This window comes from Pomacea canaliculata, linkage group LG6 (assembly GCF_003073045.1).
Source record: "Pomacea canaliculata isolate SZHN2017 linkage group LG6, ASM307304v1, whole genome shotgun sequence".
Lineage (NCBI taxonomy): Eukaryota > Metazoa > Mollusca > Gastropoda > Architaenioglossa > Ampullariidae > Pomacea > Pomacea canaliculata.
The window spans coordinates 19,835,475-19,907,563 of NC_037595.1; the positions used below are offsets into that span (position 1 = coordinate 19,835,475).

Sequence of the window (72,089 nt, forward strand, 5' to 3'; positions counted from 1 at the left end):
GTGGTGAGTAAAGTGCTATAAAAATTACATTGTTATTATTATTGTGGCCCGACTGATCCGCTTTTCTTACTTCAGGGCTGACTACAGACACTGCAGTCGGATCATCCGTTAGTCGCAGCTGCTAAAAGCCCTTCGTGAACCCTATTTGAAGAGCTACTTCCGTAGAAACATGCAAACGCTAATTTGAAGAGTTGACCGTCTTTCATATATCTTTTCAAAAAGAAAAATCCACATCCAAAGATAGCTAAGGATCTTCAATAATTTTAAGCATGTTCTCTAAAACCAAAGTTTTTATTTATCATTATAAGTTATGTTTATTCATTTCCACAGGGTGTGTAACCAATAAAATCCGATGAATATTTGACTCAAAATCACAGTAATCATACCTCATGTATTTAGCCAGTAGCTCAGACTCAGAGAAGTTGTCCTGTTTACTTATAGAGATAGCTATGATCACAGCATAAAACAATCTTTTAAACTATGTGCCTTTGTCTTCAACATAACTTTTCAAATTGAAAAAACACAAGCGGAATCTTAAAGATGTGCAAGTAGTTGAAGTAATTGTGGGTAAAGTCTTTTTTCCACAAAGTCTAAAAGTTTGTTGGAAGTGAAGTTTGAACTTGGAAGAATTGTGATAGTAGATGAAAAAGAGTACACAGCTATTGGTTTGTGGGAGCCACACCATTATCTCAACAAAGATCAGCAAAGCCTCATCATTGATGTTGACCTCAAGATTGGTCCAAACAAAGACACAAGTTTCCCAAGTGACGATTGGTAACATGGTTCCCATGTAAACACAAGAAACTATTACCAACATGACTGTCAGCGCCCTCTGACGACTGCAACTGTCTGAGACGACAGAACTCGTCCCTTCTCGCCATTTTAATGCCGTCGTCAGCTTGATTATTGTCACTAAAGTCGCCGTCGACACGATGATGTAAACAGCAACGGGATATGCAAATCCTAACAGATTGTTATTAAATATTGTCAGTATTCTTCTGTTGGCGCGGTAGAACTCGGTTTCCAAAATCATCCGAATACTTTTTCCTTGTACGATAACCGCATCTATGTAAAAACAAAGAGGATAGACAGAAAAACAAATCTGAAAAATGACGAAAGCCGTTACAATAACTGTCGCCATGGTGCGCGTGCTAATCAGTGTAGAAGCTCGGAGAGGAAACACCACACACACGCAACGTTCTACTGCGATCACCATGGTGATGAACGAGGATGTTGATCGCAACGTGTACACCACGCTAGCCACAGCAAAAGAAACATGTTTGTTATATTTCTTGAAAGTCGCTTCGTCAGACCACTCGATGAAGTAGCCCACGGAGTGCACTATGAACATGGACAACAAGAAGGCGCAGTCCGTGAGAGCCAAGGAGAAGAGACAGAGGTTCATCCTATCGCGGAGACCCTGACTGTAGAACACAACACAGTTGATGACATTACCAGGGATACCGATAAGACACACCAGTGGGGTAAGACCTACACAGACAATTATATCAACTAATTTGTAGATGGCGAAGCTTGGCTCACTGGGAGATAAGACTGCTGATGTCACCCCGGGTATCGTCACGTTGAAAGACTCATTCATGATTCCTAAACAATCACAATGTTATTTTCTATCAACCAGCCGTTCCACCTCTGGTTTAAAACATTATGTTCGAGTCTTATGAAACACTCTGCTTTTATAGATCTTTAATAATTATGAAAAGAGGAAAGCTGCAGAAAGCTTTTTATTAAGTGAAATAAATTTTAATCCATAGCTGTTCATTTTTAAACTATTACTAATATATTTATTTTATAACCATCTCATTTTTAAATACTGGAAATTACAAAACCGCATTTAAGTTGAAAATATATTTCAATGTTTGTGGAAACATTGTTAATTTGCAAGTAAAATTTCTTATGTGTGCGTATGTGTGAATGTGCACGCGCGAGCGCACATGTGTGTGTGATTTCTTACTTTTGCAAATGCACAACCAATTGTTTCGTTCTGTTAATTTATTTAAAACTCTTAGCTCACATTATTATTTTTACTTCTACTGTAGATTGAGCAATGAGAAAACGATTGAACATTGTTAAAGAAAATCAAGTAATGTCTTACTTCAACCTCTGACATTTGGAATTTAACGCGCAGTGTTGATGGGTGTGTTTGGTTTTTAAGAATTCTGTTGATTTTCGGAATTTCTGCAACCTGTCTGACATTTCTAAAGCATCAAAGCTGGAATTATTAAATTAAACTTTTTTTTCATTTTAAGTTGCAGCGAACACGAAAAGTTTCTAACAAATACCCAGCGAGACGAGGAATAAAGCAACACTTGTGACAACAAGCTTTAATAATATCCAAGCCTGTGAAAGCTGATAGAGAATAGTATTTCAGCGCGAGTAAACTAGTAAACTGTAACTGAATTGTGTATACATAGAGGGGGTGGGGGAGATAATGTATACACAGAACTCTTTACCACAGAGATAGCGGAAATAACAGAATGTACTGATGCCTGCTGCAGGTAGTAACTACAAGAATGTACCTTTGTAAACAGGATACAGCAACAAACACCTACAAATCTTTAAGGATGTCAAATGAAAGGTTTCTTTACATTTATTAGTAGTCAAATTTCCTAAACCGAATTTCCTAAGTTGTCTGAAAAGTTGCTTTTCATAATGTTAATCGGTTACATCGGAGCAAATAAAATTTATAACGACAGAAAATGGGAAGACCAGAAGACAATAAGGTCGAATTCCGGTCTTCCACATATGAAAATCCTGGTTTGATTCCCTTCTAAGCCTGTGGTGATTTTTCTACATTACATGTCAGGACATCTTTATTGACATTAAGAGACGAATGGAAAATAATCGTCACAACCCAGTCAAAACGAATTGGATGTTTTCGAATTTACTGACGAGTTTACTTTTCCAGTAAGTTAAAGTTGACTGCCCTTGATACCTTTATGTTCTCAATATTATGATTCTGTATCAACAGATGGCAAAGATAAGCTTGTGCAATTTCCATGTATTAACATCGGTGCGTATTTTAGATTGTAGGTAGACTTGCTCAACAACCAATAGTCTCTTTTTTCCCCGCATTTTGCATTTTATCACAATAGATAGTGAAGAAGGTGAGCACGTGTGTGTATGAGCGCGTGTTTACATTTGCGTACGTTCATACGAGTGAACAGCGAGTTATCTACGCAAACATACGATTCTATCAATTTATTTGAAGGTATTTACCTGACTTATTTCACTCCTACTTTAAATATTATACTAATGATGCAAGCCATTTGCCATTTTATTTTTTCAGAATTTCTAGGGAAAAAAAATTGAAGTACATCCATTGTAGTATAGTCAGTCTATGACTGCATCAACATGTGATGTTCATGCACTCAATACACAGTATTGCTACGGCTTTTATTTTGTTTTCAATGATGCCATCGACCTCAGCTACAACTGCAAACAATGAGATTTTTATGAGACACAGCTACGATCGCTACTAAACATTTTTAACACATTTAATCACAGAGGTGAAACTTCTTTCCCGCGAAATCAGTGTTGACATGGAGGCGAATGTCTGCGAGCGAAATATCGATTGATTTTTCTATTAACTTACAAAACAAACAACTCTCTGTGGAACACGTTTTACGGTGTATTTCTAAACCATTTATGTCGTGTGAATCTCAAAAGATATAGGTTTTGTTTGCTTGTAGTAAAATTAAATGAAAGACTGTATTTGTATGGGATAGAGAACTTGCAATTTGGGAAATAGGTCAAAAGTTATAAAATAACAAATGATTATTTATACAACGTATACAAACATAAAATGTTAACTCAACATATATTTTATTGGAATAAACATTAAAACTTAAAGATTACTTAATATTTTCTTCTCAGATTTGGTTGTGTACACATCCATGTTGAATTGAGTAGCCGACAACCGACATGGCGCTTGATCAACTGAACCTTCGTCTACTTTCAAACAAGGAATTACCTGGTTAGCTGACTTCCCCTTTTCCTTAACGTTGATGGGAAGTAACTCTTGATTGAATAACTTCTGAAGAATACAGTAGTGACCTCCCTTATGTAGTCTTTATTGTAGATCGATGTGTGACATGATGCTAGCCTACTTGTAACGCCGAGCACTGTCCAGCGAGAATGAGTCCCATTTGCACCTGTTATACACTCTAAAATCTTTGTTAAGACCTCCATTTAGTAACTGCCCAAAACTTTATCAAGGACGTATTTCGTAATTTGTGTGTACATATCATCTCTATTACAGTTACATCCACGACCTGACTTACTACTGAAATTTTATGCACTATAATGACTCCTCTTTGTGAACGCGGCAGATGTTTGGTCGTAGCCTTTCCCCGTTACTTACTCAGGGACTACCGACTCTGAGCGCCGTAGTGGCTGTAAGTAGTAAGTCTGCGGAGTGGAGGCCCGTTCCACGCACGCGCAGAGCTACTTGCTGGCACTTACAGTCTGCGACACCTGAAGTACGAGACAAGGGTCGCAGTCCTCGCAGACGAGAAGGGTGCACACCGTCAGACCACCGGTAACAGCAACACTGCCATTCGTTGCCTGGGGCAACCGCTGGAAGTAGCGGCTGGCAGAACACGTCGACTGTTTCCCCTGGAATTCTTGCTCGTCTGGAGCCAAGTGCCTCTGTCGCCGAATAATCTTCACTGCAGCTGTGGTTCGTTGCATGGGGCAACCAGTGGATGGAGAATGCAACAGAGTAGGGACTGTGTGTCAGGAGGCTCTCCTTCGCTTCCATCGTCATTTTCTGTGGACGATCCGAGGATCTCCGCCAATCTACAACTGGTCGTCGGGGGCTGTCGTCGTGAACCGTTCGCCCTCACGAGACTCATACCTAGTTGTGTCGGAGGCTGTCTTGTGTATGTACTCAAATTTCACTGACCTGATGTCAGGTCGTTTACAATAGTATATCTATAGTGTGTTTTATAGTATTCAACCTCATTTTTTGTTAATAATAATTTATTTGCGGTGGAACCGTGTTGTTGGTTGTGTTTGTGCAAACGGGTGAAGTGGTTTCTCATGTGTACTCGTGTGGACGTGAGAAGAAGCGGGCGTGTGGGTGTGAGAGGGTGAAAGTCGGGTGGCGAGCCATTGAAGTGTCCCCTTTCCCCTCGGGCTAGTTAGGCCCACCCTTCTCCCCTCCTCATTCGTCACTGATACCAAAGCTTATTTTCTGATGCTGTGATGTACAAGTATTGAAATAAAGCAAACAATTATTTTAGCTTGAGAGGTTACAGGACAAGTCTTGATTATGCCTCATCGCTTACTGATTAAAAGTGTTCATTATGAAGATTATCTGATTCTCTTGCCTTCTTTCAATCAATACTTGCATTGTATTTTATATGTATCAAAACACATAACAACTCCTATAAACATCTCAACAGTGGTTTAAATTATAAAGTGCCTTTTGAGTTTAGGCATTATACTTATCTTTTCATTCCAGAGAGACCTAAATTCAAAACAATATTCGTTTTTAGCTGCTTATCCAACTACCCGCCTCATTTTTCTCAGCAATAAAGAGGATCATGTGTTGACGCACATTCTGAGCAAACTCTGAGTGCTTCTTTCTCCTTTAAATCGATGGGAATCCAAATATGGGGGTTGTTCAGTTTTCAAAATAATTACGTTTAATGAAACTGTCAATGTTGACAACAAACAGCTTTAATTTTTTTAATGTTTATTTCCAATTATCCTTGCACATACTCCATACAAATTATAGAAAGAGGTGGAGAAAGACTATTTTAGTCTAAAAATATTTGCGTGCATGGGCAACTAAGTGTGAACGTGGGCGCGTGTAGTTGTGCGTGTGTGTGTGAGAGAGAAAGTGTAAATATTTTTCAGTGTATTGAAGTACCAATTGTGTGCGACCTTTGCAGACACCATCTGCACTGAAAAAGAGCAAGACTCGGGGAGAACTGCAAAAAGATTTGAAGCAGGGGGACTGTGACCACGTGTCACATCTCGCGAGATGCAGCGTGAGACGAGATCTGAGTTCCGGGTTTCATGATTTACTCCTGTGTTTCGGCACCGTGCAGATGACAAACAAAGTGCTGAATTTTCAGGTCGAATATTCTCTTTATCTGTAGCTTCTTCAAATGTGTTGGATTCCTGAAGGACGAAAACGTGAACTTCCTTTTCAAATCATCGTTCTCCACGGTTTTGTCCTCAATCCAGAAGAAAGCTGGCTCGGAAAACACTGGCTCGGAAAAGTATGAAGCAAAGTCATTCTTTGGGGAAAAAAATCAGAATACGACACTAGGCTGTAGTGACTCAAAGTCATCTGAATCCCTTTGAGCGTGAAAATTCATGTATGAACTTATTATGACCATTCCTCCCCTAAAAATGTCAATTTAAACAAAAAACAAAACAAAAACAAAAACAAAGAACCAAAAAAAAATAACAAAAAAAAAAATAAAATTAGCGTCAGAAACAGGTAATTAAAAAAAATTACGTGAATGGAGTGGGATGGAAAGGCTGGATTCAATAATGTTGAAAAAAATTGACTTTTTCTTTTAATCTGTATGGATTGGCTTGTTAATTATCCTATATTGTAGACGTGTATTGAAAATTGCATTACAAAACAAACAAAAAAAAATAACAGAACTAATTAAGACCCTGGCTCTAAACCCCTAAAATATTTTTTGTTTTGAGGCAGAATAAATTTTGTTAATGATTATACAACACTTTATCAGCAAATAGGTTCTATGTTTACATCTGAAGAAATCACCCAAAAACAAAAGCCCAACTCATAGCTATTTTTGTTTGTTTTTAATTCATTAACTTTTATTTGGTGTAAGAGCTTTTTGGTCAATTTTTTAGGTTTCTTTTTTAAACTGCGATTTGTAGTCGAAGGCATTATTATAGATTTCCAGACAGTATATGAAAGTGTTAAGAGCTTTAGTTCAGGTACAGACAAATCATGTAGTCTGACTTTTTCGCAACGTGTACTCTCTCAGGGATAAGTCTGTGGTACCAGACCTTCACTTTACATGATAATTGGTGGAGACAAGTAGTAAGGACAAACAGGGACATCAAAATGTCACTAAACGTGACTGATCTCAACGGTGTTTTAAACACAACCAGAGCTCAGACTTCCGATACAGACACTGTAGTAAGCAAAGAATTATATGCAGCATTTCGCTTGATATTTGTAGGGTTTGTCACCCTAGTTCTCGCTATTCTCGGCATCTCCACCAACGTGGTCAACTGTCTGGTGTTCCAGCGCCAAGGACTTGGGAACCGCATGAACCTCTGCCTCTTCTGCTTGGCCCTTGCAGACTTAGGCTTGTTGCTGTTCAGCTCCCCGTTCGGCTTGGTAACCATCTTCTGCAGATCTGGTTTGTCGTTTACTGCCAACACTACTTCAAGCACATCCTTCTTTATTCCCTGGGTATCCATATGCTTTCCGGCAAACATCTCTGCTACACATGTCATCGCAGTGGAGCGCTGTGTTTGCGTCCTGTTCCCGCTTCGCGCCGTCCCTCATCCGGACTCGAACCATGGGCATCCATCCTGGCGTCCATCGCGGTGACCCTCGCAGGTCGCTTCCTCACCCTGCCCTTCATACACCAGCTCGTATTCAGCTGGACATGGACGGAGAGGTGGTTGTATCTCGGTCTTCTGTCACAAGCGTGGGCCGCCAAACCAGAAGCTGTTGACAATTATTTTCTCTCACATACTCAGCGTCATCCTGCCCTTAGTCACTTTTCACGTCGTTCATAGCAACCCTCGTACGTTATGAAGGCGGAGTGGCCATGGCGTGGAGAGAAAAGACCAGCTCTGCCGGTACAAACCGCGACAGCCAATGCCACCAGCTGGCGTTGACCAAGACACTAGTTCTCGTCTCGTGTGTTTACATCGTTACCATGGTGCCCTTCGTCGCTTCCAAGCTCGTTAGTTTTGTGCGTCCGCCGATTTCTCCGTGCTGGGTCGATATGTCATGTTATACAACTTAATTATCTATGTTGCCAACGTGTTTCCGCTGATCAACAGCTCTGTTCATTTCTTCGTTTATTATTCTCGGTCCTCACGATTTAGACTGGAACTGACACAATTATGCATTCTAAAGAAAGGCAAAAGACTTTTTTCGGTTCCAATGTCGCCGGTTGTAAGCCAGGTTTACGCCCTCCGAACCTGTAAGCAGGTTTTTGTATGATTATTTCATTTAAACTGGATCCGACGCTTGTTTTATGTGTGTTGCATTATGTTGTAGATAAACCAGTCTTGTAGATGTTGGTATTTCGATGCTTGCAAAGGGTGACCAAACAGGTTTAGGTGTTGTGTGAAATGAACACTACACACGCCTGCTGTGTGAATGTGATTATGTCAAATGTGAGCTCTGTAAGATTCCTCTGATCTACTCTCCAGGAACAGACTAATGATGACACTGTATAGTGTGCCTTTTAATATCACTGATGATCTCATTAGGAAACGACCAAAGGGAAACGTGGGCAAATTCATCCCCCTCCAGTGCTACAATTCGCTGTAGTCGCCTGCCATCTGTAAACCTTCAGCTGAACAGCGACCTCTCACGGATAGAAATAGAGGCTAGTGATTATGAAGAGCTTCTTGCATTCTCTATCATATCAAATGCCTTTTCAAGCTCGATGAAATTATGGCATAACTTTCGCTGGTATTGCATATATTTTTCTGTCAGGATGCGACTGTCTGCAATCTATTCAAGTATCCTCCTGACTGCTCTAAAGCTAGATTGCTCGTTAACAGCTTATCGGCAGAACAGTTGAGACGATTTTTTAATTACCTTAAACATGACTTTACTTGGATAGGTGATTAGGCTTGTGGTACTGAGGCTCTGGTCCTGTTTGCTGATTCCTCCTTTAGAAAGGGTGTGAAAAACGATTGCGTCTGTTGATTGGACTATACTTTCTTTTTCCCAATTTTGACAGAGAGCGATCAGGGCCTGGTAAGCGTGTTCTCTAACGGGTCTCCAATCTCAGCAGGACCGTAGGGTGTGGATTCCAATCTCACCTCCGGCACACGTACTTTCTCTCAGGATGTGAGAACTGTTCACCGGACTGAATTAGTCTTTCTCAGCAACAAAGACTGCAGTTCAAGTAGCAATAGAATCAGGCAATAGAATGAATTCACTGGGGAAAGACCACGAATTATCGATAACATATTCAACAGATCGATTATTTGCGTCCAGATTATTATGAGTGTGCGTTTAACTTTTGGTCTCTTTGTAAATGTTTGACTGCCACCCTCAGTTTGTAGTGTTGTGACATAACTACACTAGGTAAGGTCACGTTTATTATTTGAGTCAGGGGTGGGGAACCTTTTCTCCACAAACGGTCATTTAAATATTTATAACATCCCACTTTCAGTGTGTTGATATGTGTATACTGCCAGACTGCCTGGCACTGGCTGTCCTCTGAGTCGCCGCGATACAGGCGGACAGGCCGTGGCACAGGACGAGAAGCACACGTGTCTGTCCATTATGCTTTTCTATATCTCCTCTTAAAACTAAATTTGTTGATATGAAAAACTCCTAGAGTTATTTCTATTCCTGTCTGTGGTTGCATTTGCAATGATTTGAGCCGAACGTTCTCTACCCCTGATTTTTTATTTTTTTTTTTGGGGGGGGGGAAGATATATAACCTCTTTAATGAAGACTGTGATGTATGGAGTAATTCGTGACTGTTTTATTCGGTGAAAGTGCTCCATAGCCAGATTGTAGACCTGCTACTGGTCAGCACCCTCTAGTCATCAAGCATAGACACGGTAGACAGTTACACAATTAATCAGGGAGGTAAGTGCGATGAAAAAAATAATTCAGCCTCGCGTCTTGACGATGTGTCCTAGACACAGTGTACCACGTATCTTCACTACCTCCACGGAAATGACTATGGAATCTTTCATTATCGGTATGTGCCACATCTTTATTAATCTCGTCAGCATGGTTGAGAGGTAATTACTTACACTTGCTGTGAAGTTTTATCCATTCAAAGCTCTGGCGCGATGTCTGCTCTCAACAATTTCTCACACACCTTCTGTGAACAACGCTGTTACTAGATGTGTGGATTTCTGACAAATTTAAGTCTGATACACAGGATTATAGTGAAAAATAATTTTCTCACGATTTATTCAGGGTGTATAATGATATATTTACATAGCGCAGAATCATGCGCATATGGGAATGTGTGCTCAGTGATTGTAACAAACTAGGTCGTATACTACCTACTGGTGTACATGTTTATTTAGAGAGAGAAGACTGGTAAGAATAAAAACACAGTAGGATAATTTATCGCACAATAATGGCAATGTAACACACATTCTGAGCAATACAAAGGAATATGAACATCTTATTACAGGTCTGTGATGGAAATATGCTGACAATCTCATCCTCGTTTAATAAAACATACAGCATTTTTTAAAATAAAGTTTTCAATCAGAAGCGAAAATAACTTAATAATACCTACAACAGGGTGGTCCGGTGGCGCATCGGTTAGCGCGTCACCAGTTCAGTGAAGGCGGCCTGTCCTGGGTTCGGCTCTCGTCTCAGACACGCTGTTCTTTTTTTCTGCATTTGACAACTGTTTACAGGGCTGGGTGCTTTGCTGTGATGTAGACTTAGTTGCTGGCTCGGTGTAAAACACCAGTTCCTCCTCCCCTTACCCTTGTACCTACAGCAGGAACATCCAGATACGATCGACAATTTCCAGAGGTTCTTTTCTATGGAATAGCCTCATAAAAATTTCGTTTGTCTTGTTTTATGGGCTCCGTGATTCCATTGTTCAACATTGTGATGTGGTACCACTGTCTGATGCCAAATATTTTTGTTCGCTCTGTCGGTGGAACTAAGACTCTAGGAGCATGTACTCTACGTATGCAAGTAGGTCCAAACTAACTGCATTTCTAGCACAACCCACTAGTTCGAGTATGACATTCGAGTACTTTCTGACAAATTTTCCTGAGTTAATGTCTATAATAATGTCCATACGTAAATGCGCTTCCGAATTCCGTGATATATATATACAGAAGACCTGGTGATGCAAACTCTCTTGTTGATGACCATACAAAGGCTCGCTCTATGGTCTGTTGAGTTTTCGGTTAATTGTCTTTAAGCTAAGGAAGTGAAAGTCAACGGTTTTGCCAAAAAAAGAAAGAATAAAAATGTGACTACATAGTAAGTTTTTGCAAGTATACTGTTGACATTAAGAATTATCGCTCGGTTCCGAATATTGGTTAATGGCTCGCCGAGACACGACAGCCAACAAATACAACCGCGAAAGGAACTTCCTTGCAGACCTCGGCAGTCCACAGATGTACCTCCATGGTAAGGAACCCTATCACACGACAAGCTGGTAGTCTACTTACGATTATTACTTGGCAACTAGTGCGATCGACTAATGTCTTCGAAACTGTTACTGTGAGATGTGGTTGTGGTAACTATTCCAGGTTTATAAGGAGGACTAGCTTTACATGTACAACGCGATTTTATGAGTTGTTTGTTTTCATGTCTCCAAGCAACAGTAGTTTATACTGAAGGGTAGCAGTGTGTGTAGTCATGAGCTTATAAAGGGTGATATAGTCGTTAGTTTGATGTTTTTGGCAGGACATCCGCAGCAGCCTCCCCAGGCACATGATCTCGAATGTCTGGATTCTCTTTACCGTTCTCGACTAGCTGAGTCCACGTGTCACATCCGTAGAGGAGGATCGGCACTACCAGGGTTTTGTACAGCTTGTACTTGGTAGTGAACTTCACCTGATGGCTGTACCAGATCCTATCCAGTCTAGCCATTGCCACTGTTGCAATTGCGATCCTGATGTGGATATCTGGTCAGGAACTGCTGTCCTTGGAGAGGGTGTCTCCCAAGTACTTAAAGCGGCTCAACTCTTTGAGCTGCAGCTCGTCCATTATCTTGATTTGCCGCTGCCATTGACCATAACTTTATATCACAATAAACTTTGCAAAATTTGCATTTAGTTTAGTACACTACTCAACAACAAATGTGCGTACCCAACAAGTATTTATATGCATAATAAAAGCGGTGAAAAAGAAAGATTTCTTCTTTGGTAGTAAGTTACCAGTGCTACAGGTATGTGTCCATGTAACATAATCTTCAGCAAATGGTCAATGCTCCTCTTTTTATTTAATGTTTTAACAGTACTTGCAAAAACACCTCATGCAAAAGAAATCATAAAACAAAAAACAACCATCTTATTATGAAGCAAAATGTTTTGCAGCCATCTTTTCTCCCTGAGAAAAATACCTCAACAGCCAATAAAAGAACACAATTTAAGTTAATCAGGCTCATCGGTTTTTGGAGCTATGTGCTCTCGGGTGCTAGTTCTGCTCTCTAAATAAAATGTCCTCAGTTACTTGCATTTTGCTGTGCACTTCTAGATCATTTCTGTGACCCAAGAATATACTTGCTAGTTTAAATAAAATGTAATGAATGTGAGTGTGCTCTCTTGTTTCTGATAAATGTCATACACCTTCAGGAAAAAACACTGGGTGGAATGGAATTTACCATTATTCTACGCCCAGGTTAACCTGCTTATCTTATCAAAGATGGACTGCTAACTTCTCATTCCCTAGCTCGGTATGATGCATGCCTTCCTCATTTCTCTTTCCTGTTCTTATCTTCCACTTTTGTTCTTTTATCCTTTTCATTTGTATGCTGCTTTCGTAATCCATCTGTCCATGATAGGAATAGTTTGAATAGCATTGTCCACATCTGTTCCAAGATAATTGGTATACAGAGGGACTTGACTTCCTTCTCTGACCTACAACTAGTTAGGAAAGCATTTTGTCAATACCTGAACATGTGCTAGCGGGGAATTTGTTTTATTAAGTTCAGGTAAACGCTATGCCATTCCAGTATGCAAAAGCAATAGGCATCTGAAATCTTTTGTGCCATCCAGCTACTCAATCAGAGATGAACTATCAGCGGTGTGCATGCATGTGATGTGTAGGTGTGCGTGGCAATGATTTTTTTTTTTAAATTGGAAACAGAGCACACCTCCCATTTAAATTGCCCACTTGGACTAATAAAGTTGGTTGTTATTGTTATCATTCTTCTATATTAAGGAAAAATCTTTAGGAATATGCTCATGGTTATGAAGTACTAACCTGCCATACAATGTTCTTGAACAAATCATGTTGGTGTGATCTTTCTTACAAGTTCTGCATACATATAGCTATTGAGTTAAAGGCTGATAGCATTTTCTCTTGTCAATTACTAAATAGATTTTGTATGATCATTCTTGATTATGGGTGGGTGGAAAGAGTAGAAGAGACAAATACACACAGTAAACAAGATCGGTATGTTCACACTTTTATTTCAATCTTTCAGATAAAATAAATACAAAATCAAACATACAATCCCATTTCTGAATAAACTGATCATTTCATTAACTGTACTAATGAACAATGAGAAAATAACTGTCAAAGTTATACACAACCTCACAGAAATAAGCAAATAATACTAAGGTTATTGTGAAGGCAAGGCAAATAAAAAGCTGACACCGGGCAAATGACTGCTCCTTATACTTCTTAACTGCTTTTTCTTTTGGGGATTAACACCATTGCACAGCTGCTGTTCTCTACACCATGGCTAACACACGCTTCATACAGCAAAGGTATCTCCCACCAACAAAGTGAATATTAAAACTGACAAAGCCAAAAAATAAAACAATGGCAAAAGGGGGGGGATTTGGGAGAACTAAAGCATAAAAACTCTCGGGTGTCCCGCAGATCATTATCTCAAATAGCTCTATGTTCATGGGGAAAAAACTACAATTGTATGAATACACATATTAATGACAACTCTTTAAATCAAAAAGCCAATAGAATTAATAAAAAATGTTTGTGTAGTCAATAATACAATAAACAAACTGAGCATTCAAAGAGGAAATAGATGTAAAATAACAGTCATACCTTCACTACACTCAAAAATGTCCAAAAAATTTTGCTTAACACTTTCTTTTTTTTTTTGTACGCTCTAAAATTGTTCACATTTTAATCAGTTTAAAAATATACTCTATACCAGGGGTGTCAAACACCCGGCCCGCCAGGAAATTTTCCCTGGCCCGCGAATGAATTTTAGTAAATCATTGTTAATGGCCCGGCGACAAGTAGAAGGTAAACAACAGAAAAGTTCCCGTCAAGGACAGCAAGAGATGGGATGAGTTTAGTGAAGTTTGTAAAGACCACCAACAGTGCACTGGTCAAGTTACCACCGCTCCTGTTGATGACCTGAAGGGATGGTGAAGGCGGGGCCCATAAATCTGACCTTTGACACGCTACACCCTGGCCTAAACATGGGCCATGGGTCGAAGATTTTTAGTACCTGTTAACTTCCCTGAATCGGTCCGAGATCAAAGGGTAACTAGGGAAAACCCATGTGTATGATGAGGCAGCTCAGCCTCAGACTAGTAGAAACTCATCACTTTCTGACTTTAAGTTGTGAGAAGCAAACTTGTGGAGATCAAGTTGGTGGGAGTATAGCTTCTCCAAGGACTTATATATATCTACCATCTGGAATTACATGTGCGAACTGTGCATGAACTGTGAATTAAACACGTGGACTGTGGATGATAAGTGCCAACTGTGGAATACTGACTGTCCAGTTCCTGCGTCGTCAAGAGTAAATGACTGCCGCCAGAGTATCCGAGTATAAATAGCAAGCTACAGTGTTGAAATAATTGCTGCTTGTGTATTGATGATTTGTGTCTTTTTTGCCTAATTATATCTTCTTTTACATACATATACTGATGCAATAACATCACATGTCATAGCAAATTGTACGGATCAGAGCAGAGGACTCGATTGTTTATTAGAATTAATTGAAAGCTGTGTGTAGTGTGTGAACTTAACGCTAGTCGTAAGTACTGGTGCGCCATCTGGCGGGGAACAAAGGCAGATGATCAGAGCTAAGCACGTGTTGTGACTTTTCTAAAGACTTTTACTTAATGTTAATTTACTTAATAAAGATCGAGAACATTACACTGTGTAGTGAAGGGATTTTTGTAATTTCAATACCAATCAAATTTTAACTAAAGGCTAGCCATTAAAATGGCCAAGAGAAAAGTTGATTTTGAAAACAGAATCTTTCAAAGCCAATGGGAGGCTGAATACATGTTTACTAATATCAGCGGTAAACCAGTGTGTCTACTTTGTGGAGATACAATAGCTGTGACCAAAGTATATAATCTTATACGGCACTACGAGACGAAACATCAGGACAAGTTGAAAAGCCTGAATGCAGAACAGAAGCTAAAGAAAGTGTAATGAGTGACTGAAGGCAAAGTACGACTGTGTGGGGGCTGCACAGTTCACTCATTCCCTCCCACAAACGATGCCCCAGCTTCGTCTACATGCGGCTCGAATCTTGAGCATGTTTGGCAGCAGATATTTGTGTGAGCAACTTTTGTCTGTAATGATCAACAAAGCATCACACAGGAGTCGTCTTACTGATGTACACTTGCAGTTCATCCTGAGAATCGCCACAACACAGAAACTTACTCCAAACATAAACAAACTTGTTGTCAAGAAAAGATGTGAAACGTCCACTTCTGACAAAATAAATTAAAAAGAAAAACTAAGCCTTGGTTTGTATGATTTTGTTTACACAAAATTAATAACAAAAAGTTCATTTTTGGTGTTCAATAAAAAGTTATCGGACTTAAATAATAACCTTTGGCCCGCCACCTTGTGTGCGATGTGAGATTTGGCCCGCTGGTCAATTGAGTTTGACACCCCTGCTCTATACAGTTACTTAAAATGGTTACGAAATGCTATTTTAAAAAGCTTACATAGTGTCTGAATGAAAACATTATGTAAAATCAAAAAGTATTTTATTAGAGAAAAATCACTACTTGAATAACTTTTTGACTTACTAGCTGTAAAATAAACTAAATGTAATGCCGCTATCGGTTTTCTTTATATGTAAGGATTAACAATTTACATATACCTTTGGCATATGCCAAACAAATTTCATATTTCACTTGTTCTCATAATTTTTATATTTATTTCCGAAAAGAATCCTTTCTTTAATCGATGAACACCAGTGTCAAAATTTAATTCTCTGGACAGCAAAACCACCTTCTGAATTGTGAAACAAAAGAAATTTATAGACAACAATACCAAATACAACCGAAGTAAATCTATTTTAGAAGCAATTTCACTTTGAAATGTTTGAGTAAATAAGCTACGAGTCAACACGATGTTTCTCAATTCTCGCGTTTTCCTCTCTTTGCTTCAGTGATTCAGTCAATGCTCACGAAAGTCCCCCTCCTCTTCTAAAACGTTTGTTACATTTAGTGTAGCATTTACAACTTTTTATGTGAGACAACTACCACAATCACAACAGATACCCCCAAAACTTATGAATTTAAGAAACCTGCGCCGGCATGTTCAAAGACTTTTTAATGGATTGTATTGTGAGTTTGCAGTATTTTTAATGATGCTTTGTTTACTTTATTGGGTTGTATGTAAGTTTGTAGCATAACTGAAGAGGAATTAGTTTGTGTTGTATTCATTTTTAATTTTATTGGTTTCTTTCTTATTGGTTAGTTTGTTTTCAGACCAAACCCCGGGAAATAAGGAAAACTTTCAATATAAACGGCATAAGACAAACCCAGAGATTGAAGTCATCGGTATGCCACATGGAATCCCTTTTAAGGAGCCATACAGTTATGGGCTGCCTGCACTGCAGGCAATAGTGGACAATAGCAGCCATATCAAAATGGTACCTCTTCATCAAAGGTGATTCACTATTGCCTTTTGTTGTACCTTAAGCTCTCAAGAGAATGAAATTAAGATACAGAAATGTTGATTTTATTGTTACTGTAAACCTGTACACTATTTGTTGACAGCACATCAGAACCAGTCATACTAGCATTGCAAACACAAGTACTAATGTCAGGTACTGCAAGAGAAATTTTATGCACTTAATGTAACAAAGTCCCGTGTCCCACCTTTGTCAAATAAAAAGTGTTGCCATGCAGTGCCAGATATAAAAAAAAAATTTCAACATTTTGCTTTGTGCATATTTTTCTGCTCAGAGAAGTACTTCTGTGGGATGAATTCATTGCTGTTGTATCTAGCCTGCCTGAAAAAGACCAAAATGTTGCTCTGTCCCCAGATCAGAGTGGAGATGTTGCTGTCAATGCATATGTATAACCATCCAGAATTAAAAATGTGCTTAAGGCCAGACACTTTTCACCAAATTTGACAAAAACTTGGGGCCATTTTGAGATGTTAGAAAATTTCAACTTATGTTTTGTCCACCCTTATAGCGATTTTTCATAAAATCATTTTGCTAACAGCGCCCTTTTTAGAATTTTTCTTGCTTTGGTCAGAATTTGCGTAAAAAGGGAATTTTTGGTGCATAGCAACTCAGTCAGTCGTTTGAAAAACTAGGTCAACTAGTATATCAGCAGAAAGAGGATTCATTCAACTTTTGAACAACTTACAGCCAATCAATCACAAGTGTTCACTAACGGCCTTGGCTGACATACAGGTCACCTGAACGCACTTCGGAAATTTTTGGCTGTTCCACAAACCACTGCGCATGCTTTCTGGTTCTAAACAAAGGAAGTAATGAAAACTATAGGATTCTTTCTTTCTGAGATGTTCACTGCACGTGCCAGAAGGTTATTTTTCTCAAAATGTCATGTCCTAAAGAAGGACAACGATGAATGCATCTGCAAAATTTGGTGAAAGCCAAAAAACCCAAGAACTTTGACACATCTGTCAATAGTGATCCTGTGATAAATGCCTTAGGGGAAAAAAATCAAAGCTATGAATTATGCTGGCAATATTCATGTTTTCCTGCAGATGTGGATGATTGTAAATGTGTGTGAGCTGAGCAAATCTCTAGAAGATGTATCTTGTCCAGAATGCAGGGAGAATCGGCTTTCCTACAGTATTTGTGTACGTGAGAATGTGGTGATGTAATTTACACTAGTGTGTATAGATACTGGGGCAATCTGTAAACGTGATGTTTTTTCTATAGAGTGCTACCTACAGTTGACTGTGAAAATCACAACACATACTGACATCCTTAACTGCTCCTTGATACTTGCAAATCATGTTTGTCTTTTCTCTCTTTTCCAGGATTCAGAAACGACACTTGAGGAGTGTTGCAATTAGACTTTTTTGCTGTCTGTTTTTAAAATAAAATCAATTTACAAGCTGTTCATTTCTTTGATTACAATTGACCTGTGGTCTTTATATATATGCAGATAAATAAGCAAGTGGCAGTAGTGTCATAATAAGTGCGGTTCCCACACCTGGTCCCAGTTTTTTGTCGCTTGTAGTGTGGTCTCCGGAATATCTCAAAGTTTTCCACTAATTACAAAAGCAGTTTTAGATTATTCTTGTTTTCTCAAAACTAAAGCGGCAGGCACACGAGAAGCCAAAAGCACGAAACTTTTCCGAAGCAGCCCTGCTTTTCCTGCTTGCCGTGTGACCAAACGGCTTCGCTTGGCTTTAGCTTGCAGCCCGCTTCGCGCTTTAGAACCTGTTCTACTTTTCCACGCGTTTCCACACGGCTGTGAAAGCAACAGGGCCCCTGGCCAACCTCAGCGAGGACCAGACAGTTCATCTGATTGAGTTAATCAACTCCCATAGCGAGCTATGGGACTCGAGACAGCCTAAATATAGGCACAAACAATTTAAGACCGAAACAGCATTTGTGTGTGTGACCACAAGCCCCCTCAAGCCGGCTTATAAAGCAGCCCGCAAGCGGGCTCGGAAAAGCGCTGCTTTGAAAGCCAAGCTTGCGAAGCAGCTTTTGGCTTCTCGTGTGTCCGCACCTTAAGTGTTTGGAGGAAACATGCCAGCCAGTCCTTTGCTATTTCGTGCTTGTTGTGGATGTTTTACAGCGGTGTTTGTGCACTTCATGTGGAGACGCGCCATGGCCAAGCAACGAAACCGTGTGAGTACTGTGCGGCTGTCTCTTGTTTTGACTTTCGCGATCGCTACATTACTTCTGCAGTGCGGTGACATGTATGCAGATCCATAAGCAAGTGACAGTAGTGTCATAATAAGTAAACATTTTCACAAGGAAAATTTTTGTGCAGCAAGGCTGCACAAGGGCTAAAATAACATATCTGCATATAGATGCCTTGAAAGCGGACCATATTCTGCATTGAATAAAAGTGCTTTGGTCATATGGTTTGGTTTTTCCCTGGTAACAGAGCCACTCAGTTCAAAGAAGAGCCAATACCCCATACAGAATTTCTATTCTCACAGTTACAAGGTTAAAGGTATTTCACTAAAACAGACCTTGTAAAACACGATTGGGCTATGTCGGAGTAAAATAAACTTTTTTGTCATCAGTATATTAGGGCTGTATGGAGGTTAAATGTCCCTTTAACTTGAAAGATGGAAATTAAAGAGCTCAAGAACTTCACCAACAGTGGGAGCTTGAACTTTATTTTGTGATTTTATCATCACCCCACTCGTATGTTACTAAGTACCGGTGTCACGATCTCATGTTTTGCCTTAGAAAACCTATTGCCTTCTCACAGTGCGAAGGCGCAAGGGTCAACAGGTCATGTCCACTAAATGACGGGTCGTTTCCGCCAAGATAGCACTCATGTGGAAGGCACATCAACAGCGTTGGATGCCTCATTCGGATCGAAGAACGTGGGTTTTGAACTTTGCGAATTGCGATACTGATCTAAGCATTTTTTTTTTTTGCTAACCATCGTTAAATTCTGGATCTAGTTTTAGCAATGGGCGAAGGTAAAATGGCTCAGCTGCGCACACAGATGGAAAGATTACGCACTTTCATCACTACAAAAAAATTCTGGGTTGGTGTGAATAGAAGTGAGAAGAATACCATAAGGTATCAAGTAAAGCACTATGTGCTGGAAGGCAAGTATTCTATTTATGATCTAATCTGTCACAATTATAGTATAAGAAATATTATTACATGTCATTTCTTAATGAACCAAGCATAGGAAGTCTAATATTTCATCACTGCTTTTTCATTGCATGACATCAAATGTTACTGACACAGTGGTATTAGGATCACTTGCACATTGTTGGGGAGTGAGAAAAAACTCAGATAAATTTGTTAGGACATCACGTACTTCTGCTTAAGATACATGTCCTCATAGCAATGAAATACAGTTTTTAAGGCCAGACACCGGTCGAAAATCTGACCAAAATCTTCATTTTTGGCCATTTTGAGATATTCAAATGTTAGGATTTTCCAACTTACATTTTATCCACCCTTAAACTGATTTTTCATAAAAACATCTAGAAATATGTTAATTTTGCTTATAAAAACAGCCCCTTTTTCAGAATTCTCCTTGCTTTGGTCCGAATTCGTGAAAATAGGGAATGTTTGGCGCATAGCAACTCAATCGGTCGTTTGAAAAACTAGGCCAACCATTATATCAGCATAAAGAGGATTCATTCAACTTTCGAACAAACACGTGTTCAGGGCCGTGGGAAAATTCCACGCGCAGTAATACACTCTTTTCGAGACTAGACAAAGGAACGGAAAATTACATATATGGATGATGCGTACACACAATTTGCATACAGCCAATCACAAGTGTTCACTACCGGCCTTGGCCGACATATAGGTCACCCGAACTCACTTCGGGAACGTTCGGCTGTCCCATCAACCACTGCGCATGCTTTCCGGTTGTAAACAAATGAAGTAATGGGAACCACGGACCTTCATACCTGGATGAGTGACTCTCCTTCGCTGCCTCTTTGCCCTATCATTGAAGTTCGAGGCTTGACAAAGAAGCCCACTCATTTCCGTTTCCTATTTCAAAATGGCCGATCTCCCCATCATCGAACAGATTCTAGAAGTGAGTAATTACGCTTTTCTTTTATCAGAAAACTTTCTGAAGAAGATTGATTGTAAAACTAATAGTAGAGTTATTTGTAACATGTATTCTGTTTGTTTATAGAGATGGACTGACCTTATCGAGCGTGTTATCATATAAAATTCATCGTTAGGACATACTGTATTGATTTGTTTTACCACAGACATTGACGTTTTGAAACAAGTGAACGGAATGTTCTTTTCTGAAAAAAAATATACTTTTAGACATAATTTATACCACAGTTTAATCAGATTTCTTTATTGAACGTGCGCTTAATAATATAATTTATTATTTTGTGCAGAATGAAATCGAACTCTGTTGTGCTGTTAATAAGAATGAGATGGCATCATCTCAAAACATACAGTTGAAAGAGGTGGGCAGCTATATTTGCTAACTTTTTCAGTCCTTTAGAGATATCACAATAAGTGTGTTATGTGTCCACTTGATACGAGTGTTCATTATTATAAAACATTCTTATTTTAAAATTTTAAAGAAACCTAAGTTTGTTGATTATAGTAGTGTCAGTTTGTTTATTTAAAATAAATGTAATTGTTATCTGATCAAAGTATAATAAATGTAATTGTTTTTCTTATTTTGCAGAAGCGTCTTAATATTTAATAATGTTGCAAAGCAAGACTAGTATATTATCATATATAGCAATTAGCATATTATCAGTACAAGCAAAACAATATATTTTGATAATAAATGATTTTTGGTGATTTCTTTCTAATCATCAGAAGTATTGATCAATTAATAATTGCAATATGTTTGCAGCTTGACTTGGAAATAATTGACAGTGTGTGCACGTCACTGTCACAGAACTGCGTGTTACACAGTGCAAGAGATTTCTTCAAGCAAGCATCAAGTGAGTATGTAAAGCAGTTCCTAGACATCAGGGATGATGATTACAATAATTTTTACACATGTACATTGATTTTTACTTTTTTCTGCAACTGGTTGGTAAGACCTTCAACAGCTGAGGGTCTGAAAACCAATAAAAAATTTAATGGGGAAGGGGGGGAGATATTACAAACTACATACATTTATGGATGGGTGACACTAATGCTTCAGTTTGTTTCTCTTCAGTAATCAGACAACTAATGCTACCATAAAATGTATTCCACTGCATAGAAACATGCTTCAACCAAGTAATTGTTCTCCAAATTATGCAAAGAAAATTTGCATCAGGAGTTTAGGTAGGAGGTCTCCTAGTATAAGATATTGTGTAATAAACTGGACATGGAAAGTATTACTTGTTATGTTTAGGATATACTTTTACATATATAAGAACATGGGGTGGGGTTTCAACAATTTTAATGGATGGTCTGAAAAACGCTAGGAATTTGTTGTTATGCTTTTTATGGATGGAAATGGGTTAGCTGCCATTTACATTTATGAAGTCTTCATAGTGGTCAGCTAAAATTGCAGTTTGTTGATTTGAGGCTTATCATATATTATATTGTTCTGCCCTCTCTTAGCTATCTGTCCTGCTTTTTTAATGTTCTTGTTAAATTTGTACCTGTCTTGCTATGCAATGATTTCACCCCAGCACACCTGAAGGTCATGGTGCTGTATATAACAGATGTTTGCAGAATTTTGAAGTGCACATTAAAAGCGTTTAGTATCTCAGACAGTACAGGCAGCTATGCACTTTCTTAATAACATTATCTACATGAGCTTTCCAAATAAGTTTGATCAGTCAACAGTAATCTGTATTTTTTTATAATCCTTGATCAGTCAGAGAGTGTTACACAGCTAACAACATGCATAGCATGAATACACGCTTTAAACATCAGTTTTTCTTTTCTGAACACAGATTGACTTAGTTTGCTTATAGGTGAATTTTAATGTTTTACAGGATCACAGCTGCTTGACAAGATGGGATTTTTGAATGCCTGCTTGGTGCACAAGACAAAACTTCCCCATTCTGACAGAGAAAAGTCATGGGGAAACTTCCATAAGGCAAACATTCAAAACATGGGAGCATTGAACAGCGTGACAGGATCTCCAATGATATCATCGTGGTTAACTTTACGATGCTTTGAATGTTTACTTAACAAAAATTACCTGGTAATCGCCTCCTCAACAAATATAGACAACATAAATGAAGAGTTGTCAGAAGATATCCTGGACATAGTAAACTACATTGGAGGGAGTATTATTACTAAAATGAAACAGAGGCTGCAACGGGGTAGGGAGAACTCTTCAAAGGAAGAACAGCTGTTGTGTCTGGCACATCTAACTCAGGAAGATGATGGTGTGCACAGCCTTACTAGCACCTTAAATAGAGGTGGTCTGGTATTTTTAAAGCCTGCAACCAAATATTTTTTCCATCTGCTGGAGAAAAAGACCCTTGAGGTCTTTACTTTAGAGTCTGTAGAAAGGTGCAGACTGGTTGATTTTCAAACCATGTGCAGCCAGGATAGTGTAATAGCGTCGGCATTCAGCGGACTGACATATGAGGCAGAAAGTGCCGAGGACAATAAGGAGGCTGTGTTTGAAGGGATTGTCAGATTATATTTTAAGGTGCGAGTTCACCATGAATGCAGACAATATATGGAAAAACAAAAACTCAGTGCGGTCTTTGCCAAAAAAAGTCTGCGAAAAACCCTTAAATCAAACAGCCACACACAGTAAGTTTTATTGTATGATGTGTTGTGTGCCTATTTGAAATAATGTCAGCATGAATTAATACAGCATGAATTAATACAGCTTTTATATACTATATAGTGTAAGCTTTGTTATTGTTAATGTTATAGGCATAATCTGTATCACATCCCCACTTCCCCTCCCACACACATAGTATATATGTTAACGCAATGAAGTGATGTAAATTTGCTTCATTTCAAAGTTACCCACACTAACAACACTTAATATGCACATAAACATCATCCACTTAGTCTGCACTCACAAATACAGTTGAAAATCACCAATTTTTAGTGAAAATTTAATAATAATAATAATAATAATAAGTTTATTTATAGAGGCCTTTTCCAATCAGCAGGCAGGCTCAAGGCGCTTAAACTCATGAAGATGCCTAAGCACGCACTTTTCAACAGGCATCAAATGCATCTTACAGATACAATCATCATCATTCAAATCTCTCTCTCTCTCTCACACACACACATGGGTGGAGGAAACCAGCAGAAGCCAAGAACAGAACAGGCTTGACAGGGCTATAGTAATCCACAAAAGCCAGTGAACCTTGGCACACTGCAAAAATCTCCTGCAATCTTCAGGATCCTGGTTTCAATTTTTCACAGTCCATGATTTACAATTTAGATCTGCAGTTTATTGTTGACAAGGTCATTAGAAAGAACATGCAGAATAAAACTTCTGCAAATGAATGAATTTCCTGGGACACATGGTTTTCAATTTCTGGCACTGAGGATCAAAGCATTAGTGAATAGAATGGTCTAGTACGTTTGAGGAGCATGATAGCCCAAACATGCATTTAATCGGGACCTCGGTCAACGTCGCTGCTTTGCACAAATCCAAAATCTAACCACTGCAAATGTAGAGAGGAAATACAGTACATGGCTCGTATATTATAAAAGGTGAAGATTTCATGGTCAGCTTGTGATGACAGTGAAATCATTTATTCGAGTAACACGGTATATTACAAATGTGAGATGAGGTTTCTTGGATAAATGAAGGCATATCACTGTTTAACAACAGCCAAATGACTGAAGACACTGAATGTGGTAAGTATTCTCAAATGTTGGGTTGAAGAAATACAAAGGGGCAATCAAGTAATCCCCCCAAAAAAAAGGAAGAAAAAGATAGATACCACACTATTGATTGCGATTTGTCCTGCACTTTTTCTTCATTGGACTGCTTGTGATAGTCACCGCAGGTCGCTGCTGATTTGCCCCTTTGATATTTCCCTTAGGAGTAACTATGAGAGCCATCTGGCGTTGGAGCCTGATGCTGTTCTCTTGGTGGCCAAACTGGAACAGATTGGGATTTTCAGCACTCCTCCCTATAGCTCTGTGACGCCCAAAATGTTCCTCAAGGGGATCCTGGCAAAATTTATGGCTTAGAACAAATGGTACACCATTTGAAAGAAGATACCGCGTTACTTCAACAAATGATTTCACTGTCATCACAAGCCCCCTGTATGTTTGCAGTGAGAGAAACATTTTTTGTCTCTCTCCTGCCGAAAATTGCCCTTGCCTGTTCTGAACTGATGACCTCCAGTCTTCTAAATATTGAAGAAATTCTCCTTGTAGAAAGTCAAACCTAATGTCGCTCACGTGTGTGTATGGGAGCAGGTCTGGCTTCCTGAAACGTTTACCCTCTAAGAGGTTCCTGGAATTGAGACAGTCAAAAAACCTGTCCATCAGGAGGATGAATCTGGCAGTCTCCTGCTGTTCAGGGCCACCATACTCCTGCATTACGCGTCCCACTTGATGGCTCAACACCTGTGCAGCTAATCTAACATTCATCACAGAGTGTGAGGTCAGATTGATATGGTCAGCAGTAAGGCTCGTCCTTCTGAGATGGAGTGCTTGATCCATATTATACAAGTCTATAATATGCTGCCATAGTATGTGCTGCCCATCCTTCCAGAGAAGTCTAGAGTTTGACCCCCAGTGACTGCTATGGATGATGTTTCTGACGGTCTTGATGAGATGGGGTGGGTCCGAGATGAAAAAAATTCTCTCTCGGGGTGAAAGATATTTATTGTTTTATAGCACAGTTCTTTACTTTCTCCATGCATCTGGTACAGCCGCTGGTTGGCTGGAGCTTTATCACTGGTGCTGGCAATAACTTTTAAATTACATGCCTCCAGACAACCAACTGCCTGCCAGAACATGTAGTACAACTGGTCAGCAGAAGCAGTTCTGGTCCCAAAGTATCCCAGACTCATTTTTAAGGAAGAGTTTACTCCAACGACGTAAAAAACCAGAACATGTGATACCAGCTTGTTTGTGTCGTGAAAGTTCCACTTGTCCTTGTTGACAAATCCTATCAGCTCTCCTGATCTACTGTCAAAGACAAGGTCACTTTTCACTGACATTTCGTCATGTAGAAGCACCACATATCGCTGATTTTCTGAGAGTGTTGCAGAAAACTTGTTAAGCTCGTCCATAACTTCAGGCTGAAACCCTTCTTGAGGATGTATTGCACTAGTGTATTCCTTAAGCGTGGCAGTTCCTGGCAGCTTTAGGACACCTGTTTTTCGGAGAGTCTCATAAGCAGCTTTACTTTTGCTATGGATAAGGATGGCAAGCCTGATCATCATTGGATGCCACCTCATCCCATGTTCTTTTCTCCGAAAAGCCTTTTGCTGCTCCTCCCAGAATAACCTTGGCAAATCATCATCCTGGAGCTCAGTCATGTCAACAGCACTAAGGCTGTTGTGCATGTCTTTGGTCATTGTCATAGAATCTTCATTCAAATTCTGCTTGAATGCCCTAATTTGAAGCTGCTTTTTCTAAACGTATCTTTTCCTTGCGTTCTTCTTTAAAGAGGGTCTTCAGCTGATCAATGTCCAGGCAGTGAAGTGGGTCATTTGGTTTTACAGGCTGTAATATTCTTGACTCTTTACGCTTCTTTTTCTCAAGTAGTGCATGTTCAATTTGATGACAAACCATGCAATAAGTTGAAGAATTGCTGGGGAGCAGAAGCCAGCACTGAACTGATCTGACTGATGATATATGGCACACCACATCATTAACTGTTGTGTACTGAATGTGACGATAAAATTGTGTTTGCCCATCAGGTAGGGCAGCATATTCTTGCAGTGAACTTTCAGTTACCCCAGTGCAAATCGACATGACCTGCAGCTCCTGCAGAAATGTACTTAGCCTTTTTGACTCCAGGTCTGTCGTCAAGCGTGGAGCAGGCACCCCAAGAACCTGAAAACATTATCTAAATGTTCAGTTTTTTTTTTTCAAATTGCCCAAACTATTCCTATAAAGTATTAGTTGTACATAAAAAATAACAAATATACAACAAAAATAAATATGTTATCTGATCAAAGTATAATCCAGTGAATAATAATTATGATAAAACTAAATATTAATTTTAGGTAGATAATGTCTGCCTCTTTTGAAGTGATAGATCAGAGGCAATAACTTTTGTTACCTCATAATAGCAGAATTTTTTTTCTTTAGTAACCTTTACATTGTGAAGAATTTCTATCAATTAAAAGATTAAGGTGGGATCCCTATACGGTAAAATGTGATTTTCTGGTGCCGTGGTCGTTTTTGAGTTAACACCAGATTTGCGTACTTTGACATATATTAAAACAGATCCCGATGTGTTTTTGTTTTAAAATTTGTGTTTTGATGCTTTATAAAATATTTTTTCACACCTACCCCCACCGATTTTGTCTCCAAACCTCGTGCTGATACCAAAAATGGCTCTTGTTTGAGCCTTGGTTACGCACAGTTCAATCGCGCGAAAGCCGACATGTTGTATACCGTTTGAACCGGCATTCTCTCCCCTAGCTCACTATACAAGTAAAAGGCCAATGGTAACAATAGTTTCTAAGCTATTTTTAACTAAATGAGGTCACTCTTTTTCGTATTGTCCACTGCTATTGGCTCACAATGTAGTTTCCGGTGCAAAATTTGAAACGGCGCGATCCGATTGGGTCTTGACCCTAGCAATGAACACTTCCGTCGACATCAAAATGGCTGACATTTGTCGATTCATTCCAATTCACTTGTGATAGGCGCATAGTTTATTAAATATCGTTGAATTTATGAGTGAGAAAAATAAGTCATGCCGTAAGAAACATTCTTTGGAGTTGAAAAAGCGAAATACAGCGACTACACAACGAAATAACACGAGTGTTGGGAAGTACCACGTGCCGAAATGACATCGCGATGATGTGCAAGTAACGACCGTCCCTGACAATTTAATAAAATTCCGATAGTAACATCTTTTAAATGTGGGGAAATTTAAGATTTTAAAAGGTTTTTATTATAAATTTTGAAACGCAACGATACGGCACACTTGAAATTTTATTTAGCGAGTCCATAAATACTTTTTGTTCCCCAACCCTCCTCCATGCCTCGCTTACTGAGTACACTTGTTGTACGATATAATAAACATTTCTGGAAATTTTTGCCCAACCTGTTTTTGTGGCAGAACGAACTATAAAAGTTTTCTGATGGATATTTCCTGCCCATAACCATTTGATCACGATTACATAGAAATGGAAACTTAACAGTAGCGTCACTATCAGGTAAATCGTGGAAGTTTCAATAAATTTGGCTATGCGGTAAAGAAATATGGTAACCTCATAATAATATTGTGATGATAAACGACAAACCATTAAAATAAATAAGCAAATGTGCATGAACTCTTAAGTAAAATGGTGCTTAATCTAATAAAGACAAGCAGATTATAAGGCTATACCTGAAATCCAGGCACCAAGAAAGCAATAAAAGGAACAAAAAAAGCTAATAGTTTCCGAGCTAGAAAGCTGTTAAAGTTAAATATATAGTCCTGGGATACTGGGATAGACTTCAATTACATAGTAGGATGCCAATTGTAACATATAAACTCAGTCATATATTTTTCAAAAATAATCTGATACAGGATATATTCATTTTCAATCTTTAAACTTGAATTTTTCTGATTTCCGTTTTCGATGCAACGGCTTGAATTAAAAACACCAGATCTCAAGATAGGATCATGCTACAACATTCAAATTTTGCAGTTTTATTTAGAAATGTATAAACTAAAGATTCACGGAAGGGATATCCTGATAGAAACATTAATTTGGCTGATATTGACTTTTGAAAAGATAAAAAAGTACAATTGCCGAGTCGACAGGTGGGTACCATGTTCGACTGGTTATATCTCCTACACCTCTTAAGATAAGAGAAAGTTTCTTCCGTCAAGCTTTAGATTACTGTCTCTAGTTTATAAAAACACTAAAAGTTTTGTTGTATGACATATGGTATTGTGTGTCTTGATTTTTGAAATACTTGTACGTTTTGAATGAAAAACGTTGATTAAAATCAAAATTTTCATTGTAGGTACCCAAAAACATTTTTCATGTGCAACATATATGGTATTTCAACACTCTATGGTCTAAAACTTAAAAAAAGATTAAAAACAAATATTTTAGTCCATTGGTGTAGGGATCCCACCTTAACAAAACAAATTTAAACCATGTCCATCTACAATACATGTTTTATAAAAGAAATGACGGAGGTAAAAATGTGTTTCAACAACAGCTTACCTTCACATAAGCTTGTGTGTTGTTTTCGGCTCTCAACTCGACAATAATTTTCCATACATATTCGGTCTCTGATGAAACCCCAATCTGAACATTTGCTGGAGTGTTTACTTTGATTATCCATGGTGCTTGAATTTTATTTAAATCTTTCTTGATGTCTTCAAAGTTTTTGTAGAACACACGTTCTGGCAATGGAGGTTGTTCTCGTTCAGTCTGTAAAAGAAGACAGCTGCAGTTACATTCAGCGATAAAATTTATTTTAATATTTTTTAAATCACCTTTATCTTTTCATTGCTCTCCTATAAATAAAGAGGTAGTACCTGGCCTTTATTTTTAATCTCACTTTATACTGTTATGTATTATACATTTTATATTATAAAGACTAAATAAATGAGCAGACAAATTTACAGGTTTTGGCCTTGTGGTTTGGGTGATTCATGTAATTTGCTTGGCATCCAACGAGTTGGCAAGCTCCATGGAACAAGACCGCTACATTTTCCTGATGGACCTGTAAAATGTTAGGATTTGGTTAAAAAAATTATTGAATAAAACAACATAATGAAATTTAATTGGAAGAAAACATTACTAATTTCTTCTCTCCTCACCACATTAAAAAACTTGGCGGTATCATACAAATCAGAATTTGAGAATGTCATTGTTTTTACAATGGAAAATTCGTATTTTATCAAAATAATATAAAGCACATGATGATGCTGCTGATGATTATAAGAAAACTACTAGAAAGTACAAAATAGTGTTCACGTTCTGGGACATAATTCAAAACATTGCCACAAAATATGTCTAAAATATAACCATCAGCATCTCCAGAAAAAGCTTTAAAAAAATAGCATACTTATTGGCACATACCGTATTTTATGCAGCCTTCCTCGAAATGTCGAGAGCAGATCTTGGCGTTCTTTGGATTGAAGCTTTTATCGCACCGATTGATAGCATGAATCAAAGCCGCCCTCCACTTGTCTTGATCTTCGCTCTCGCCTGCTTTAGGAATCGATATGAATGACAAGCCTCTACACTTCGCTTTAGTGGTATGGCACCCAACAATGCAACAATGTGCACCTTTCCATTTTTTTGCTGGCTCTTGTGAATCCATTTAGGTCTGCGAGCAGATGCCGTGTGTAAACGTATATCGGAGTTCATACAAGCCGCCGTACCGGAAGGTAAGAGTGTTCGCAGTCTCGGTTAGCCAACGAAAGCAAGACTAACCGCGGCCTTGACCCCAAGTCACGCATCCAGGTATGAAGGTCCGTGATGGGAACTATAGGATTCTTTCTTTCTGAGACGTTCACGCTGCGTGTTAGACGTTTACTGCACGTGTCAGAAGATTACTTTGCTCAAAATGCCACGTAAAGTAGGAGTTAAACGACAAATACATCTGCAGAAATTGGCAGAAGCAAAAAAATCAAAGAAACTTCACACATCTGCCACTTTCGATACTGAGATAAGTGCCTCGCGGAAAAAAATCGAAACTCTGAATCTTGCAGGCAATATCGGTGCTGTTTTCCAACTGATGTGGATGATTGTGAATGTGTCTGAGCTCAACAAGCCTCTTGCAGATGTATTTTGTCCGGAATGCAACGAGAAGCGGCTTTCCTACAGTATTTGTGAAGGGGAGAATTCGGGCTTCAATTCAAAGTTTGTGTTCAAGTGCGGAAATTGTTCTTATCAACGTTTTGGTAACTCGTCACCACGTGTAGATGGCAGTGAAAGCACAAAAGAGCCCTTTGAAGTGAACCGTCGAATGACACTTTTTAGTCACGAAACGGGAGGAAGCCATGCTCTTTTGCAAACCTTCTCCACTATTATGGGCATACCAGGCATGGCCCTATCGACTTTTCAGAATCATGACAAAAAAGTGACAGGTAAGTGATTTTTCATGCTTTGATGCAATCTGTTAATGATTTCGCAGTCTGTTAATGATTCTGTACAAAATTAAATAACATCTTTTATATTTTTACTATATATTTTTTGTAATAGTTTTACCATTTTACTTTTTTGTATGATATGATGGTTATTATGATTATTGGGAATGACATTTTCATTAGAACTGTGCAGATATAACAGGGTAAGCAATGTAAAGAATAATATCCATTTAAGATGGAATGATTATTTTTACTGTGGATATCTTTAGTAAAAGCATGCTTCTTTCCATTTAGCTGCTGAAGTTAGTTCAGGATTTACTTCGCTTGAACGCTCTGCGGCTGTGATTCGAGAAGCCTATGCTGAAACTGATGAAGATCTGAAGGAAGCACTTAGGAAAGGAGAAAACCCTGTCATTAACATAAGTGTATCCTTTGATGGTACATGGCATAAGAGAGGATATACCTCTATTACTGGTGTTGGTATTTGTATAGATATTCTAACAGGTCTTGTTGTTGATTTTTGTGTTTTGTCAAAATATTGTCATGCGTGTAAAATTGCAGAGGTAAGAGGGCTATCAGCAGCTGAACTAGCTGCTTGGAAAGAAGAGCATGCCCCAGATTGCTGTAAGAATCATTCTTTGTCAAGCAAGGCTATGGAGTCAGAGGCAGCCAAAATTATGTGGGGAAGGTCTGTAAATAAATTTGGTTTCAGATATATGGAGATGCTCTCGGATGGTGACTCCTCAGCATATAAGGCAGTTTGTGATCTGAATCCATACCCTGATTATGAGCAAAAGGTAGAGAAGCTAGATTGTCTTAATCATGCTCATAAGAGACTGGGGACAGCTTTGCGCAAACTGGCTAAGGAAGGAAGGCTGGGTGGGCGTGGCTTAGGTCGCCTCACTGAGGCGAAATGTGACAAGTTACAGAGGTTTTACAGACAAGCTATTGTAGAGAATATCCCTAACATTGATGATATGAAGAATGCAATCTGGGCAAGTTTGTGGCATTCAATGTCTACAGACAATGAACCCCAACATCGCCAATGCCCAAAAGGGAAAAACAGCTGGTGTTTTTACCAAAGGGCTTTGGCTAACAATGAGAAAGTGCCTAGTCATAAAGAGCATCCGTCTTCAACCTATCTGACCACACAGGTAGCTCACAAAATGATCCCTGTGTATAGAAGAATGTCAGATGAGGTGCTGCTTAAAAGGATGCTTCATGAGGGACACAAAATAATAATGTTTAAATTCAATGATATGGTCTAGATGCCCCAAGACTGCTTTCATGGGCTTGAGAAGAGTAGAAGGTTCAGTTGCTCGTGCAGTTTGTGCTTTTAATGAAGGAGCTTATGAATTAATTTCTGTAATGAAAGAGCTGTATGTTGATGTAAACACAATTACTCTGACACTGCTGAATAAAAAAGATGAACACAGAATGTCTGCTGCTGATGCTGCTACTTCTGCTGATGCTCGCGAAAATCGCAAGGAGTATGCGAGGCAGCGCAGGCTAAATCTTAGACATGAAGATACTAGAGATGGCAATACTTATGAAGCTGGTGGACATTGAGCCTCTTGTTAAATAACTTAACTTATAACTGTATAGTATAAATTTGAGAAGCACAATTTTTTTTTAATTGTTTTGTACTTTTTTTGCAGCCTGGTCAACATTCTCAAAGTAAACAAAATAATTCATTTTCTTAGTTATGTTAAAGTTATATGTAATAACACATTGAAAGATGGTTATATTTATCATTCAACAGGTAAATTACATGAAAGGCTTAGATAAAACAAACTTACTAAGCTTGAACTTTCTGTTCTCGCTTTTTCCGTTCCTTGTTTATGTTACAGTTTATTTACTTATAAACCCTATAACTTTATATTAACATGTGCTACAGGCTTAAAATTTGGTTGAAGGTTTCTTTATACATATCTACACATATCCATGAGAGCTTTTAAAAAAACTAATTAGTGGTTTAGTAGTTACTAAGCTTTTAGTTTGTTTTCACTTGCCTTTTCAGTTTCTTGTTTTGGTAAGCTTGGTTAGTTCAAAAGCTTGTAAATTAATATTGACATGTGATATAGTCATGAAATTCGGTTGAGAGTTTCTTTATATACATGACAACATTTAAATGAGGGCGCTTTTAAAAAATATTTAGTAGTTTAGTAGTTACTAAACTTTCAGTTTTTCTTTCCTCATTTTCTCAGCTTCTTGTTTTGGTTAGAGACTGTTTACTTCAAAAGCTAACTCCTTCTTTTTGACAAGAGATATAGATCTGCAATTTGGTTGAGCTTTTCTTCATACATATATAAACATTTCTATGATAGATTTTTAAAAATTACTTAGTAGTTTGGTAGTTATACCGTTTTCCATCAAAATTTCTTAAAATTTAACACACTTTTTTACAAAAAAAAATTATAAAAAAAAAAACTATGAGGAATTCGCAAATTATTTATCATAGAAATGTAGATCTGTCTTTTAAGTAACTATTTCAAAAAGAATTTTGAGTCTACTCACAAAATTGAAGAAGTTTTTAGCTTTTGAAATTGTTTGTTTTGGCGCCATTTTGGATTGTTTCCATGGCAACCGATAGTGCGACGAGTGCAGTAAAACCATTTTTTGAAACTTCATTCAAGGGCTAAATAGCTGATACAAAAAAATCCGCGCTATCCCGTGAAACAAAAAAAAATTTTTTTCGACCGGTGTCTGGCCTTAAAAAATTATCCTATGCCCTGTGAGCAGAAAACCATTTCATTGTTATAATTTGTGTGTACTACTTTCATCCACCAGATAAACGTCTTCCTATAAAGTATTTTGTGTCTGTCCTGTAGGCGACAATATATTCACCGACAAAAAAGGACAGAAAAAGGAGGTGATCACCAGTTTAGAGAGGGTGAGAGAAATCATACATATGGCTCATGCATCTGGTAGTCAAGGTCATAGTGCTATAGAGGCCACTACGAAGATTTCCCGCAACTTTACTTGGGGATCAATCAAGGCTGATGTACGGGAATATGTAAGTTACTAATTTATCCTACACCAAGATGTACGTTTACAACCTACTTATCAAGTCATGGAGCAACAAAAAAAAAAAAAAATACTCGTTTTCTCTTGCCACATCATCGCCGCTGATAATTTTTTTCAAGTGATGGTCATGGCAACCATTACAGTAAAAAAAGAAACGACTGGCATTAAGGTTCCGAGCAACATGTTGCCAACAATGTACACTAATGTGTGATTTGTTTCACAGAATCTCGTGGGTATAAACAGCGTTAATGTGTCGTCTTGAAGTTTTACTATCTCTAGCTGGTACCAGACAGGTATAATAATAAAGAAAATTTTAAACCTCAAGTAAAACGCAGGATTACAGACAAAAGACGTGACTGTGAGTGTGTTGCTTCTTTTCAACTCCAAGGAGTTTGCTAATCGTATGTGGATTTCATTTATGAATTTAGAATTTGCTTTGTGCATGATACCTGTAAAATTTTCTGAAAAAGTAGATGTAAATATTTCAGATTAGAGCATGTGCTCCCTGCCAGGACATGGCTGCACTGCTTGGGCGTAAGGCCTTAGTCGAAATAGCAAGGGTATAGTACCCGACTAAATTTACGACTGTTGCATTGCTCCTGACTAGGTGAATTTTAGTCCGCAGCTTGGGCGTAACTTTAGTCCAACCAGGGGTTTGGCTTAGCTGCTGACTAGCAAGTGACTAACTTATGAGCGTCCACATCAACTCGGTTTTCATTTATAAATTTTACAGAAGAAACGTAGGACGACAATGTGAAACTTGTTTTTGGTAGATGAAAGTTATATTATTTTTCAAAATGGACCTTAAACTTGTTAATCATTATCGTGAACTTAAGCAAAATACGGTGAAAGCGAGCCTTCGGAGTCATGTTTTCAATTCTATCCTTAGGGATGTTTTCAGTTTCAGGAAATACGATCAACACGCATAAGTCGACAGTTTCGCGAACAATTCAACGTGTGTCTAAGGCTCTTACAGATCAACTAAATAAATAAAAAAAATACCAAGCCAGAGGAATGGAAACAAGCAAAAATCATAATTTTATGCAATCACTGGATTTCCAAGCGTGTTTGGGTGCATAAATGGCACCCATGTAAAAATACAGGGACCATCTGAGCACGAAAGTGAATTTGTAAATAAAAAAGGTTATCATTCAATAAATAAACAGCTAGTTTGTGATAGTGGCATAAATATAATTAACTCTGTTGTTAAGTATTCTGGAAATAGTCATGACACCAGGATTTTGACCCAGTCAAAGCTGTACCGAGCTTATGAAGTACATCCTTGTTTAGTCACGGGATAAACTCAAGAAACAATTGAACATGCAACAAAAAAGACGCCTTTCAAAGAAACATCCAGGTATGTCATACTAAATTATATTGGAGTCATAAGGTTTGGAAACAATATTTTTACATTATATTTGAGTATTATGTACACATGAATGAAGAGAAAATTATCATAACTGCTTTATGTTTTTTTTTTCAAGTTAGTGTCTTACATGTTAATAAATTAATATATTTTGCACAAATAACAAAGAGCAGAAAGTAATGGAAACTTTGAATGTGCTCACATGTGTTTCTTCAGTAAAGCTTTTGCCTGTATAACACATGCACACCTTTCAAGCCATGTTTCCCCTAAAGAAATATATTAACATATATTTATGCACTTACATCCACCAAGCTTTTTCTCATGTCAACTGTTCAGTTTTGTTATTGATTTGGTTACTATCATTTTCTAGGTTTAGCAGTTGTGTGCCCATGTCATTTGTGTAAAGATGCAGAATATATGATTCCTTTTTGCCTATTTGCAGGTACAGTCCAAAGAGAGCTATAGTTATCATCATGGCATGTATAGTATTGCACAAGCATAGTATGCATTCTGTATGATGAGCATGATGATAATCATGATGTTGAACGTTATGGAGATCAACCAGCCTTAAGTGCAAGAGCAAAGTAAGAGTCCCTTCTTCACAGATCCTTCTCCTAGAGCTTTCATATTTTATGGCAAAGTACAATTTATTTGTACGCAGAATTTCAAAGTTAAAATTAAGACATGTCTTTTCCATCAGATTAAGCAAAACTTGTGATCAGCATAAGTCCTCCTAGAGGTTTAACATTAAGGCTGGATGAATAACAGCCTTAAACATGGCCAAAGAAAACCAGTTTACGTGGGTTGATTGTTGAAAATAGCCACTCGAGCTTGTTGGCATGGATCTGATTAGTATGTACACATTATTTTTTAAAAATGCGTGATATAAAAATGACAAAAAGAGAAAGTATATTGTTTGGTATAATCACATTTTTTTCTTTTACTATGGATGATGAGTACATCCACAGCAACTGCACACTTGACAACTCTAGTGAGGAAAAGCTGGTGTATGTTGCATGAGCAGTTACTTTTATATGTCTGTAATTCTGTCACTGCTTCAGCTATGACAGAAACCGCAAAAGGGAGCAAATATATTCCCACAATGGTTGACTATTTCACCAAATTTGTCGATTCGTTTGCACTCAAAACAAAAGACAGTGTGTGCACTGCAGTGTGGTCCTTTATGTATCGGTAAGTTTAGACACCATATCCTTTGGGCTACAAATATCGGATGAAAGCCAGTATAATTACTTATGTGGGATATGGTAGTGCTATAACTATGTGCAGCAGCAGACCTGTGTTAATGGGATATGCTCACTAGCTTGCAGTTGTCTGTGTATCATATTTTGTTTGCTTCTATCCCTGCCATACTTTGCATTTTTTTCTGTAAGAGAGCATGTGTGTCAAATTAACAACACAGTGTTTCCTTACGGATTGAGGCCGGGAATTCAATAAGAAGGTATGTTATCATTTTGTCACACTTACAAGGTCTCTAACTTGGATAATATTCTCATAAACCCATTCTTTGACATAATTAACACTTCCATCTCTAGTTATATTCCTATTGTATTGTATATATTTACACATAAACTCTTCAGAAGTTTTTGAAAAGGCTAAGACGACTGCGTTGCTGAGCACAAGATCGGAGCCCTATGTACACCTTCTGGTGAAGGAAAGGGTGACTGTGATGATGCCAATGCCATTTGTTCAGCAGCTGGGAGTGCAAAAACGGGTTCAGTGGTCTCGTTGGAGGGAATGCACAGAAAATAACCAGACAAGCGACAACAAGGGGAGAGCATCAGGAAACGTATTCTCGCCGCTTCTCTTCTTCCTGGCGCTTGTGTCCATGGCGGTCTTCATGGGACAGTGAACAGTGAAGTGAACATCTTCCCAAAAGGGATTTTGAACGCTGCATAATACAATTTGCATACTTGGCCCCAAATGTTTTTTATGTTTTAAAGTATGAAATGAATAGTCAGGAGAATCTTTGCTGTGGTGTTGTCTTGCTCGATTCATTTTAACCAGCTAGGTTTTACTGTTGAAAGAAAGGAGTAAATGTCACACATTTTAAGCCCATAGCATTTACAGACTACTGATTTCTTGATTCTGTTATGTTTTCCTCCCCAGACAAAGGAAGACAAGATTTTTTGCGCAAAAAGTGTCAGGAGTAGTACACTTGTTGTCCTTTTCCTTAATTTTCTTTGTGTTTCCCAGTTGAATGATTAGCTGTATAAGGAATTCAACGCAAGGTATTCCACATCTTCTGCATATCATCCGCAAACAAATGGATTAGTGGAACGTATGAACAGCACTGTTCAAACAAGATTAAGCAAGCTAAAAGATGAACACCAGACTGACTGGGATGAATTTCTGGAGTCTGTTGTCAGGTGACACACTCCATGCGGGTGGCAGAAAAACCACTGGATCCCTGGGAAGACATAAACCAGGATGGATCCGTTGAAAGTGCACACTGCGCTTGCATGGCAGGTTTGTCAGAAGTCTCCAGCCACATTGCTGCAGTTCTTTTCTGCCTTGAGTGATGTTCCCATGTACAGAAGGAGGCTACCCCCACCGACTTACCAGCCTATTGGCTGTTTCCAACAGCTGGTCCCCATGAGGTCCATTTTTTTAAGTTGAAGGACATGACTCTGCTGCTAAGAATTGGGGGAGAGCCATGGACGATGATTAACTGCAGGTTGACAAGAAAACAAAATTTCATCGCCAACAAAAAAGAAGTGGAAGATTTCTTCAAAGATCTGCATTCCATTCATCCAAATACAATTGTTTTATCTGTTGTTGATGACTATGCTGCTGCTAATTTTATGGCCAAATGCCATCATGGTTGGGCTTCCACCAGACTTGTCAACAGCTTCCTAGCCAAATCAGGAGGGTGGCTTATAACTTCTGCCTACTCTTCACACACGAGCAGGCAGAATTTGTAGAGATATCAACCAGACTTCATAGAAAGTCTGCAATGAGGGCCAGAATGAGGACTGGTAGAATAACTGCATCGAGCCTGCATCCCAGACCATCAGAACTGCACCAAGTGCCTCACTTTTAAAAGATTTAATAACACCTATTAAACATCATTCGAGTATGCAAGTGCCTACACCTCTGAAATGGGGGATTGGGCATGAAGACAAGGCCAAGCAGGAATACCTTAGCAACATGCAAGAGGAGCATAATTAGGACTCCAAGAGAAACATGCATACTATTTTCAAGTGCTAAAGCCAGATGAACATCACCAAACAAAGCTATTGTGACTTTGCTGTCTGGTCACCACACCTACTGCTCCTCAGAATAAGAATTTTTCCTGATCAGGAATTGTGGGAGGAAAAATCCCTGCAGGCAGATTTTTTAAACACCATGGATCATGCAGACATAGACATGCCCTTTCAAACACTTGAGACAGGTTCTGACAGCTATTATTTTGGGATTTTGAATGTCCGTGATTGAGCATTTCAATGCAAATAATCTGTTTTATCCATGCCCCGACTGGGTTGTGGAGGCTATTATTGTAACTAATTCACATCTTATAATGCTACTAAAATAATTAGCAGTAAATACGCCAAAAATTGACTCGTATTATAAGTATAACTTTTAATTCTATAAACCAATAAAACTTGAAATTGTATAAATATAAGTCACAAAGCTAACATTACCAGGCTCATCAACTCTTAGAGAGTACATTCATGTACATGAAGCTTCTTCAGGATTTCAGCCAGAGGTTGCTGAAGAATTGAAAAAAGCTGCAGTAAAGCTTGAGCTAAATCAGCGCTTTGTTACTCTGCTTTATGACGGAATGTCAATCAAATCAGATCTTGTCTTTCATAAGAGAAGTGGAATGTTGGTTGGGTTTGTAAACAGTTAAGTGGCAATTTGACTTCAGCTATATGCCACACAAACTCAGGCTCTAGCTTTTTAATGTTGTAGGGATAAATTCTCATTTAAAAATGAGCATAGGATTCTTTGGTACTTGGTCTGCAACTGCCAATGAATTGTATCCTATTTTCTGGCAGGCTTTGGGTGTCGTAGAAGGTTGTGGCCTCAAAGTTATTGTGTCTACTTGTGACAAGGCACCTGCCAACCAGCCTTTTCAACAGCTTCACTGTGATGCTGATGAAATATGTTATAAGACGTTAAACATTTTTGCCCCCGACCGTTACATTTACTTTTTGTCTGATCCCCCACACCTTGTCAAGACTGTAAGAAATAGTCTGGCAAGCAGTGGTAGCAAAAGTTACATGTGGAAGGATGGTCATCACCTGCCTTGGAAGCTTATAGCAGACCTATATTTTGAAGATGTGAAAAATGGGCTTAGACAAACAAAATTAACATATAATTGTAGAAAATATGTTTCTACTTTTGTGGCGTTTTGTGTAGTTAGTGGATTTAGTGTGTTAGTCGGGTGGGGGTAAGGTTGTTACAATGATTAAAGCAGTGAACTGGTCAAGCTGGCGGCATATCGGCCTGACTGGCGCGCCAAATGTCTGGCCGCCCATTCATCACCAGTGGCCAGTCAAAGCTAACGACAACACCTGACGTAAGCGGCTGCGAGTCAACCATGGCCAGAGGGAGACAACCGGGTAACAGCCCGACCTCTCTTTGTCCAGCTGAAGGTCGGGGACCGCCTGAGGCGAGCAACGCCCCTTACACCTGCGTCCAGACCCTTGCTACACCTCCAAGGCCAACGGGAGGAAGTTACGCCCACCGGAAGAAGGAACCAAGTCTGGCGAGGGGCAGAGAACGTCACTTCTCCAAGTAGCGAGCTGGTGAGCGGCCGCTGAGAGTCCGTCTTAGAGATCATAGAAGACGTTAAAGTCCACGTGGGGACTGAACTGTGAAGTGTGAATTTTTGGTATTGATGAACTGTGAACTGAAAATAGTGACTTGTGAATAGTGAGCAGTGGAATTATTATCGTGAGAAACTATCAAGAAGAAACACCAGAGAGATAAGTTTTAAGGTATACTTGTAGCCAATCTTTTATGTAGTTATGTGTATATATATATGTACATCTTTTCTTTCATTATATTCGTTATTCATGTTGAAATCTGTATTTTGAGGAGTGTTTTGGAGTGAGCGTGTGGACGCATGCTGGACGGGTGCATGCGAGTGCGAATTAATCCTTGCGCGCAGGACCCACACGTGGCAGTCCATTACAACTGGCGAGCCTGCAATCTGAAACGAACTGTGGAATTTTTTTTCTGATTATTTTTGCTTTAGCATTTGTATTTGTGCTAATATTTTTTCAAAGTGTGTTAAACATTTTTTTTTGTGGATAGTAGAGCCGTGGGTAACTATGAAATACAGCGGGCTCAGCGTGACGAGGTCATACAAAATTTAAAGCGAGAGGGGGTAAGGAGGGGATATAGTGGTGATACCCTCAGTTTCTTTATTGTGGATGGACTTTTGATGGGAGTTTGACAGACAAAAACGAGAGTTAGCAAAGCGGAAACACGAGTTAGAAATGCGCAAGATTGATGTAGCTTTAGAAAGCAAAAGGCTAGAGGTAGGAGGCCAAAGATTAGCGCTAGAAAGAAGAAAATTAGAGTTAAAGGAAAGAAGTAAAAAGAACGAATTAGAAGATCTGATAGAAATTGAAGAAAACAACCTTCTTCGAGACAAAATGCTGGTGGAACGAAAGTATTTCGGACGTCATGTAGTAATTGACACTGAATGGCAGAAACTAGAGCACGCGTCCCAGGGACGAGTTTGGAAGTTTGAGAGAGAATGTTGGATAGAAATTGAAGAAAGAAGGCAGGAACTTGATAAGATGCAAGTAGAACTAGAGAATAGGGCGGAGGCAAACAATCGCCTAATACAAGAGATTGAATCGCAATATTACGGGGGACGACCCTTTGAACCCAGTCTCATCTTCCAGGAACTAAGAGCCCCAGCAATCGAGTTTTTTCAAAGAGTGAACAATTATTCACATGAGGCTGAGAATTTCCAAACGACTAGCCAGCAAACCACAAAAGCCATGGAGATAGGGGATGGCGAAAACGAAAAGGATGATGTCAAGGACAGCTCGGCGGATGATGATGGAGAAGAAACGAAAGAGCTGGATATCAAAACAGAAAGCGAAACCCACCAGGTCCTTGAGAAGAAACGTTTGGTAGAAAGCAAAACAGAGTCCGAGACTCAACAGAAGAATGAAGAGGAGGAGGCTAAGGTGGAAGTCGAGAAGACAGAGTTAATAGTGGAAGAGAAACCACCAGAAAAGATTTGGATAGAACAGATTGAAGGACATGCATACCCCAGGGTCCCACAGGGAGCCTGACCAGAGACACGTATTAACATTGTTGTTCTTCCTTCCAGAGATGGTTTATCAATCGGCGCGCCCAAGAGTGTCACCTTCGACCGCAACATCGTCGTCCACCTCGGCCTTGAAGTAAGAGGAAATGCAATTTGAGGTGTCTCTACTACTCCAGTCTGTCTTTTCACTGTAATGGAAAGAAGGGGTGGGAGCCTTCGTAGCCCCAATCATTTTGTTGTTGTTGACTGATGACAGCGTCCTTGTAGGAGACACGAAAGCTACAATGACTGGACTGCTTGTGTGATGGATCGTATGCGGACGGCAATACACGTGCTTGTCTACAAGTCTTGCAGTCTGTTGTCTACAACAAGCTTTACAGTCTATTGTGTACAACAAGCCTTACTTATCCTAGTTTAGATGAGACGAAATACTATAACATAGAAGCTCTGTCTTGCACGCATCTGACCACTGATTTCCATTCACTGCAAGTTTCCGTGACAGGATGGGATGTTGGGGTGGAATTTGGGGTGGGGACTGGTGCCACTGCACCCAAGCACACCGTGACGTCACTACGTGTTCATGGCTTCCGGGAAATATCATAAACTGCACAGGTGCTTGATCCTTGCACCCCTTACCTGGAAATATTTATGAGTGAAGGTCAAGCAAAGGTGTGCTGAGCGCTGGCTTTGTTCTATCGATTACCGATGGCGATGTGGTCAATGTTTTATTACTGACATAAAGCCTAGACAACCAAGTAGACTTCGTAAACCTGGTTTGTCTTACTAGTCAAGTATAGTAGTCGTCATAATGTAACAAGTCCTTCAACAAAGCCAAACATTCAGCAATAAAGGCTAACAGAAGATTATTCCCCGCAAATCACCCCGCGGCCTGTTGAACTGACCTCCAGCCTCTGGTCACAGACTCACCTGATTCTGTACGACAACCAGAGGTTGTAATCACTGAACCCTAAGGTGCTCCGTGCTCACTGGAGCGTCGACTCAGGTATAAAGAAGTGCTGAGCATTGCATCTTACATACCTCCAGGGTGGGTGGGGTAGAGTCAAGGGACGCAACCGGTCCCTCAAAAAAGATATTAAGGCAAGAATGTGAACATCGTTCACTGTCAGTATAGAGTTGCCCCCTCCCCTCTCCAAAGCCGAACATCTTCCTACGCCACTGAACACGTGTTTTTTTTTATAACTGGGATGTCATGGCTAAAAATGCCCTCATGAAGAATGACTACACTACTGGTATCGTTTCAGAATATGGAATATATATGGCGCGCGGCCGTCCGCCTCACCCGATTTGCAGTAAGCTGGGTGTGGGGGAGATTAACAGAAGCACTTTTCCACTCACTTCCAGCTCCACTAGCTCAACCCCGTGAGTACTTTAACACGCTGCGGTCGTAGTTTTATCGCCAGTGTTATTTTAGCTGTACATGTCATTAACAAAGGTTACACTAGAGTGATGTCCCTTCGCTTAACTGGCTCGAGGGGACCAGCTCTGACGTTTTTGTATCTTCTGTGGATCTATGATGAGTTTTGGTTTCTCCAATTCATCTGTAATGTTTGTTGCACCTTTCGCCTCTGTTGTGGATTGTTATTCTGTGCTTGTGCTGCGTCATTACTTACAATAGACATCTTCGTCCACTAACTGCTTCCGTCTCATGTTCTTTCATCTTGCTTTGGATTTTTGACTGTAGTGGATTTTGTGCCTTTTTTAACTGACACTTTTAAGCAGTATGGACCAGTGTGGACCATGCCGCTTTCCATTTTTGATTTACGAACCACGTACGTTGCTGCATGATGTGTAGATTCGATTCTTGATCTATGCGCTTCAGCGATGTCATCTGGAGATGACTGATTATTGATGATGATTGGTGATTGATGATGATGATGACATAGAGACTGTATGTCTGCAATGAGAAAACAAATATTGGAAAGCAGAACCCGCACTGCAACTGTCCCCCCTTGCCTTTTCCCTCTTGAGCCACCAGCAAAACTGGCCACTAAACAGCTACAATGTGTGATTTGTCAGTCACGTACTGAACAGCTTAATTTGCACAAGCAGTCTTCTTCACTGCTTGTTCACCCTCCAGGATTTTAATCATTAACACGTTCCTCCATACCAACATTGCTTTACAACCCATACTTTCTATAGAATACAGGAGACGTTCCTGAAGTATAATGTTTGGGGAGGGTACCAGGAAAGAACCTTTGCTGAAAGGACAGGAAGCATACACCAGCCATCGCTAGACAGAGAAGGCCACTGCGCCAATGGCAGATTCGTTTGTTGGAGAATTCGCCCAACAACGCTATCTGACGCCTGCCATACAAGTGATGCTGGCCCGACAGACTCATATGTCGAAAAAATCCAGGTAGGCACAGTAAACCTAACCCTAGCCCACTAGTTGTTAAGCCCATAGGGTTTACAGACTACTGATTCCTTGATTCTGTTATGTTTTCCTCCCCAGACAAAGGAAGACATAATAAGATTTTTTGCGCAAAAAGTGTCAGGAGTAGTACACTTGTTGTCTTTTTCCTTTCTCTTCTTTGTGTTTCCCAGTTGAATGATTGGCTGTATAAGGAATTCAACGCAAGGTATTCCACATCTTCTGCATATCATCCGCAAACAAATGGATTAGTGGAACGTATGAACAGCACTGTTCAAACAAGATTAAGCAAGCTAAAAGATGAACACCAGACTGACTGGGATGAATTTCTGGAGTCTGTTGCTTTTTCACAGTGAACCCCACATGCCCTCCCAATGGTTTAAAGCGGACGATTGCACAAAAAATTGCATGTTTTCAATTCAAAGTATATTTTTATCAGGAATAGAAATATCCCTTGTCACCAGAATGTTTTTGTTTTGTGTGACTGAAAGAATTGTGTGCTTTGCGAGAACAAATGGTACCTGCACGAAAATTGGCAGAAGAATGCACATCTTGCTCAGGAAAAATCCGCACAGTCTACAATGAGATTGTATGTCTCCAATGCGAAAACAAATATTGGAAAACAGAACGCGCACTGCAACTGTCCCCCCTTGCCTTCTCCCTCTTGAGCCTTCAGCAAAACTGGCAACTGAACAGCTACAAGAACTCCTTAGGAGTGATTTGTCAGTCATCAGGTAATGAACAGCTTAATTTGCACAAGCAGTCTTCTTCACTGCTTGTTCTCCCTCCAGGATTTTAATCATTAACATGTTCCTCCATACCAACATTGCTTTACAACCCATACTTCCTATAGAATACAGGAGACGTTCTTGCAGTGTATAATGTTTGGGGAGGGTACCAGGAAAGAGCCTCTGCTGAAAGGATAGGAAGCATAAAGATGGTAGGGGATTCACCTGAAACTGAAGGACATGGTGACAATCAGTACCCAGGTCACAGATCGCCATGACAGCATTCATAACCCCATGACCAAAAGATTAGTTTGTGAGTGCCCATGCAAGCACTTGCTACAATGCAAGGGACCTGTGTGCACTGCCAATGGTATAATGGACTCCTTTTGCTTTCAGACAATGGTGACATTTGTAGCAGGTTACTCAATTCGACGTGGATTTGTACTCAAACCGAAAATGAGAAGAAAACAGTAAGTAATATTAAAATTCAAAGGTATATTCTCATTAAATATATGCATGTTTTGTGCTTTTGTGTTTGTATATATTTTATAAATATTTTCTGATTGTCGAACTTCTTGACCTACGGCGGTCCATTTTGTGAGTTCTCGGTCCGATGCAGTTACAGTCTTTCAGTTGATTTTTTACAAGAACAAAACGTATATTTGTTGAATCAATGTATACATCCACTTTACTAATCTATTTAAATGATCTTTAAACCAAACGGAGTATCACACATAGTTGTTGTTAATGAGATTGATATTAAATAAATTTTTTAAAAAAAATACCAGTCTAGAGATTTTCATTCGTCGGTCATTCTCGCTGCTGCGTACACCGGGTCGAACGGGCTAAAGACTGCGTATTGTAGTGAGTTGATTCTTTTACCTCTTTATTTTTAGAAAATATAACCTTCATTAATTTGGAAGAAAATGTAGGTCATTGTATAAACTTGATAGTTGGAAAGCAACAGAAATTCGACAAATCATTGTTTCCTGGTATACAAGCAAGAATACCTTAGCAACATGCAAGAGGAGCATCATTGTTTTATCAGGATTAAGTCAGGACTCCACATGAACCCTGAGTATCCTGTTTTTTGGGGCCGGGCTAGATGCATGGTGTCATGCGAGTGTTGAGGTGCTCAATGTGTGGAAATTAAGTGTCCTGCCAGAATGAAATAGAAAGATGTTACATACCAAGACCTAGACTTTCTGCAATTGGACAACAATCAGCAGTCACTAGGACTCCAAGAGAAACATGCATACTATTTTCAAGTGCAAAGCGAGATGAACATCACCAAACAAAGCTATTGTGACTTTGCTGTCTGGTCACCACACCTACTGCTCCTCAGAATAAGAATTTTTCCTGATCAGGAATTTGGGTGGAGGGAAAAATCCCCTGCAGGCAGACACTTTTTAAACACCATGGATCATGCAGACATAGACATGCCCTCTCAAACACTCGAGACAGGTTCTGACAGCTATTATTTTGGGATTTCAAATGTCCGTGATTGAGCATTTCAATGCAAATAATCTGTTTTATCCATGCCCCGACTGGGTTGTGGAGGCATTGATATGAGCAACTAGCAAATATCTCAAATTGATTAAAAATAATCAAGAGTTTGTGAGAAAAGCTATAAGTAAATAAACTTACCCGCAACAGAGTAAAATGCGATGGATTTATTTTCATTCACTCCCTTGCATTTATTACTAACACTGGAACAGCATTGTGTCCACTGTTCCTGTCAAATTTGGGAGCTGGAGAAAAAGCGTGGATTTATATTAATGCCAGTGCCATGCACACGTGTGGACATCACACATCCCCCCCTTAGAGACTGTGCTTTACACTGTCACTATCTGGGTTTATGAGATTATGATTTAAATTATGAAGTTGTCAAGAAAAAGCACAAATTACTTATATCTATTGTATATCAAGTGCACCCAACAGCACAAGTCAGTGGGTGCTAGAGGATGTCATCATTCAAGAGGATGTTCATGACCGTAACATTGCAATTAATAAGTTAGTGAGAAAAAAGATGTTAGAAACATTAATGAAGGGTGGCATGTTACGAAAAGTATAAAAGCTGGGATGAAAAAAAAAACTGGTGAACCTCGGCAAGACGTGTCGCCCTCAGCTCAGTGACAAGACAGCAATGGTCAGGGATCATGTTTACTGGTGTATTGAGCCAGTATAAGGAAGCCTCACTATGCACGTAATCTCTAAATATACCACTTCTAATACTGCTGACTGATCCTGCTGCTGTCAAGCTTCTGCACAGCCATGTCCTCTATAAACATCCAGAGGACTACTTGCTGTCCAGGGAGACATTTCATTTTGACTGGAATGAGCACACTAATAGAGATTCTAATTAAAATTACAACAATTTACGCATTCAGCACAACCAAATACAACTTGGACAATGCACTTTAAAAGAGAAAATTAGTAGAATATCTGGAGACGTGTCGCCGAACAACACAAATTTGATTCCGAACATGAAGAAAACAAGTAAGCTGAAACAGCCAGTAGTTCTGATGAAGATTTGGAAACAAATAATATAATTTAAGTAACAAAATCTCACCATCATTGATAAGCCAGGAAATAATTTACTATTTATATTTGCACTTTCAAAGGCAATATTGTTCTAATCATGAGTACAGCTCCACACTGACAAAGGTACTGTCTCTATAGACATGTTCATTCTAGTCTAAAACTGCAAGACTGACTTGCATGTTCTAATTTTTATTTCGTTCACTTTAGATATTTGTTATTCTGTGACAGGAACACAAAATCAGGCAAGGGAATTGAAAAGGGTGGACTCTGGACGAGACAATCCAGCGGACGTGTCCTCTTTTCCCTTGGGTTAGGTCTATGTCTTCTCCCCCCCAGTTTCGTCACACACACAGTATCAAGTAACCACATCATCTTAAGGTCAGGGGTACACTCTAAAAATTTAACTCAATATTTTAAATACCTATAAGGGTTTTTAAATAGAGTAACAAAATAGCACTTTAGAACTGTTTTTTGAGTACCTAGAGTGAAAATTGTGACTCTGGTCGACGTTTTTGTTTCAAAACGTACAAGTATTTTAAAAGCTACTTGACACAATACTATAAGTCATATATCAAATCAATGATCCAGTCACAAGAAAGTGAAAAACTAAATACAAGGCTACTTTAAAAAATATGATTTGCATGGTTTGCTAAGCCATTTCGGTTTTTTTCATGAGTCTACAACAAAAAGAACCACAATTCAACCACAGTAGCAAGATTTGGGATGTGCTGAACTTGATGCCCACTGCACTAGAAAAACTGTTTCTGATGCAATCCTTCAAATCTTTTCATAAGAGAGCTTACTTGAGGTTGTTTCAATAAACACTGTCAAAAAGGTGCTTTGATCTAGAGGATCAAATTATGACGTGGATTAAAAAGGCACAAACACTTATTACATGTGATTGCAACTAAGCAGGAGAACAGTGATGGCTGAATGACACTTGAAGGAACAGAAGTGTGCCATCAGTACTCACAAATTAACTAGCGATTTAAGGAAGTCAAACAGTTAAGAAGTCATAGCAAATATGTCACTTGTAAGCAGATAAAGATATATAATTAATGATTTTAAAAAATTTCAAATCAGCACTCATTTTTGCTTCAGCCTGAAAAGGAATGAATTGTAAAAAAATAATCAGGTTTCCATAGTAACTAACTAAATGTATAAAAGAGCTACGGAATGCAGGATATGACAAACACAACCTTCCCCACCTACCTTCCATATATTCATTGAACTAATTCAAACTATGCAGTTCTGCCGACAGCCCACCCCAGCATTGTTAAAATAATCTCTGAGTGCTTCTCTTATCTTCTCACCATTAGCTGCCTGCTGGTGTCCATCATTCAGTGCTGCTTGAAGACCTGTAAAAGAAGCTTTTGCATTCTGTTGCCACTCACTGCTGTCTGTCACATAGAAACTGCTTAGTTTTCCATCATCACCTGCATTACAGTACCTCTGATCCTTGCAGTCAAGTAGAAAGTTGTGGAGAGCAATGGTTGCAAGTAGTATAGATTTGATTCTTGGGGGATCAATTCTCATAGGAGAATGGTACACACCAAACCTTGAGGCCAAAATGTTAAAGGTGTTCTCTGCCACTTGCTTAACATGAGAGAGATGGTTGTTGAAGACTTCCTGTTTCTCAGACAAGACTTCCTGAGAATATGCAGTCATGACTCTGGATGACATCTGAAATGCTGAATCAGCAACAATGATGCTTGGAATCACAGCGCCACTGCCTGGCAATTTTTCTGGAACAGGAGTATTGAGTTCATTACCATCAAGACTAGCTTTCAGGAAAGACTGGTTCCAGATGCTGGCATCTCCACTACCCCCAGGAGCTCCAGCCTCATAGTACAGAAACCTGCAATCTGCATCAACCAACGTAAGAAGCACAACACTGTGGAAATGCAAGTAGTTCTGATATAGAAGACCGCTCTTCTGAGGACACTGAATACGGACATGTCTGCCATCCAGCACCCCGATGCATTGCGGGAAACCCCACTTGTCAAAGAATTCATCTTGGATATGTTGCCAGTCTTCAACTGTCCTTGGAAACTAGAAAAAAAAAAATTTCCTTTTTTGAACATGACAAGATTTTAAAAATTCTGTAACTAGTTATTTAGGGAGCATGGATTATTTTAATGGTTCAGTGGCAAAGACTATCCTAAAAACTAAGTAACTCATTACAACAGAAGAGCTTTTGAGCACATCTGAGGACATAGTCGTCTAGGTAATTTAACAATTTACCTTGGTCGAACAGGATAAAAAATTAAACAACTTGAGTACTTATATGTACCCACCTTTAAGTACTTCTTTTGGAGTGCACGGTAGATAGCATCACAAGTTTCAGGAATAACATAGCTAGTTGTGGAGACTGGGATCTTGAACTCCTTAAGAAGATCTGAGTATGGCCCTCCTGTACAAACACATCATACTGAGGCTAACGTATCTGTTCAAAAGAAGAAAAAAAAAACTGCAGACCATCAGATGCATATTTGACACAAAAATCAAAATTCACCATTTCCAATTATGAAGAACTGTACATAAATGATGGGAGCAATTTCTTAACATCAGGAATCAAGAGAGGAACAATATTATGCATAATGTATTCCAAGTTACAATTTCTTTCCAAATGAGGGCCACATATTAGATAAGCTCAAAGATGCCTACACTCTGCCTCCAACAACTGCTTTGAAACATTTGTCATTTCGACATATCACCCCAGCAGTAACTGACATCCTGCCTGAGTTGAACAAACCCTGCTATGACCGTATCATGATGGCCAGAACAGTCTATAATCTTGTCAAGGGGGTGGAGGGGGGCAGTGTTTCGCTCAAAGCCAGCTAGCTATATCAGGGCAAGGCAGCCAGCCCTGTAAACAGAAATCAAATGCCGAGAAAAAAATAGCATGCCTGATAGAGAACCAAATCAAGGACAGCCAACCTTCACTATATTGGTGACAACCGGTACCAGCTGCGCCAACAGACTGCCTAAAAGCTTTCCAACACACAACCTCTGCCTAAGAGGTTGTAAAAGACCACAAACTGTTCATGTTGGTGGGGTGGATGGTAGTTTTAGTTTGTCTTTTTTACTCCTCAAGGAGCATAGGTTCACATGGGGGGGGGGAGGTAACAGCAGTATAAATCATTTTCGATAGTGAAAAATGTAAAATATTTTTTGGATTATGTAGATCTGCTTTTACAGCTCATGGTTTAAAAAAAAAATTGACAATTGCAACATCCTACAGTCTTTAGAGCCTGGGATGGTTGACAAAACTGCATTACTATAAATTAATGATAAAAATGTGACTTTATACAGCACATTTTCACTTTTTTTCTATTGAAGTGGTTTTTTAAAAACAATTTTAAGAAAATGTCAGTGCACTAATGTAGCATGATGTGCTTTGAGTGAGATGAGTGCCCGATCAATGAAGTCTCTACATATAATAATAATGAAAAAATAATTCATGGTAAAATGCGGACAAAATCTTTCGTTTGTAAGACCAATAGAAAAAAAAAATCATGTTTAATATGTCATTGTAATATACATTCTCTGCAAGCGTATGTGCATGCGGTCATTTTTTTTTAAAAAGTATAATGGTGGCTGAACTTATCCACATGGTTTTGCTAAAATAGGCAGTTCAGGTTGTATATCTATCTTGCTCAAACAGCATATGGCTCTTTTGGTAATGTTTGATGTTAATAGCTACTTTTTTTTTTTTAATCTGTGATGGATTTGTCTTTTCAGTCTAGAGGCGAAATGATGGCCCCCATGATATTAAGCGAAAGGGCACAAGGTAAATTTTGACGTTTATAATGATGTTTAGATCATGTATTGACTCATGATACAGTCTGCCATGGATAGTTTTTACAAACTTGAACCAAGTTCCTGCTAAACTAGAAGGCAAAAGTGTTTTCTTAAGATCCTGTAGATCAGATGAGATGGAAAAGAGAAGGTAATCTACTGATTTTGCAATGGTTAAATAAAAAGCCTGTTACATTTTTTTTTCTACAAAGTACAATACACAGACATACTAATGCTAGTTTTTACCATAAAAAAACAAACTAAGTAGACATCAGATATGAGGCTACAGTAGCAGACAGCTACAAAAATTTTTGTCGGGTATAGATGTGCCCAACTGACAAGTAGATATAGTTTTCGAAAAACCAACTGAGGTAGAAAACTTTATCACTTTCAGATGTTGCTAGGGCTCAGAGCCATATTTTTTTCAGCTACAGTTAAGATTTCATTTTGGAACTTCTCAAACAGCTTGGTGCAATTGATGACAATGAGATTCCAAAATACAAGCCCGAAACACCATTCAAAACATCCTTCGCTTTCTTCAGCAAGCATAGACTTGACATGGTATCGAAAAGTAGAAAGGAAAACGTGTCTAGTATTCCCCCTGTGGAAAGATCTACTGCATCATAAAAACCGGGAGATGCTTGCTCGAGTTGCAACAGTAGTGAGTTGATAGGTCTATGTTCATTTTATTCTTATTATTTTAGACAATATCTTACAAAAGTGCTTTGCCACATTTGCTGGAATTTGAAATTTAGGGATTGATCCCTTTATGGTCTGCTAATGTGAATAGCTTTATTAAATTGCTTCCTCACCCAAAAAAAAAAACAATTTCCCTACTAATCATCCTGTTCCTAATAATTATGCTGTCACAACTCATGGTTTTAAATTTACTTCTTACTTGTCTATGTACCGAGAATATCTTACTGTTTAAATCAATGAAATGAATTACTTAAGTTTAACTCTGCTGCTGCTGACACAAAAGAGGCAGAAGTCGACTCGTCTAGTAGCGATAATAAAAGCTTTGTACGTCCAGCGACAATCGAGAATACATTAAACTTTAATGTTAGCATACAAACATTAAATGTATTCTAGATTGTTGATAGACTTTAAAGTTTACTTAATGTAAGCTTACCTGATGCAAGGTAACGCAGTGTGACTGCAAGACGTTCTTCTGCTGGTATACTGTCTTTATAAGACGTGTCGGCCTTTCTAATAAGTGGAGCCACGAGGTGCAACAGATCATTGCACGTGTTTGCAGCCATTGGCAAAAATTGCCTCTGTTCGTTCGTTCTGTCCGCTGGATAGTTCATCAGCTAAAGAATGGAATGCGCCATACGCTTCGCGCTTTAAAATGCATGGTAACGTTGCCTTGCGTTTTCTCTGTTTGCGAACGCGGCGACGTCTTGCCACTGCAGCAATTATAATAGCAGCTGCAATGTTCTCGTACTCTGTACTGTAGCAAAGGCGCTCTGCCATAATGACAAGACACGTGACTACATTCCCGCGGCAAAACCCATTGGTCAGTTTAATTACTTATTGCAATTTGCATTAGGTTAGGATCAACGATATAGAAATTACTGTAAGTTATACTGATCCTCTGCAAATCTCTTCAAAAATCACTTTTGTCAAGCTATACGAAAAAAATGATCACCTTCAAGATCTCATAATAATTTAACGCGAGTTACCGTTCTTGACGAAAATAATGTTGTATATTTAAGACGACATTTATCCGCGTTGGAGATTCTGTGCGCTTTACAAACGCAAACATAAACAAACAAATTCAGTTGTAGTTTTTGTACTGAACTGCTTTATGTGATGTCATCAAGATTTGCGTTCATGACATTGTACGCCTTCGATCGCTCACACACCTGTGCTGAAAGTGCGAACTATTGCTACGAAAACTAGACCCATGAATATCAAACTATATATATTATAGAAGTTGAACAAACTTAAAAAGAAGATACATCTGCTGAGCAACATTATTTTATTCCTCCAACACTGTTAACATAAGTGTTTTCAGTCCATTGTTTTCATACGACATGATAGATTTTGCAGGCTGTTAGCAGGCCGGATCGAATGTCATCAACTGTGTTGTGTTCTATAGTCAGGGTCTCCGCGATAGGATGAACCTCTGTCTCTTCTCCTTGGCTCTCACGGACTGCGCCTTCTTGTCCGTGTTTATAGTACACCCGTGAGAAACTTCATCGAGTGGTCTCTAAGCATCATGGTTCACATTAGTCCAGCACGCTGCTGTTCTCCTGTTCTATTCAACATTCACACCTCAATGACTAGCACGACACATTGTCTGGACATCGCTGTTCACTCGCTATGTTCACGGACTTGACACAATTAACCTAGTGTCGGCGCCCGTGTCCTCCCCTCATCTCTTTTCTTTGTATTTGTTCTAAGCGGTACCGAACATTGCGATAGCCTTGTAGTCTCTTACTAGCTCAGGGTGGCTAGCGAGTACACTCGCAACGGTGGACGAAAAGGAGACATTGAAGGAAAATATAACTTCCTTATTTTTATCAAGCTTAGCTGAAAATTAATTGTCGTACCGTGGAATGTACCTCCATTTCAGTTTCAATGGACAGAAAGAAAGAAGGAAAGAAAGAATGAATGAATGAAAGAAAGAAAGAGAGAAAGAAAAGATCGAGGATAGCTGTGCATCTTGCTACGCGGACAAGATAGTTGCCACACTTACCCGATATTAAAGCAACGTGCCTTTGTTACATTACATAGAAAGCAGATAGATAAGTGTTAGAAGAAGACGGCGGATACAAAGTACGAGACCATCATTAATAACTTAAAACACTACTTGAATAATTGTACTACTAACAGTTAACACAACCGTCCGCTTCCTAACCTTACCCTGAGTCCCTGCATCTATAATCTAACATCTTACTGATGGTGTCTCGAGACGACCACCCAGGGCTTCTCACCACCACACGACGGACGGACGGACGTGTTTCATCTAGTTTTATCTACAAACTCCGGGTGTCGTTGTTGGACCCACCCGTTATAGCAGCACAAAAAGTCCTCTTCAGTGTAGCTGTACTGCTGCGTCTTTCGACATGAGTCTGAATAAACTTTTTGAGTTCATTGCCATGTATAGTTAATTGTTTAATAGTTTTCTGATTTGCTCTGTTAGAAATGTTTAATAGTCTCCAGTAATATTTGCTCTCGAGGGAACTTTTAATAACCAACACACCCCATCAATAATCTGCGGAAATTTTCTAAAGGTCAGATGTTGATAAAATAAAGTCTTTACTTGTTTTCAGACTCGGTGATGTGCAATCATTTTGTCGTAAATGTTGCAATCAAACAACTAAAAGTCGATGTAAAAATATGCCATGACAAGTAATCACACACACGCGCGCGCGCGCTCGTTAACATCAAAAGATACTTGCACATGAAATAATTTGCTAAAACATTTAAATGATTTCAAGTAATATTTTTTATGTTTTACCCTATAATACTTCTTTCAGTATCTACCAATAAGATGAACGGCATTAATTCTTAAGTAATTTTATTGTTAATAGTTTTTAAAATGAATACCTAAATACTAAAATTAATTTCACTTTCTAAAACGCTTTTTGCCGCTTTCCCACTTGTAATGATTATTCAAGATGATTATTAAAGAAGCGTGCTTTATTAGACGGGAACAAAATGTCTTAAACCAAAGGTAAAACGGCTAGTTGATAGAAAATAACATTGTGATTGTTTAGGAATAATGAATGAGTCTTTTAACGTGACGATTCCCTGGGTGACATCAACAGTCTTATCTCCCAGAGATCCAAGCTTCGCCATCTACAAACTAGTTGATATAATTATCTGTGTAGGTCTTACCCCACTGGTGTGTCTTATCGGTATCCCGGGTAATGTCATCAACTGTGTTGTGTTCTACAGTCAGGGTCTCCGCGATAGGATGAACCTCTGTCTCTTCTCCTTGGCTCTCACGGACTGCGCCTTCTTGTTGTCTATGTTCATAGTGCAGACTGTGAGCTACTTCATAGAGTGGTCTGACGAAGCGACTTTCAAGAAATATAACAAACATGTTTCTTTTGCTGTATTAAGCATGGTGTACACCTTACGATCTACATCGTCTTTCATCACCATGGTGATCGCAGTAGAACGTTGCGTGTGTGTGGTGTTTCCTCTCCGAGCTTCTACACTGATTAGCACGCGCACCATGGCGACAGTTATTGTAACGTCTTTCGTCATTCTTCAGCTTTGTTATTCTGTTTATCCTCTTTGTTTTTACATAGATGCGGTTATCGTACAAGGAAAAAGTATTCGCATGATTTTGGAAACCGAGTTCTACCGCGCCAACAGAAGAATACTGACAATATTAAATAACAATCTGTTAGGATTTGCATATCCCGTTGTTGTTTACATCATCGTGTCGACGGCGACTTTAGTGACAATAATCAAGCTGAAGACGGCATTAAAATGGCGAGAAGGGACGAGTTCTGTCGTCTCAGACAGTTGCAGTCGTCAGAGGTCGCTGACAGTCATGTTGGTAATAGTTTCTTGTGTGTACATAGGAACCATGTTACCAATCGTTGCTTGGGAAACCTGTGTCTTTGTTTGGACCAATCTTGAGGTCAATATCAATGACGAGGCTTTGCTGATCTTTGTTTTTGATTATGACGTGGCTTCCACAAACAAATAGCTGCGTAATCTTTTTCATCTACTATCACAATTCTTCCAAGTTCAAACTTCATTTGAAACAATTTTTTTAGAAGTTCTGGGAGAAAGAGTTGTCTCCCAAACACTTCAATTACTTGCAAACCTTCGAGATGCCGTTGATATTTGTCACCTTGAAAAGTTATGCTTAAGACAAAGGAACATAGTTCGAAGGCTAATCAGATACTGCGCATCATAACTGTTTCCATGTCCTTCCACAATCTTTGCGATTTGTGATGTGTAATATTTACTTGAACAACTGTTGTGAATGCGGTGTCGTATAGACCTACTGGTGTTGATGTCGACCTCATCATTGTGTAGGACTGTTTATTTGTATTTGGAAACCTAATTTTTTTTTGTTTTGTTATTGATATTTTTTCTTTTTGCATTAACACCATTGAGAGTTTCTTCGTTTGTCTTGACTACAATGGATTTTAATGGTCATTAAACAGCCGCATGTTTTAACATGTTAACGCAGATTTCCTACGGTGACATGGAATTATGTACATACCAACAATCTCCTGACGATTGGAGCCACGTTCTTGATTAATTATCCTTTTTTTTTTTTTTTTGACAAATGATTGTGGGTCTGTAGAAGTAAACTGTGACCCATCGATATCTTGATTTCCAAGCAGGAAGTCATCTTTAAAACAACAGCACTGTCATTACATTTACTTATTGTAAGTTCTTTAAACAGTGCCAAGCGTTTGCCCATAGGGAAGGAGTATGATACTTTGTACGTTTTAATTTAAATTATCATCTTAAATTGTGCACTTTAATAATCTTGTTTTTTCTGTCCAATTCTCACCTTTCAAAATGATAGAAGCGTGCATAAATAGATAGACTAAGTGAGTCAGCGAGATAATGAGATCGACAGATGAACAACCGTCACACTGTGAAAAGACAGGACAACGTTTCTGAGACTGAGTCAGGGCTGAATACACGAGGTATGATTACTGTGATGCTAAGTCTTTTATTCCTCAGATTTTGTTCGGTACACACCCTCTAGAAATACATAACCATACTTCAAAATGATAAACAACTTTGGTTACAGAGAGCGCCCTAAAACTGATTAGAGATCCCTTGCCATCTTTAAATGTGCAGGCCGTTTTTAAACGATATATCAAAGACCATCAAATCCTTGAAGTACTGTCTGCATTTTTCTACGGAAGTGACTCTCCAAATAGGATTCACCAAGGGCTTTTAGGAATTGCGACTAATGGATGATGTGTCCACAGTGTTTGTAGTCAGCCCACAAGAAAAGCGGATCAGTCCAGCTACAGAAAGATATGGTGCAGCGACCCACATCTACTAGTGGCTCGGAACAGAAACTCCGGATACAATAATAATACAAAAACTTTTATAGTTCTCTACCCACTTTCCAATTCCAGCTTAAAGCGCTTTAGAAACAATGTAAACACAGTAATACCAAAATATTTATTTCTAGCCTTCTTTTCTTCTTTCATTTAGTTCATCGCTGGCGTACACCTACCTTCGTGGAAAAGATCTTACCAAGATGGTTAGTGGACATTACATCGTGCCTTTCCGTATCTTTCCATTGACCTCATGTAGGAAACCAATACCTAAAAGTTTTTCAGATTTTCTATTTTAAATGCTCGTCGGTGGTCGCAAAAATAGTGAATTCTCTTTGTGACCCAGGGCTTTAGCTGCAGTCCATAGCATGCGAGAAGATTGTCCGATGATGTCAAAAGCACTTTACTGATGGGCAGGTTACATGACTTTATAGCCTAGCTTGTCATTTGCTTCTATCTTGACTAGTACTGAATTATCTCCCATATTATCAGTTCTTACTGCTTGATATGATTATTATCAGTTTCCATTGTTATAATACCACTGTTCTTGCTTGAAGCCTCAATGCTCACTTCCTTTTTCTGTTCTTTTCTCGTGGTTATTGTATTGATCATCTCGGATATCCTGCATCCCCTACTGCAGAAAATTCGGGAGCAAAACCATCTTCCAGCAGACTGGATTCTTGGCTATCTGGCAAAGCTACAAAAGAAAGGCGATCTGATCCAGTCAATCAACTGGTGTTTAAATACGCTGTCCATTCCCAACAAGGTGCTGACTAGAATCCTCCTAGAGAGACTAAAGAATACTTCGTCAAAGGACTGAAGAAAGAACAGGCAGGCTTTCGGCAAGGTAAGTCATACTATGGAAATTATTATTTGAACAGTCCATCGAATGGCAGTCGTAACTCTACATAATGTTTGTGGATTTTGAGTAGACATTTGACTTCGTAGACAGGGAATCTATCTGGAAGCTGATTAAGCACAACTAATTTCCACTAAAGTTTATTGCCATCATCTAGAAGATGCATGAGGACTTCGACATACCATGTGATTCAACCCTGACCGACCTATTAGTAGTGAGGACTGGAGTGAGGCAAGGATGTATGATCTCGCCGACAAACTTCCTGATCGTCATAGACTGGATAATGAGAAGAACAACCGCTAACAGCAAACACGGGTGTTCAGTGGACGTTTGCTATGCAACTTTAGGATACGGTCTTTGAGGATGACATCAGCCTTTTGTCCCACAAGTAGCGAATTTCACAGACAAAGCTCACTCTGCTCTGAGAAGAAGCAGCGATGACTGACCTGACAACCAACATCAAGAAATCCTCTGGTTAGCAACAAGAAGCCCCACTACACCTACATAGAGACTGACCGTCTCACCTTTCTTTGCAGTTTAATCGGAAAGAGATGTAAGAAGCGGAATAAATATAGCCAGGCTTACATTCCACATCGTGCGACATATCTGGAACTCCAATACATTTTTTTCTATACACCAAGATCTGCATCTTCAACCCAGACATAAAACCAGTCCTTCTATATGGATCTGAGACATGGCGTTTGACAAACACCATCACCAACAAGATTCAGACATTCCTCAACAGATGTCTACGCCACATCTCAACATCAGATGGCCCTAGAAGATCTCCAACACAGACCTGTGGGAGAGAAGCAGCGAAAAACCTGCCAGCCAAGACATCAAGAAGTGGAAGTGGGGCTGGCTCGGTCACACCTTGCAAAAGCCAGCCGACGGTCCACAGCGAGGATGAGGCAGCTGGCATGACATGGTCTCAACTAGAAAGGTCGCCAAGAACCAGATCTGCTGGCGTGGTTTAGTTTCACTCCTATGCTCCACTGTGGGCAGAAAGGATTAAGAAGAAAACTTATTCTGGAAATTACAAGCAATACTAAACTGTCTTGAGCAAAGAACTTTAAAACAAGATTCAAAAACCAAAGAAAACACGCAGTATAAACTTGAGCCGTTTTGAAATGTGAGATGAATATCTGCTGATTAATTTTGAAGATATTGGTGTTTCACTGCATTGCAGAGTGAATATCGTTATGTGGACTAATGTGTCATGCCAATGCCAAAATAAATACGAATGATAAATAATCCTTGTTTGGCACCAGCCAATTGGTGTGCGAATAAAAACATATTCAATTCTCAATTACAGAAAGTTGTTCCAAACCGTTAACATTCATGTTAATGCTAACAGTATAAGGATTAGGAATAGTTAGGTTCAGTTCAGTTTTTACTATAGTTAACCTTCCTTACATTAATTAGTTGTAGGGGAGCAATGTGATGGAGAATAACAGAGGTGAGCTTGCGTCATCGGGTCCTGTCATCTATGCGTCTGAGAAGATCCTTCAGTGAAAACTCCTTCGCCTTAGTTGCCCTTAGTCTTTACTTGCCACAGAGTCGACCGCCTTCACCCTAGCCTTGCAGGCCAGCTTTTGTTTTGCTAAAGTGTCATGTCGGGCGATATCACCCAACCACTTTAGGTCTTGGCACTTGATAGTCGTGAGCAAAGCAGCGGGACCAGTACACCTGACTTACCTTTATTCTAGAGTAGTCTCGTTCAGTACTCATTTTTCCAGGAAGCTTTTGCATAGATGCTGTTTTTTTATGTCGTGTTTGTTTACCTTAGACTATCCCTGAGGCAGTACCTTTTCTTTTCCTCGCAAGATACAGACCTGTATTGGAAAGGATATAAAGAGAAACGATCCTCTAGGTCAGGGGTGGGCAATTAATTTTCCCAAGGGGCCGCATGAGAAATTGGGATGGTTTTAGAGGGCCGGACTAATATAGTTAACTCTGTTTTACCCAATACTGTATATATGGTATATATACTGGCGGGCGGGCCAGCGGGCGGGCCGGTCAGAGACAGGAGGCGGGCCGGATCCGGCCCGCGGGCCGGCATTTGCCCAGGTCTGCTCTAGGTAGTGGACCTATTTCAACACAGGCTACAAGGGTGTTGGGAGTTGTTCGGATAAATTAGACAAGCCAGGGCATCGACAGCCTTATTCTTCTGTGTCTAAACGCCACCTGGCCCGCTCCTCCCTGTGGTTCCGATTAGAAAGATTGTAATTGATTCTCAGGGTGTACAGGTCATTGTTTGTAGCGGCGCGGGTCCTTCGCGGGGTCCGTTCGTTTCCTTGTCCCATCCCCTGTTTACCTTTGACCTTCGAGCATCATGCTCTTTGCTGTGTGTTCAAAGAAGCCCGTCAGAGTGAATAATGGTGCATAAAATAATGGAATAGGACGTCAGTTCTTTTTTGCAGATTTTACGAACACTAAGTAATGATTAAGAGAGACAGACGGGGACATCCGAACTGCAGTGTAAAATGTAAAGTTATTGTAATATCTCAAGAAAAACAAAAGGGAAAACATTAGCCAAGCATGGTTATGTTAGTCAAGAGCGAGAAACAGGTTTTAAGACGAAGACAAATATGTTGCTATTAACATATTGAATTACTTCAATCACTACTGATCTTCACGTAACAAAAAATAATGTGGTGTTGATTGAGCTATAAATGTCTCCATAAGCTTTGAAGTGTATAGTAAAAGGCATTTCTCACAGCTAGAAACGAGAAATGACATTTTCCGGCATTAACTGAGGTTTACAGTAAGTTAAGTCTGATTTTTTTTTGTGTTTTTTTGTTGATAAACTAGAATTTTAAAAGTGTATATACTTTAGTATTGATATAACATTAGATACCTTTAGTATTAATAAACTAGCAATACACAAATAAAAACACAAACTATAATTAATTTACATTGGCCAGTCACGGTTGTTAGCAAGTCAAAAACGGACGCCATTGAAAATAATACAGTGCATAGTCCTATAAATAAGCAAGAAGATAATATATTCCTTGCTTAGTGTAATGTACTCAATAACAATAAGTATACACAGCCATAAGAGTCGTGGCTACAACGCAGGCTGTTAAACACAACTTTGAATGGTTTGTAAAATTACAAATTAGTTAAATTAGCTTCAAATGAGACGAGATACCTGTTGATTATTTTTAATATATTAGAATATTATTATTCTAATATGGTTTGATTACAATATTTTTTTAAAACATTGTGCTTTACGACATGGTATTATAATTTAAAGGAATTCCTATCTGTGAAAACTTGTAAAACACACTGTGCCTTCATGAACCTCAAAAATACAGAAACGAAAGAAATACAACTCGACTCACCTGAAAAATTGTAAATGCTAAATCAAGAATAACAAGAAAACAAGAGATTAAAGAAACATCATGTGGACTTACAATTAATTTCTTCAAACATGTTACAGTTCCTTTGACTCTAAAGTCTAAAAATAGGCTCACCGGGATTGTATTTGGTGTATTTTGTCTATAAAGTTATCTTGCTTTATAATTCAAAGTCGTTTCTGATGTCCAAACAGTTACAGTACCATACGTGTTCATTTAACTCTATAACATCACTTATTTCTGGTTGACTTTAGGCGGAAAAGCTCGCGATGAGAAGTTTTGGAATAGTTATGACTATTAATCTACAATAAAGACAACTATCTGTGATACACCGTCGCTAAAATGATTTTTAAAATATTTACACAAATTTTAAGAAATAGAGGCTTTGTTTTCTTGTACTAGACGAAAATGAACGATTGCAACTGTACTGTATGTGATAGACAAGACCGGGAAAATCTGTCACAAGAAAAAAAAGTATTTACATATTATAGACAAACATTTAGTGCAAAAAACGTACATTTTATTAGAATTTACTTTAGAATTTAAATATTTCTTGCTTTTTTCTTATAATCTTCGGTTGCTGGAGAATACATCTATGTAGAATAAAGTAGCTGTCAACTGCCACAAACACTGATTTGATCAACTGAAACTTTGCCTACTTTCAAACACAACACAGTACCTGAATGGTTAACTTTTTCAGTAGTTAAAGAAAGTGATTCATACTTAAATAACTGTACCAGTAGTTTCATCCCTTATGTATTCATTCACTTATGCACAGTAGGATGTAGGTGTATGATGCTACCCATAATTACTACCCAACCGGGGGTGAAACAACATGTTGATTCATTAAACAAAGGATAAATTAGGTAGTCTAGTATACATATTTTTAGAACAAATAAATATTTATACAGAACGAGATTTTTTTTGTACAAGCCAAAAATTTGTCAATTGTTAATGTTTACATATGAATTAAACTGATAGTTACATTACATTTATTTTGTTTTACAGCTGATAAGAAAAAAATATTGCTGTCATTGTTTTTCTCTGATAAAATTTTTTATGTTATGTATTATTTTTATTAAGTCAGCATAAACGTAACCTAGTTAAAATACGGGATTTAAATTGTATAGCGTAATTATTATATATTTAAAAATATTTTTTCAGTCCTTTACAACATGAATATGTTTTTAAAGTGTATAAAATAAAGGAAGTGTTTGGTAAAATCACGTGAGACTTAGGTCAAGGTGTTTCTTTGTATTTTTACATCTGTTTCTTCTTTATATGCGCGTTTTAATGATAGTATCATAAAGCACGACCAGTGGATCAACAAACAAGAAAAACAAGCACAAACACCAACTTAAACACAATCTGAATGAAATGTGTCAATGTGTCATGCATGATTTTAATTCTTTCAATTACATTAGCACTAATATATTATTATATATAGTAAAGCGGTTATTTTTGTTTTGTGAGATAGTGGTAGGACTTATTTAAACGGCATTGCGTAAAATAGACAACTAAGCTTCTGTAACATATATAATATAGTTGGGACAAGGTATGACTCTTTCGGCGATACTTGACATTAATAACTTGTGTTATCGATGATCAATTGGTCTTTTAGACACCGGATGATTCGGCTTTCGGTGTTGGGACGATGTGGTCTTTCTAGGGACGATATGGACTTAGCTGGGACGTTTTGTCTCAGGAATGGGCGACATGGCTTTGTGGCGAAGTGATCTACCCCCGTGACCTACACTACAAGCAGTTTCTTTATATGTATACTGATTATATGTTATTTTTGAAGAAAATCGCAAATAAAGTAAGAGGCCTTACGGTCAGAAGGAGTCTTTTAAAAGTCTTCTTAATTTTTTTTTCAACACGCAGCTTTTGCAAAAAGAGCCATAACCGTGCATAAACTGTTGTTAGTCAGGATGTGGAGATAACTGTAATAGAGATGATGTATATATCGCAAAATACGTCCGTGAAAAAAATGGATCGTTACTAAGAGTGAATCGTAATAAGGAAGGTCTTAATAAAGTTTTAAGAGTGTATAACAGGACTGTATCGCACACTTTCTTGTCGGGTAGTCACCGGCGTGACTACGCGCTCACAAGTAGGGTAGCATCATAGCACACACTGGCCTGTGCGTAAATGAATACCGTAAGGGAGGCAGCTACTCAATCCTTTACTAACTATTCCACTATGGATTACTTCCCTTAATATCTGACAAAGTTGACTAATCTGGTATTTTGTTATGTTTGAAAGTAGTTAAAAGGTTTAGTTGATCAAGCGTCGTTTCGAAATTGGCCTATTTCTCAATTCACATAGACCTGTATTCAACCAAAAAGAAGAAGAAAACAGTCAAATATTTAAATTCTAATCTATATTCAAATAAATAATTTTGTTTGACACTTAAAGTTTGTATATATATTGTGTAAATATTTTTTGGTCACTTCTAACTTTTGACCCACTTCCCAATTTATTAATTCTGTGTCAAGTAAAATATTTCAGGTAAATAGTTTAAAATTAAATTAATGGAATTATACAGATACGTAGATAGCTAACTGTTTCGCACTCGCATGAACATACCCAAACATGTATGCAAATGTAAACATCCGCTCATACACACATGTGCTCGCCTTTCTGACTAGTCGTAAGTACTAGCAAAAAGGCAGTTAAAAGGGTATAAGGGATGTTGAGCATGTCTACCTACAATCTGAAATACGTACCGGTGATAGTACATGCAAATTACACAAGTGCACTCTGCTTGTTCTCATCGCCCTTTTCTGCTGAAAAAGGAGATTTAAAGAAGCTAAAATTAAAATCTGCGACGCCGTCACCTTCACCGTCCTCGTCCCTCTCACCAGCTCCAGTGCACGTTGACAGATGTGTACAACTCGTACAGATAAACTTGTGCACCATTTCGAAAAATTAGGAAACATTCCTGCTAAAGAAATCCTACCTGGTACATGCTCTTTACATGTAAATGGTGATGGAATTATTAATGATGTCTTGAACAAAGAGACATCATTGATAAGGTACAAGGTTGTATTGGTAGGCTAAAAAAAAGACATGTGGAGCTGATATGTTTTTACATAAAAGTCTTAAACCCTTTCTTCAAAAGTAACAAGTATATTAATCAACCTTGTTTTACAGTGTGGTAAAATCACAAAAGCCTGGTCAGTTGGAATTGGTCAACTGTATAAAAGTAGAGGAGATAGTTAATAACTATAGAGTTATAGGCATATTGAACTGTATTGGCAAGATATTCATTAGTATTCTTTTTACTTTCATTGAATATATGAAAGCCTTTCACAATGTACAAAGGCCTATACTGTGAGAAAAACTGATTAGTTATGGCACAGGTGGTAAAGTTGAATGTAATAAAATATATTTATCATAAGGTCCTGTGTTAAAACAGAGCATGGATTGTCCCTACCCTTTTTTATAATAATAATAATAACTACAATAGCAAATAATAAAATAAAAAATATAATAAATAATAATTATAATAATAATCAATATCATAGTAATAATATAATATAACTTTAAGTTTAATCAAAATAATAATAAGTAATTGTCAGTTTATAAAAATGGGAGTTTATAAAGTGAAATACTCTCACCCAAAAGCACTTGAACAAAATAAACCGTGTAGGTGAGGAGTGTGACGGAGAAAAACTTGTCGCCTGTACTTTTTTCGCTGTTTCTTAGTGAACTAAAAATGTCTTCCCCTAAGACTTATAGACAATAAATAAAAATGTTTTCAATGTTTTTAATGTACAGTTGTTAATACACGCAAATTGAAGAAACTCATCTTTGAACTTTATTGCTTCAGCATCACAATTTTCAGAACATAAAGGCTTTCAACTTTAGTCTAAGGGAAATGTTTACTCGTTAGCAACTTGGAAAACTTCTAGAAAACTAAGTAAATAAGTTTGAACAATTAAATTATTTTTGAATCTAACAAACCTTTTATTTGGTATAGTGACAGATTGTATGTTTCTTGATGTTCCTGTATCAAATATAGGTTGATACTCATCGTATACTTACACTAACCCATGGGCATCAGAACATTCCCTTATCTCCGCTATCACTGTAATAACGAGTCGTGTGTATACAGTATTTTCCCCCCTCTAAGTGTACACAATTGAGGTACAGTATACCAGTTTACTCGAATTAAAATACAATTTTTTTATCAGCTTGAACGCTCGATAAACTTGGTAATTAAAGACTGTAGCTTGTAACATAGTCAACTTAATTGCGTCTTGTGTGGATGATAATATGTTATAAACTTCTGTGTTAAACTTTAAATATTTAAGAAATTGCCGCCAAAATCTATAGAGTAATTAATAAGTCCCGCTATTGCTGACATCAGAAATGTCATTATAAAACAGTTGCAGAAACTAACCAGCGATCAACAGAATTCTTAAAAACCAAACACACCCCATCAATACCAAGCATGAAATCTTGAAGGTTGGGGGTTGAAGTGGGACATTACTTGATTTAATTTGACTAATATGCAATCGTTTTCTCGCAATTTTTAAACGCCTAAACGAGGTAATGAATGTGAAAAATAATAATGTCAGCTTTAGAGTTTTAAATAAATTTATCAAAGGAAACACAGAGTTGTGTACTTGCAAAAGCCATGACAAGTAATCACACACACACACACGCTCGTTAACGTGCACATATACGTGCACATAAGATAATTTGTTAAAACATTTAAATGATTTCAAGAATTATTTTTGATATTTTACCCTGAAATACTTCTGTCAGTATCTACCAATAAGATAAATGGCATTAATTCTTAAGTAATTTTATTGTTAATAGTGAAGAGCTGAATATTAAAATTATAATTCACTTCGAACAACGCATTTGCAGCTTCCCCACTTTATAATTATTTGAGGCAACTATTAAAGAAGCGTGACTTTACGACCGAACAATGAAAAATTTTAAACCAAAAGTAAAACGGCACGTTGATAGAAATAACATTGTGATTATTTAGTAGACTAAAATGAAATGGATCTTTTAAACGTAAGACGATACCCCGGGGTTGACATCTTAAGCGTCTCAATCTCCAGGTGAGACCACTACCATTGCTATTTCGCGCCATCTACAAACTAGTGTTTGATATAATTATCCGCTGTAGGTCTTACCCCACTGGTGGTGTCTAGTGATATTCGGTATCCCGGTAATGTCGATCAACGTTTTTGGTGTTCTGAACAGTTCAGCGGTCTCCCGAGGATAGGATTGACCTCTTGTGCTCTCTCTTGGCTATCAACGCGCGTAAAGTGACTGATGGGACTGCGCCTTGCTTATGGGGTTGGTCTCCATTGTTTTATATCGCAGTCCGTGACCGCTTACTCATCGAGTGGTCTGACAAAGCGACCTATTAATGAGAAATATGGCCGACATTTGTCATTTCTTCTTGCTGTAGTTAAGCATGGTCTACACCTATACGAGTATCTACATCGTCTTTCATCACCATCGGTGAAATCGCAGTAAGAACGTCTGCGATCTGTGTGGTGTGTCCTCCATCTCCGAGCTTTCTAGCAATATACTGGATTAGCAGCGCGCACCATGGCGACAGTTATTGTAAAACCGTCTTCGCTGGTTTTTTTTCAGCTTTGTTATTCTCTCTTGTTCCGCTTTCGCACTTATTATCTTTGAGTGATATGTATTTATTGATCAAGGAAAAAGAATTGATGATTATTGGGAGACAGAATGTGTACCGGTCGGATTTTACCGCGCCAACAGAAGAATAAGCGACCAATATTTATTAAACAATCTTGTTAGGATGATTTGCTATCCCGTTGTTGTTTACATCATCGTGTGTTCGGCTGACTTTAGTGACATATCAAAGCTGAAGGACGGCATTAAAATGGCCGAGAAGGGCACGAGTTCTGTCGTCTCAGACAGTTGCAGCCGTCAGGGGCGGGACAGTCATGTTGGTAGATAGTTTCATATTGTGTTGTACATGTAATCACGTGTCTAACATTGTTATCTAGAAGGTCGTCGCATTGGGAACTGATCTTGTGTCTTTGATTGGGGCCAAAATCTTAATGTGATATTACAATGAGAGGCTATATGCTGATCTTTGCCCCTTGATTATGATGTTGGCTCCACAAACCAAACAGCTGCGGTACTCTTTTTTCATAACTACTATCTATGGAATTCTTGTCCAAGTTTAGAAACTTCCACATACAACAATTGTTTAGACGTTCTGGAAGAAATATTTTGCCCACAACTACTTCAATTACTTGCAAACCTTAGATATTCAGTTGATATTTATCACCTTGAAAATTTATGTTTAAGACAAGGGCACATAGATCAGAAGCTAATCAGATAACTGATTCCATATCCTACGAGTACCTGTTCTGTCAGCTCGTTCGATTGACCTCCTGTAGGCAACCGTTGCCTCGGAGTTCTTCAGATTATCTCTTTTCAATGCTCGTCAGGGCGTTTTCTTCGGTCAAGAGCCTTGGAGATCAGTGTCCGATGATGTCAAGAGCACCTTACTGATGTGGCCGGTTACAAGTTTGTTACTTACTTTATAGTATGGTTTGCCATTTGTTTCTATCTTGACTAGTAATAAATTATCTCCCATGTTATCAATTGTCACTGTTTAATATGATTATCCCCCTGTTTATCAGTTCCTGTTGTTTAATATCATTATCTCCCCTAATTTCCAGTTTTCATCGTTAAAATGTCACTGCTCTTGCTTGAAGCCTCAATGCCCACTTCGTTTCGCTGTTCTTTGTCGTGTGACATTCTTGAAGATCTCTTGTCGTGGTTATTGTGATGATCATCGCGTGCTGAGCTTACCCCGATGGCTCGAATATGGTGCTATATAAATAATCCATCAATATTATTATTAATTTATACTAGTACTAAATGTTCCAGAGTGTTGTGGTTATTGTTGAAGGAGACAGGAGGGAGATGCGGTTTTTAAACAGAACTTTACCACACAAATAGTACAATGCTGACAATATTACAGAAAACCTTGCTAATTAGGATTTGAATTTTTAGTTGGTGGTTTCAATGTCGTGTCACAGTAAGGAAGCTTCCCCCGACATTCAAATGAGAACAAGAGACAAGTTCTGTCGCCTCTGACAGTGAATGTTTACTTTTGGTGGAAACTGAGTGATTGTTTACAGCAGGGATGCCCAACCTACGGCCCGCGGGCCATATCCGGCCCGCGAAGCTTCTGCCCACAGTACAGAAAATCGGCATGTTAGTAATAAAGAAAACTTAAAAAAATCAAAAAACAAAAAGAAGGAAAGAAGTATTTATCCCTACGTAGGGGTGTCTCTCAATCTTTCGATGGATTTCATTCTTGATTTTCGTCTTGGGAGGAAACCAGTTTTGAGAACGAGGGACGCCACATTCCATAGGGCAGGGATGCACAACCTACGGCCCGCGGGCCATATCCGGCCCGCGACGCGGTGCCATCCGGCCCGCGAAACTTCTGCCCACAGTGCAGGAAATCGGCATGTTAGTAATAAAAGACGACCTTAAAAATAACGAAAAAAAAAAAGAAAGAAGTATTTATCCCCACATAGGGCGTCTCTCAATCTTTTTTTCGATGGACGAACATTTCGATTCAGTGCTCCGACTTGGTGTCTCTACAATGAGGCCGGACATTCAGAAGTTGGTTTCGGGGAAAACAACTTCAAATATCCCACAATTACTACATAATTAATGGTAAGTACAACTTGTTTCTAATAAAAATGGTATCTGCTCTATTTTTTTTTCTTTTTTGTATTTTTGCGGTGAAGTGGCCAGCGACACGGCTGTCCGAAATGGATCTGGCCCACAGGCCGAAAAAGGTTGGGCATCACTGCCACAGGGGATTAGTGATCTTTTGATTGGTTAATATTTGAATCAGTCGTTAAAGAGATTGAAAATACAGACTCCGGGCTTTCTAGCAAGGTATAAAACAATGGTGTTCTGATAAGGAAACAATACCGAAACAGCGTTTGAATTTCGTCTTTTTCCTGTGGAAATCATGACGGATCGCCTTGGGGTACCTCGATTAAAATGTATATTAATACAATTTCTAACTTTTATTTTAACAAGACAACTTCAAATATCCCACTAATTACTACATAATTAATGGTAAGTACAACTTGTTTCTAATAAAAATGGTATCTGTTCTATTTTTTTTTCTTTTTTGTATTTTTGCGGTGAAGTGGCCCACGACACGGCTGTCCGAAATGGATATGGCCCACAGGCCGAAAAAGGTTGGGCATCACTGGTTTACAGGTACACACTGTGATATGCTGAAAGGTCGGTAACTTTCATTCATAAGAATTAAAGGTAGCCTGATACACATTCTGGACAACTACTTGGAGTAAATTGCCTGAAGTAAAGAACTATTAAACAAGATTTAAAACTGAAGAGAAGAAGCATCTGGAGCCGTTTAAAAATGGTAAAGATAGAAATGTGAGATAAGTGCCTTCGGATTAATTTGGAAGAATTTGGTGTTTCAGTGCAAGGTAGAGTGTGTATGTGTGTGTGCACGCACTAATATGCATTCACCACTCCACTATAAAAAAAATTAGAAGAAAATCCTTCGTTGACACCAAACAACTGGTATACATATAAAAAACACATTCAATTCTCAATTACAGAAAGTTGTTCCACACCGTTAACTTTCATGTTAATGCTAACAATAGAATGATTATGACTAGTAAGGTTGAGTTCAGGTCAGTTTATCCCATAGCTAGCGTTCCTTCCACTCACCAGTTGTAGGGGAGCAGTGTGATGGAGCGCGGAAGAGGCGACCATGCGTAACCAGGTCCGGTCATCTACCCGCCGTAGAAGGTCCCCCAGTGAACACCCCTTCACTTTAGTCATCCAACCTTTTCTTGACTTGGCACACGTTGTGATAAAATGACTTATGTGCTGAAAGAGTTTTTTCATAAGGACTCGGGTGTTGAAGATCTGCTCAACGGTTCTTCTTCCAGCGCGGAATGTGGTCTGTTCATTTAATAGAATCTACTCCTGCGTTGCGTCGATGTAGAGCACCTTCAACATAACTCTGCTGCGTTAGTGATTAGAGTAGACTGATCATCCGATAGTTCTGGCACTACCTCGTGTTTTCCTTTTGAGGCATTGGTACTACCACTGACTGCATCCATTACCATGACCACTGCTTGGTGGCTCAGATCTTCCGGTACAGGATGGCAAGAGCTCTCGCTAACTCTTCCCCGCATACTTTGAGTAACTCCGCGTTGTCCTGGAGATTCCTACCCCTTCAGGCCTGGCATAGCCTGATCCACCTCTTTGCACAGGAAGTGCAGGTCTTCCAGGTTGATGATTGAGTCCTGGATGTCTTAAGACAGTTACGACTGTTATCACTGGGGAGTTGTCAAGCCTGCTGCAGTACTCCGTCGGTGTCAAACACCTTTGTCATTCGAGAAAGGTCGGTCTTCACTGTCTTTGATCACGGATGATATTCGCTGGTTTTAATTCTTGAGCATGTTTAAGGCCTAGCGGTTGTCGACCTAAGACAAACCATAATCGACCTCTCTACATTTGTTCTCTAGCCATTCACCGTGATGCAGATCTGCCATTCCGATTTCTGTCAAGACTGTTTCCCTGAACATTAATTGCTTTCAAGTTTGCCTGTAGAACAGCGGGACCAACTCACCTTCCCGCTACCACGGCTCATACCCTCACTCTGCGAGTAGAGTCTTGGTCGGTACTCCAATTTCAGAGAGCTTTTGCGTAGATGCTGTGTCAGCACCTGTTTCTGTTTTCTATCGGAATTGTTTATCTTAGCCTATGCCTTACAGCAGTACCATTTCTCTTGGAAAGCGACATACCTGTATTGGGAATAATATCAGGAGAAACTATCCTTTAGGTATTGGACCGATTTCAACGCAGTCCTTCGCGAGATTCGTTCGCATCCACGTCCCATTCCCCGTTTATCTTCGATCTTCGTGCTTGATGCCCTTTGCGAAGTATTGAAAGGAGGCTCATCTTCGTTCATTAAGGTGCCTGGAATAATGGAATAGGATCTCAGTTATCTTTTGCTGATTTTCGGAACACGAAGTAATGTTTAAGAGGGACAGACGGAGGAATCCGTATTGCAGTGTAAGAAGTGAAATTATTGAATCATCCCATGGCGAACAAACGCAAAATCATGAGCTAAGCATTTTCTCAGTTGTGAAGAACGAAAAACAGGGTTTAAGACGATGATAAATATTGAAGCCTTAACATATTAATTAACTTTGACCTCTGCTGATCTTCATGTAACATAAAACATGACGAGGTGGTTAAATGCATTAGATAGAAATTTATAAGTCATTGTCAATGTCTCCATAAACCTTTAAGTGTATTCTATGTGACAGTTCCACAGCAAACGAGAAATGACTTTTTTTCGGCTTTAACTGTGACTTTCAGTAAATTCAGCCTGCGTGGGATGTTGATAAGCCAGAATTTTAAAAGCATATCTAACATTACTCACAATTGATATACTACCAAAACTTATTTAGTCGTTGTGGATGAAAGATTGTACCCTCAATCACTTTAGTTACTTGTAGCCCTTTAAGATGTTTGCGTTAATCATGATGGATCTTGGCATTAGTTTATGTTGGTATATGTTTGAATTTACTTCAAACGATAAGGGATTGAAGAGTATCGAGAAAAAAATAACAAAAACTATTTTTTACCTTATAAATCGCAAGGTGTCTCAATATCTAGTTATTAAACAGTGAAAATTCTAATAAACCAGTGGAAGCATTTCTTCTTATGTTTCTTTTTAGATCGTAAATTTAACATGCTGTGAGAAGCGTGA

General features: G+C 38.7%; 3 protein-coding genes across 3 annotated transcripts; 1 reads left to right on the plus strand and 2 right to left on the minus strand.

Annotated features, from left to right (window-relative positions):
* Window positions 1-19,738: 19,738 nt before the first annotated feature.
* LOC112565662 lies at window positions 19,739-23,590 on the plus strand. The gene is made up of 4 exons (XM_025241277.1): window positions 19,739-20,847; window positions 21,167-21,238; window positions 21,640-21,730; window positions 22,724-23,590. Exons 1-4 carry the CDS (start codon window positions 20,812-20,814, stop codon window positions 23,500-23,502), a joined length of 978 nt encoding a protein of 325 aa, XP_025097062.1. The 5' UTR covers window positions 19,739-20,811; the 3' UTR covers window positions 23,503-23,590.
* Window positions 23,591-26,285: 2,695 nt separating this feature from the next.
* LOC112566929 lies at window positions 26,286-30,179 on the minus strand. The gene is made up of 3 exons (XM_025243358.1): window positions 30,146-30,179; window positions 29,072-29,352; window positions 26,286-26,729 (listed from the first exon to the last, which is right to left on the minus strand). Exons 1-3 carry the CDS (start codon window positions 30,177-30,179, stop codon window positions 26,286-26,288), a joined length of 759 nt encoding a protein of 252 aa, XP_025099143.1.
* A 15,952-nt stretch (window positions 30,180-46,131) lies between these two features.
* LOC112565661 (putative nuclease HARBI1) lies at window positions 46,132-52,538 on the minus strand. The gene is made up of 3 exons (XM_025241276.1): window positions 52,195-52,538; window positions 49,559-49,674; window positions 46,132-49,313 (listed from the first exon to the last, which is right to left on the minus strand). Exons 1-3 carry the CDS (start codon window positions 52,370-52,372, stop codon window positions 48,498-48,500), a joined length of 1,110 nt encoding a protein of 369 aa, XP_025097061.1. The 5' UTR covers window positions 52,373-52,538; the 3' UTR covers window positions 46,132-48,497.
* Between the last annotated feature and the right edge of the window lie 19,551 nt (window positions 52,539-72,089).

Coding starts and splice junctions, on each gene's coding strand:
- LOC112565662 (XM_025241277.1), top strand. CDS start 20,812: ATGGCCGATCTCCCCATCATCGAACAGATTCTAGAA. Junction 20,848..21,166: donor TCATCGAACAGATTCTAGAA/GTGAGTAATTAC, acceptor TATTTTGTGCAG/AATGAAATCGAACTCTGTTG. Junction 21,731..22,723: donor TTTCTTCAAGCAAGCATCAA/GTGAGTATGTAA, acceptor AATGTTTTACAG/GATCACAGCTGCTTGACAAG.
- LOC112566929 (XM_025243358.1), bottom strand. CDS start 30,179: ATGGATTCACAAGAGCCAGCAAAAAAATGGAAAG. Junction 29,353..30,145: donor GCCAGCAAAAAAATGGAAAG/GTGCACATTGTT, acceptor AGCAATGAAAAG/ATAAAGGTGATTTAAAAAAT. Junction 26,730..29,071: donor ACACACAAGCTTATGTGAAG/GTAAGCTGTTGT, acceptor TAATGTTTTCAG/GTTCTTGGGGTGCCTGCTCC.
- LOC112565661 (XM_025241276.1), bottom strand. CDS start 52,372: ATGAACTATCCAGCGGACAGAACGAACGAACAGAGGCAATTTTTGCCA. Junction 49,675..52,194: donor ACTGCGTTACCTTGCATCAG/GTAAGCTTACAT, acceptor GTGTTTGTACAG/GAGGGCCATACTCAGATCTT. Junction 49,314..49,558: donor TCCAAAAGAAGTACTTAAAG/GTGGGTACATAT, acceptor TTTTTTTTCTAG/TTTCCAAGGACAGTTGAAGA.